The 72,089-nt window shown below is 39.5% G+C and overlaps 1 long non-coding RNA gene across 2 annotated transcripts; it reads left to right on the top strand.

Moving 5' to 3' along the window:
* Positions 1–33,433: 33,433 nt before the first annotated feature.
* LOC113336167 lies at positions 33,434–36,727 on the top strand. 2 transcript variants are annotated; one of them, XR_003353641.1, is made up of 4 exons: positions 33,434–33,593; positions 34,621–35,081; positions 35,794–35,960; positions 36,154–36,727. It is a non-coding gene; the product is annotated as an uncharacterized LOC113336167 (long non-coding RNA). The 2 variants fall into 2 exon arrangements; XR_003353640.1 differs by having other exon boundaries at positions 35,794–36,727.
* The last annotated feature ends 35,362 nt before the right edge of the window (positions 36,728–72,089 follow it).

Here is a 72,089-nt window from a genome sequence, read left to right as displayed (position 1 = left end):
GCTTTCTTTCGCAAACAGAGGCCAGTAAATATGGTTCACAGGGGAGAGTACAAGTTGGGAGTCGTGTGTTGGAATTCTACCTGGAGCATATTCTTAATTGCGATACTTTCGCACAAAGGATCTTTATGCCAAACATCAACATTGTGCGTTTCTTTCGCACAAGAGAACCATCACAGTTGGCTACGAGCGAAGAAAATGAGTTTGACATCTCGTGTTCGAACCCCATTCATGCGAATTTTTGCGCGCATTTTTGATATACTAAGAGCGAAGATGATGATAAAAAGAAAGTGAAGTTCCATTCCTTCAAAAACAGAAGCTAGCAGAGTTGGTCATAGGTGAAGATAATTAGTTTGACATTGCGGGTTCGATTCCCCTCTTATGCGAATTTTTTTCGCATAAAGGAGCTTGTGTGCTATAATTTCGCACACAGGAGCTCAAGTTTCAATAAGTATAAGATTATTTCGCATAGGAGAAGATGCACAGATGATCAATCAAGGAATATGCAAGCTACAGATCCAGAGTTCAAATCCTACCTCCTACACATATATTTGCAGAATTTTTCTAAGAAAGGGTTATCATTGCAACTAAGCATACAAAGCAGAAAAGAAACAACGGAGATATCAAGGGCGATATCAACTCACCAAGAGAAACTCACATCAAGAGAAATAGAGAGCTACACCAAGAAGAAAGAAAATCAAAGAAGAAAAGGAAAAATAAGACCTTAATATAAGGCACAAGTAACACCTCGGAATAAGACCTTATAAGAAAAGGCAACAGAAGTGATATCTATTATCATATTGGCTAGGAATCCGAATGTGGCGTGCACCCTAGTTCGCTTATATGCAAGAGGAAATATAGTAAGACCTATCGCGCGTCATAGTCGGAAAGACCTAGAAGGCATGACTCAAGGGAAGGTTACACCGACCCCGGAACTTGAGTTGTGGAGATAATTTGGGGTGAGAATAAAACGATGATGCCCATCCGGGAGAGATAATTTAAACTTTCAGTCTAAGCTAACAATCTTAGATTGAGAAACTAAGGTGAGAAAGGCTCTCCTAAGGAGTGCAGAAACTCGATCAGGGCGCCGAAGTACACGGTTGAGTCAAGAGTGCCCGGGACGTCTGGAGCGTACCTTGCTACTCTTGACAAGTCCTGACTATGATGCACTCGGTCTGAAGATACCCCACTTAGGGTGCGATCTTGCTACCATAAACCCTATAGGTAATGTATGCGAGATTGCGAAATCAACTGGTTGTTGAAAGGCCGGATAGGAAGAGCCATAATCTTAACCCGATAGAGGTAAGCTTCTTTGAAGGGGCAACCAGAGGGGAAAATAAGGACGACACCCTCCATTAGGGAGCTGAATTGTGTCAAAAGACGACAATGTTATGGGTCTTCTACTCACGGGAGTACTTAGGCTTGTTGCATTATCGCATCAGTATCCTGAAGAGGCAATAATACAAGAGATGATAAGGCAAGATCAATAGGTCATTGCATGAAAATATAAAGACGGCCTGCGATTTTGCCGCCCAGAGGCAAAAGTAAGACCTTTACTTAGGATGGCCAATAAGACCTCCAGAGAAAAGAAAAATATGTTTATTTAACTAAATATTTGTTTTGTAGAATATCCGAAAAAGGAGTAGCAAAAATAAGTTGACAATAAGAGCAAAAAAAATCTTTAAGCAAAATAAGACCTCACAAATATAACACAAGTTAATATTGTTTTGCAGGAATTGATAAAGAGCGGATAGGCTGCGAAGAAGATTGAATAGTAAATGTGATTGAGGCAAAGCCAAAGAAATAAGGAAAAATAAGCAACAATACAATACGATATGATGAACTAAGGATGAAAAAACAACAAAGGTAAGTAACTCAACATTATCTATACATTACATGACATAAGCATCACATACGCATTCATGGCATAAGCATCGCATAAGCATTACATGGCATAAGCATCGCATACACATTTCATCACAAAAATGTTTTCGCTCAAATATTTGAAGAAAGACGTGAAAGTCAATTCGCTCATCCAACACTTTCTCAAGAGTTCTTCCCTCATATATAAAAAACAGAGGCAACGACGGATTATCAAGAAAACATTTTTTGTTCTTTATCTTTTCGGTTAGAATCATTTCCAAAGAAGACGCTCATTCATGAATAACAAGAACTCTCACTAACAATGGAGTAAAATAGAAGACATGAAATATGAATCACATCAAAAAAGTTTTGCATGATTGATTCGCAATACTTCTTATATTCGAGTATTAATACTTCTTCAAGGATACTTCATATTTCTTATACTTCTTCAAGGATATTTCATACTTCATACTTCTTATATTTGGAGTAAGAGAAATAGAAGACATGAAATAGGAATCACATCAAAAAAGTTTCGCATGATTGATTCGCAATTCTTCTTATATTCGAGGATTAATACTTCTTATACTTCTTCAAGGATACTTCATATTTCTTATACTTCTTCAAGGATATTTCATACTTCATACTTCTTATATTTCTTCGAGGATACTTCATACTTCGCAGACTTCAAGAAATCATACCTCTCAAAACTTCGGAACTTCACATAAGAATAAAGGCAAGTACGTACTTTTCAAGTCCAGTATTCTTTCGCTCGTTCCTTCAAAAACAAAGATCAAAGACTACTCCAACATCGCGCATCTCCCACAAACTACAATAAAGTGGTTTTTTCCTTGAAGATCGCCTTCAATCGATATTCAAGAAAAAAGAGGCAAAATGTAAGATGAAAATATCGCACAAGACATTTGTTAGTGTGCGAGATGCAATCATCTTAGCATGCGAGAATCGTGGCACACGTGCGAGAGAAGTTAGCACAGGAATAAGGCAGAAGTTAGCACAAGAATAAGACAAGATGAGTTGTACTCCACTACATGTGACCTGTCATCCACTATGTAAATATCTATATAAAGAGAAAGGCAGGAGAGAGAAAGGGAAGATAAACACTTTAGGGAGGACACATTGGTAGAGAGAGAAAATAGAATTTGTATTATTATTATTATTATTATCATCTTCTTCTTCCTTCAAGAACCTAGAGCTCCAAATACTCATTAATGGAGTCTCAATGTAATCTAAATATAATTATAAATAATCATAGTGAAGAACAATGGATGTAGATCACAATGATCGAACCATGTAAAAATCCTTGTGTCACTCTTTATAATTTTAGCACTTTAATCCTTATTTTCATTATGAAATAGACTTAGATCTAGAAATAGTTAATGGGGTGTGTTTTAGGATTTCCTACAACTACACAGATGAGGCCATTATCACGGTGGTTCCACTTCCTCTAGTTTGGACAAGATTGTACGCAACATACTTGCTAGGAAAAATACAAATCAATAAAACTGCCAGTGTCAATACGTCATTGTACAATGGAGATTGCGTACCAAGTACGTTCTCAGGGTTCTTATCAATTAGCATATTCTTCATAATGTTATGGTTTACAAGGAAATATTAATACTATATAAGACAAAATATTTGATTACCTTTATATCACACTTACACTCATGTTATTCCTTTTTGCCTATCACAAACACTTTAAAGAAAAACACTTTAATGAATATTGTTTGTACCATGAGTAACACCACATATTGGGCCAGATTGTTACTTGAGCCACCATTTGGTCCTCATTCAAGTCTGCTATTCAGCCAACCAACTTAGTATACAGGCTACCGAATCTACCGACCGGTTAACGGTCAAAGTTAACGACTGGTCAATAGTAAAAGTCAACCACCGGCCATCAGTCAAAGTCAACCGTTGGTTATCTGTTGAAGCCATTTTTGCAATCGCGTTTCCATCCAGTTTCCAACCAAGTTTCCAGTCACGCTTCTTGCTTATTTCCAGCCAAGTTGCCAGTCGCACTGCCAACCAGTTTTAGCCAAGTTGCCAGCAGCGCTACCAACCAGTTTCCAACCATGGTTCCAGTCAAGGAAGTCTGCCTGTCAAAGATCGATAATCGCAATCAACGTCAAAAGTCAACCATATGCTACTCAAAGTCAAGGTCATTGGTCAAACCCGCTAGACCATGTTAATTTGGTCCGTTTTCACCGATTTAGTGCAAAAACCCTGGAAGAAGATTCTGGATAACTTGCTGACCAAGTTGCTGGAGGAAAGTTCTGGAATATTCCTGATGAGTTGCTTGAAAAGTTACTTCCATATGAAGTTTATCTCGCAATTATGGTTTAACCCATGTATTCACCTGTATAAGTAGAGGGGAATCTCAAACCTAAAGGGACACGCCCTGGTACACGAAAATTCACCAGCAAACTCTAAAAGGGATCATAAAACCATTGTAATCCATACATTAATAAAATATCTCTCTCTACGTTCGTCCGTGGATGTAGGAAAAACTTGCTGAACCACGTAAAATTCGTGTCTCTCATATCTATGCTTGTTTCGTGTTATAAATCCTAGTTTTCATCATCATCACCACACTGATCATGTTCCGTGCCACGGAATATTTCCGCAGACAAATATTGGCGTCGACTAAGGGGAAATGAGAAAAAGAATTTTTTTTTCCAGTGAGAAAAGCAGTACAGAAAGCTTCAAAATCGTGTTTGTGAGAAATAAGTTTGGACGCCGTCAACAATAACTGCTTCAGTCCAGTTGATCGTAACTGCTGCAGTCCATTTTTGACCGCAATCGTTGCAGTCCAACTGATCCCATGTTCCAAATTGAGTGACATTTAGCTCGTTGGAATCGTCTTTCAATTCCCTACAACGTGGAGGTGAAAAATCATGAGTTTTTTTTTTTTGAGGTTCCGAAAGGCACTTCGACTACTATCAAGTGAAAAATACATATCATATTCAATGTTCGCGAACACTGTTGTGTCGTTTTTATTTCCCCAACATGCTCGGGTTCAATGTTCGTAAAAGTTATGAGCCGCAATAATATTTTTTGAGCAATAACGTCAAAAATGGTCGTGTTCGAAGCAATTGAAAAATGGATCACGTCAGCTAGAACCTTGCTATATCAATTGCCACGTTAGAAACTAGCGACCACGTCATGTGCTACATCAGTAGAAGTACAACGTCAGCCACTTACTCTTTCCCCGTCAGCGATCCAGTCAACCTGACTTGCTCCACATGACTCTCAATTTTGTTTCTTCGATAACTTCTTCGTCGTACATCCGAATTGAGTGATTTGCGACTCGCTGTGACCGTATGACAGTTTCCAACATCGTGGAGGTAGAATTTCAACGTTTTAAGAAGAATTATTTTGAATTTGAAACGACAACATTGAAAACGATCGCATTCGATCACCATATGAAGCTATTATGAAATCCTCAAAGTTCGTGAGTGCTGATTCGATTGTAAAACCTCAACATGCTCATGTTCGGTGTTGATCGCAACTGCTACAATCCAGTTGATCGAACTGTTGTAGTCCAGCTTCTCAGTAAATGCTGCAGTCCATTTGATCGAACTGCTGCATTCCTTTTTCGCATAACGGCTACAGTCCAGTTGATCGAACTGCTGTCGCCAAGTTCCTCAGGAAATGCTGCAGTCTTAGGTTCGACTGTAAGTTTCTTATAGCATCATCAATCAATGATTCTACTGATATTCAGTCATTTTTATGGTTCAATAAGGATGATATTTGTTCAATTTTGGAACACCAAAGTTAGTATGTCATATCTTTCCAACTCAAACAAAGTATCATAGTTGATAGGAGCCTTACTTCCCTTATCTCATTGTTGTTATCCATGTGAGAAATATTGCACTAGCTACAAAAACTGAATCCCCTACCTCTCCCTCCCTTTCTCTTCTCTCTTCGATAAGAGAAACCAAAAAAACCTTAACGTCGTTTACTCAGATCGTCTCCCACGGGGAACAGATCTGAGCAAACCTCCTTCAATCTTTCCTTCCTCTCTGTTGTTTAATCATATTTATGGTCTCTTTTTTTTTTCCTGTTTTTAGGTTTAAATTTTACAAAGAGGGTTTGTTAGTTTTCCACTGTTTTTTTTGAGGTTTTGAGTCATGGAGATGTTAGATCCTCTTTGCTTACATGGAAAATCCCTGATGTTTCCAAGGTTCATTCAGCTACAAACCCAAATTTTTTGGCAAGAGTTTTCTCTTTCTCTTCAACAATCACAAGATTTGTAACAGCAACGATATCTTCTCTAATCTTGAAAATGGAAGAAGCAACAACAACAATCAGTACAACATCAACAACAAACACATAAACATCAACATCAATCACATATTCAACTACAAGATCAAGCAAGACTAAATCTCTAAAGAGCAAACCTGGTTGGGATTCTTTTCAGTTACTTTGTTACTTAATGGATCATTGTATGATCCTGCCTTTCTTGTGCTTTGCAGATGTGTTAGTAGTTTTGAAAGTAATCAATTCTTTCAGATCTATGTCTTATAACTACTTGTCCAGGAAAGGTTAACTATGTGTGGAAGAAATTAATTATTTGCCACACGATAAAAATCATTTTTCTTTTCCACACAATAATGGTATTTTTATTTTACTCCCTTTTCAATATATTCCTATTTTTCTTCCAGTAAGGTTATATTGATCGACAATTTCTCCCGATAAAAATCTCGAGAGGGGAAAAAATGGTGGCTATTCTGCTGCTATAACATTGGGATGGGTGAGGTTAAAACTGGTTCCTATTTTATATGTCTCTTGTGAGATAATTATCGGGAGTATTCGTCAGTCATTTAAGCATTTCCGTTTTTCCTGGTGGAAATAAACTCGTAATCTTCATTAATTGGGATGTTCTATTGGATTTATTTACATGGTTGATAGAAGATTTTTACAACCACTATGTTTTGTTTTGGTTTACCTGAAAATACAAAATGGAAAAGAAGATTATATGTTAAGATATCAACAATTAATCTTCCCTTGATCACTATAGTCCCACACAAAATTGAGTTTGCATCCCCTTGCCACTTCAGAGTTCAGAGTCACATAACTTCCATGATGAAGCTCGCAAAAATTCGTCAATTCAGAGGTATTCATATAACATTTTGTTAGTTAATTGAAGACTAATTAATTAGTTCCTAAAGTTAGCCGTGGTTATTTAGGGAAGGGGTTTCCTAAACCGGTTAGGATTCTTGGTGGCCAAGTTTGTAACCTATATAAATAGGTAGTTAGGCCTTGTAGAATTTGTGCATTGTGTAGAAAACGATTAAGAGATCGGTGAGAGATTTCTTGTATAGCTTTTAGGGCTAAAGCTAGGGTTTCTTTGTGAGAGCATATTGGTGAGGAACAAGAGACAAGGTTATCATCTCGGGTAATTGTTGAGGTGTAACCAAGGGTTTGCTGGGATTCACACGACGTTGTAATCGTTTTTCTTCATAGTGGATTTGAGTTGGTGCGGCTCAAAGTGGACGTAGACAATATATACAAGTTGTATGTACTGGTCGAACCATTATAAATCTTGTGTCTTGTGAGTTGATTTATCTTTCTCGTATTATCATAGTTGCTTGTGCTTGGTTTACTTATTATTCATCATAATATCTCAAGATCCGTTATTCTGCTGTTGTTAGTGATTCCCTAAGAAAATACTGACAACTGGTATCAGAGCTCGGGTTAGAGCTTTAGGGTTTATCGTAGTACGATTGGAGTCGGAGTTATGGGTGATAATAACAAAAGTACGGTAACTAGGTTTAAAGTTTTTAATGGGAAGAACTTTGCGTTTTGGAAGTCTCAGATGGAAGACTACCTATATGAGAAAGACCTTGCCGATCCATTGGGTGGAGTTGCGAAAAAGGGAGCACGCAAAGACGATGAATGAAATACTTTTGATCGCAAGTGTGTAGCCGTGATCCATAGATGCCTAACGGAGGAAGTCTACAATAACGTACAAGAGGAAACTAGTGCGAAGAATCTTATGGATAAACTTGAAAAGTTGTATCAAAAGTCATCAGCCTCGGGGAAGATTATGTTGTGTGAATAATTATTTAATCTGAAGATGCAAGAAGGCGAAGCGATTTCAGCACATCTTGGGAAGTTTAATCGATTATTTTCGAGCTTTCAAAAGTTAGTATTACTTTTGATGATGAAGTTCAAGCTTTACGGTTGTTGTCATTACCAAAGAGTTGGGAGACTGCAAGGACAACCATTAGCAATTCTGCAGGGAGCGAGAAGTTGAAGCCTGATGATGTTCAGCAAAGGTTGATCGCTGAAGAGGAGATAAGAATAGAACAAAGTTACGTTTCTAGTTCTTCAAGCTCGGCATTAAGTATGAATGATGAAGATAGAGGCAAGAGTTCAAATAGGAACAACAACAACAAATCCATATGGAAGTCTAGGGGGAGATCTCAATCTCGACCTAGAGATGTTGTTGAGTGTTGGGCATGTAAGAAAGTAGGACACTTCAAGCGCGATTGTCCAGAAAACAAAGGTGCTAATAATGGTGGAAACAAAGGTAATCAAGAAGAGGTCAACGTAGTTGCATCTGCGGAATCGGTGAAGGTCCTTGTTGATAACAAGAAGGTGGTTACGGAAGGTTTTCTACTACTCTCTAAGGACAAGCAAGATGAGTCTTGGATTATAGACTCGGGAGATTCTTTCCATGCGACAGGTGATAAGAGTATTATGATCTCTTATAAAGAAGGATACTATGGCCAAGTATTCTTGGGTGACGGTGAAGCATGCGACATCATCGGTTTGGGTGATGTGATCTTGAAATTCAATGGTTCGACATGGAAATGAAGGATGTACGACACGTTCCAAATTTGAAGAAGAACTTGGTTGTCTGTGGGCCAAGATTGCGATGATGACTGTAAAGTTGTTAACAAAACACAATTGGAAAGTAAAGAAAGAGGCTATGGTGTTATCTCGAGAGTTAGAGTCAATACCATACCGGACTTCAGATGGAACTACTTTAGTAGTGGCTAGTAGTGGTGAAGACACTAACTTATGACATAGAAGATTAGGGCACATGAGTGAGAAGAACATGAAGATTCTATGTTCGGGAGGATATCTACCTAAGGTGAAGTCTGTGATATGAGTTTTCTCTTTCTCTTCACAATCACAAGATTTGTAACAGCAAGATATCTTCTCTCATCTTGAAAATGAAGAAGAAGCAACAACAACAATCAGCACAACCTCACAACAAACACATAAACATCAACATCAATCACATATTAAACTACAAGATCAAGCAAGACTAAATCTCTAAAGAGCAAACCTGGTTGGATTCTTTTCAGTTACTTGTTACTTAATGGATCTTGTATGATCCTGCCTTTTGTTGTTTGCAGATGTGTTAGTAGTTTGGAAAGTAATCAATTCTTTCAGATCTATGTACTATAACTACTTGTCCAGGAAAGGTTACTTGCTGTGGGGAAGAAATTAATTATTTGCCAACACGATAAAAAATCATTTTCTTTTCCACACAATAATGGTATTTTTATTTTACTCCCTTTTCAATATATTCCTATTTTTCTTCCAGTAAGGTTATATTGATCGGACATTTCTCCCGATAAAATCTCGAGAGGGAAAAATGGATGTGGCTTTCGCTGCTTATAACATTGGGATGGGTGAGGTTAAAACTGGTTCCTATTTTATATGTCTCGTGTGAGATAATTATCGGGAGTATTCGTCAGTCATTTAAGCATTTCCGTTTTCCTGGTGAAATAAACTCGTAATCTTCATTAATTTGGATGTTCTATTGGATTTATTTACATGGTTGATAGAAGATTTTTACAACCACTATGTTTTGTTTTGGTTTACCCTGAAATACAAAATGGAAAAGAAGATTATATGTTAGTATCACAATTAATCTCCCTTGATCACTATAGTCCACACAAAATTGAGTTTGCATCCCTTGCCACTTCAGAGTTCAGAGTCACATAACTTCCATGATGAAGCTCGCAAAAATTCGTCAATTCAGAGGTATCATATAAACATTTTGTTAGTTAATTGAAGACTAATTAATAGTTCCTAAGTTAGCCGTGGTTATTTAGGGAAGGGGTTTCCTAAACCGGTTAGGATTCTTGGTGGCCAAGTTTGTAAAACCTATAATATAGGTAGTTAGGCCTTGTAGAATTTGTGCATTGTGTAGCGATTAAGAGATCGGTGAGAGATTTCTTGTATAGCTTTTAGGGCTAAGCTAGGGTTTCTTGGTGAGAGAGCATATTGGTGAGGAACAAGAGACAAGGTTATCGTCTCGGGTAATTGTTGAGGTGTAAACCAAGGGTTTGCTGGGATTCACACGACGTTGTAATCGTTTCTTCATAGTGGATTGAGTTGGTGCGGCTCAAAGTGGACGTAGACAATATATACAAGTGTATGTACTGGTCGAACCATTATAAATCTTGTGTCTTGTGAGTTGATTTATCTTTCTCGTATTATCATAGTTGCTTGTGCTTGGTTTACTTATTATTCATCATAATATCTCAAGATCCGTTATTCTGCTGTTGTTAGTGATTCCCTAAGAAAATACTGACAACTGGTATCAGAGCTCGGGTTAGAGATTTAGGGTTTATCGTAGTACGATTGGAGTCGGAGTTATGGGTGATAATAACGAAAGTACGGTACCTAGGGTTAAAGTTTTTAATGGGAAGAACTTTGCTTTTTGGAAGTCTCAGATGGAAGACTACCTATATGAGAAAGACCTTGCCGATCCATTGGGTGGAGTTGCGAAAAAGGGAGCACGCAAAGACGATGAATGAAATACTCTTGATCGCAAGTGTGTAGCCGTGATCCGTAGATGCCTAACGGAGGAAGTCTACAATAACGTACAAGAGGAAACTAGTGCGAAGAATCTTATGGATAAACTTGAAAAGTTGTATCAAAAGTCATCAGCCTCGGGAAAGATTATGTTGTGTGAATAATTATTTAATCTGAAGATGCAAGAAGGAGAAGCGATTTCAGCACATCTTGGGAAGTTTAATCGATTATTTTCGAGCTTTCAAAAGTTAGTATTACTTTTGATGATGAAGTTCAAGCTTTACGGTTGTTGTCATTACCAAAGAGTTGGGAGACTGCAAGGACAACCATTAGCAATTCTGCAGGGAGCGAGAAGTTGAAGCCTGATGATGTGCAGCAAAGGTTGATCGCTGAAGAGGAGATAAGAATAGAACAAAGTTACGTTTCTAGTTCTTCAAGCTCGGCCTTAAGTATGAATGATGAAGATAGAGGCAAGAGTTCAAATAGGAACAACAACAACAAATCCATATGGAAGTCTAGGGGGAGATCTCAATCTCGACCTAGAGATGTTGTTGAGTGTTGGACATGTAAGAAAGTAGGACACTTCAAGCGCGATTGTCCAGAAAACAAAGGTGCTAATAATGGTGGAAACAAAGGTAATCAAGAAGAGGTCAACGTAGTTGCATCTGCGGAATCGGTGAAGGTCCTTGTTGATAACAAGAAGGTGATTACGGAAGGTTTTCTACTACTCTCTAAGGACAAGCAAGATGAGTCTTGGATTATAGACTCGGGAGATTCTTTCCATGCGACAGGTGATAAGAGTATTATGATCTCTTATAAAGAAGGATACTATGGCCAAGTATTCTTGGGTGACGGTGAAGCATGCGACATCATCGGTTTGGGTGATGTGATCTTGAAATTCAATGGTTCGACATGGAAATTGAAGGATGTACGACACGTTCCAAATTTGAAGAAGAACTTGGTGTCTGTGGGCCAAGATTGCGATGATGACTGTAAAGTTGTGTTAACAAAACACAATTGGAAAGTAAAGAAAGAGGCTATGGTGTTATCTCGAGGAGTTAGAGTCAATACTCCATACCGGACTTCAGATGGAACTACTTTAGTAGTGGCTAGTAGTGGTGAAGACACTAACTTATGACATAGAAGATTAGGGCACATGAGTGAGAAGAACATGAAGATTCTATGTTCGGGAGGATATCTACCTAAGGTGAAGTCTGTTGATATGAGTTTTCTCTTTCTCTTCAACAATCACAAGATTTGTAACAGCAAAGATATCTTCTCTCATCTTGAAAATGGAAGAAGCAACAACAACAATCAGCACAACATCAACAACAAACACATAAACATCAACATCAATCACATATTCAACTACAAGATCAAGCAAGACTAAATCTCTAAAGAGCAAACCTGGTTGGGATTCTTTTCAGTTACTTTGTTACTTAATGGATCATTGTATGATCCTGCCTTTTTTGTGCTTTGCAGATGTGTTAGTAGTTTTGAAAGTAATCAATTCTTTCAGATCTATGTCTTATAACTACTTGTCCAGGAAAGGTTAACTATGTGTGGAAGAAATTAATTATTTGCCACACGATAAAAATCATTTTTCTTTTCCACACAATAATGGTATTTTTATTTTACTCCCTTTTCAATATATTCCTATTTTTCTTCCAGTAAGGTTATATTGATCGACAATTTCTCCCGATAAAAATCTCGAGAGGGGAAAAAATGGTGGCTATTCTGCTGCTATAACATTGGGATGGGTGAGGTTAAAACTGGTTCCTATTTTATATGTCTCTTGTGAGATAATTATCGGGAGTATTCGTCAGTCATTTAAGCATTTCCGTTTTTCCTGGTGGAAATAAACTCGTAATCTTCATTAATTTGGATGTTCTATTGGATTTATTTACATGGTTGATAGAAGATTTTTACAACCACTATGTTTTGTTTTGGTTTACCTGAAAATACAAAATGGAAAAGAAGATTATATGTTAAGATATCAACAATTAATCTTCCCTTGATCACTATAGTCCCACACAAAATTGAGTTTGCATCCCCTTGCCACTTCAGAGTTCAGAGTCACATAACTTCCATGATGAAGCTCGCAAAAATTCGTCAATTCAGAGGTATTCATATAACATTTTGTTAGTTAATTGAAGACTAATTAATTAGTTCCTAAAGTTAGCCGTGGTTATTTAGGGAAGGGGTTTCCTAAACCGGTTAGGATTCTTGGTGGCCAAGTTTGTAACCTATATATATAGGTAGTTAGGCCTTGTAGAATTTGTGCATTGTGTAGAAAACGATTAAGAGATCGGTGAGAGATTTCTTGTATAGCTTTTAGGGCTAAAGCTAGGGTTTCTTTGTGAGAGCATATTGGTGAGGAACAAGAGACAAGGTTATCGTCTCGGGTAATTGTTGAGGTGTAACCAAGGGTTTGCTGGGATTCACACGACGTTGTAATCGTTTTTCTTCATAGTGGATTTGAGTTGGTGCGGCTCAAAGTGGACGTAGACAATATATACAAGTTGTATGTACTGGTCGAACCATTATAAATCTTGTGTCTTGTGAGTTGATTTATCTTTCTCGTATTATCATAGTTGCTTGTGCTTGGTTTACTTATTATTCATCATAATATCTCAAGATCCGTTATTCTGCTGTTGTTAGTGATTCCCTAAGAAAATACTGACAACTGGTATCAGAGCTCGGGTTAGAGATTTAGGGTTTATCGTAGTACGATTGGAGTCGGAGTTATGGGTGATAATAACGAAAGTACGGTACCTAGGGTTAAAGTTTTTAATGGGAAGAACTTTGCTTTTTGGAAGTCTCAGATGGAAGACTACCTATATGAGAAAGACCTTGCCGATCCATTGGGTGGAGTTGCGAAAAAGGGAGCACGCAAAGACGATGAATGAAATACTCTTGATCGCAAGTGTGTAGCCGTGATCCGTAGATGCCTAACGGAGGAAGTCTACAATAACGTACAAGAGGAAACTAGTGCGAAGAATCTTATGGATAAACTTGAAAAGTTGTATCAAAAGTCATCAGCCTCGGGAAAGATTATGTTGTGTGAATAATTATTTAATCTGAAGATGCAAGAAGGAGAAGCGATTTCAGCACATCTTGGGAAGTTTAATCGATTATTTTCGAGCTTTCAAAAGTTAGTATTACTTTTGATGATGAAGTTCAAGCTTTACGGTTGTTGTCATTACCAAAGAGTTGGGAGACTGCAAGGACAACCATTAGCAATTCTGCAGGGAGCGAGAAGTTGAAGCCTGATGATGTGCAGCAAAGGTTGATCGCTGAAGAGGAGATAAGAATAGAACAAAGTTACGTTTCTAGTTCTTCAAGCTCGGCCTTAAGTATGAATGATGAAGATAGAGGCAAGAGTTCAAATAGGAACAACAACAACAAATCCATATGGAAGTCTAGGGGGAGATCTCAATCTCGACCTAGAGATGTTGTTGAGTGTTGGACATGTAAGAAAGTAGGACACTTCAAGCGCGATTGTCCAGAAAACAAAGGTGCTAATAATGGTGGAAACAAAGGTAATCAAGAAGAGGTCAACGTAGTTGCATCTGCGGAATCGGTGAAGGTCCTTGTTGATAACAAGAAGGTGATTACGGAAGGTTTTCTACTACTCTCTAAGGACAAGCAAGATGAGTCTTGGATTATAGACTCGGGAGATTCTTTCCATGCGACAGGTGATAAGAGTATTATGATCTCTTATAAAGAAGGATACTATGGCCAAGTATTCTTGGGTGACGGTGAAGCATGCGACATCATCGGTTTGGGTGATGTGATCTTGAAATTCAATGGTTCGACATGGAAATTGAAGGATGTACGACACGTTCCAAATTTGAAGAAGAACTTGGTGTCTGTGGGCCAAGATTGCGATGATGACTGTAAAGTTGTGTTAACAAAACACAATTGGAAAGTAAAGAAAGAGGCTATGGTGTTATCTCGAGGAGTTAGAGTCAATACTCCATACCGGACTTCAGATGGAACTACTTTAGTAGTGGCTAGTAGTGGTGAAGACACTAACTTATGACATAGAAGATTAGGGCACATGAGTGAGAAGAACATGAAGATTCTATGTTCGGGAGGATATCTACCTAAGGTGAAGTCTGTTGATATGAGTTTTCTCTTTCTCTTCAACAATCACAAGATTTGTAACAGCAAAGATATCTTCTCTCATCTTGAAAATGGAAGAAGCAACAACAACAATCAGTACAACATCAACAACAAACACATAAACATCAACATCAATCACATATTCAACTACAAGATCAAGCAAGACTAAATCTCTAAAGAGCAAACCTGGTTGGGATTCTTTTCAGTTACTTTGTTACTTAATGGATCATTGTATGATCCTGCCTTTTTTGTGCTTTGCAGATGTGTTAGTAGTTTTGAAAGTAATCAATTCTTTCAGATCTATGTCTTATAACTACTTGTCCAGGAAAGGTTAACTATGTGTGGAAGAAATTAATTATTTGCCACACGATAAAAATCATTTTTCTTTTCCACACAATAATGGTATTTTTATTTTACTCCCTTTTCAATATATTCCTATTTTTCTTCCAGTAAGGTTATATTGATCGACAATTTCTCCCGATAAAAATCTCGAGAGGGGAAAAAATGGTGGCTATTCTGCTGCTATAACATTGGGATGGGTGAGGTTAAAACTGGTTCCTATTTTATATGTCTCTTGTGAGATAATTATCGGGAGTATTCGTCAGTCATTTAAGCATTTCCGTTTTTCCTGGTGGAAATAAACTCGTAATCTTCATTAATTTGGATGTTCTATTGGATTTATTTACATGGTTGATAGAAGATTTTTACAACCACTATGTTTTGTTTTGGTTTACCTGAAAATACAAAATGGAAAAGAAGATTATATGTTAAGATATCAACAATTAATCTTCCCTTGATCACTATAGTCCCACACAAAATTGAGTTTGCATCCCCTTGCCACTTCAGAGTTCAGAGTCACATAACTTCCATGATGAAGCTCGCAAAAATTCGTCAATTCAGAGGTATTCATATAACATTTTGTTAGTTAATTGAAGACTAATTAATTAGTTCCTAAAGTTAGCCGTGGTTATTTAGGGAAGGGGTTTCCTAAACCGGTTAGGATTCTTGGTGGCCAAGTTTGTAACCTATATATATAGGTAGTTAGGCCTTGTAGAATTTGTGCATTGTGTAGAAAACGATTAAGAGATCGGTGAGAGATTTCTTGTATAGCTTTTAGGGCTAAAGCTAGGGTTTCTTTGTGAGAGCATATTGGTGAGGAACAAGAGACAAGGTTATCGTCTCGGGTAATTGTTGAGGTGTAACCAAGGGTTTGCTGGGATTCACACGACGTTGTAATCGTTTTTCTTCATAGTGGATTTGAGTTGGTGCGGCTCAAAGTGGACGTAGACAATATATACAAGTTGTATGTACTGGTCGAACCATTATAAATCTTGTGTCTTGTGAGTTGATTTATCTTTCTCGTATTATCATAGTTGCTTGGGCTTGGTTTACTTATTATTCATCATAATATCTCAAGATCCGTTATTCTGCTGTTGTTAGTGATTCCCTAAGAAAATACTGACAACTGGTATCAGAGCTCGGGTTAGAGATTTAGGGTTTATCGTAGTACGATTGGAGTCGGAGTTATGGGTGATAATAACGAAAGTACGGTACCTAGGGTTAAAGTTTTTAATGGGAAGAACTTTGCTTTTTGGAAGTCTCAGATGGAAGACTACCTATATGAGAAAGACCTTGCCGATCCATTGGGTGGAGTTGCGAAAAAGGGAGCACGCAAAGACGATGAATGAAATACTCTTGATCGCAAGTGTGTAGCCGTGATCCGTAGATGCCTAACGGAGGGAAGTCTACAATAACGTACAAGAGGAAACTTAGTGCGAAGAATCTTATGGATAAACTTGAAAGTTGTATCAAAAGTCATCAGCCTCGGGAAAGATTATGTTGTGTGAATAATTATTTAATCTGAAGATGCAAGAAGGAGAGAAGCGATTTCAGCACATCTTGGGAAGTTTATCTATATTTTCGAGCTTCAAAAGTTAGTATTACTTTGATGATGAAGTTTCAAGCTTTACGGTTGTTGTCATTACAAGAGTTGGGAGACTGCAAGGACAACCATTAGCAATTCTGCAGGGAGCGAGAAGTTGAAGCCTGATGATGTGCAGCAAAGTTGATCGCTGAAGAGGAGATGGAGATAAGAATAGAACAAAAGTTACTGTTTCTAGTTATTCAAGATCGCCTTAAGTATGAAATGATGAAGATAGAGGCAAGAGTTCAAATAGGAACAACAACAACAAATCCATATGGAAGTCTAGGGGGAGATCTCAATCTCGACCTAGAGATGTTGTTGAGTGTTGGAATGTAAGAAAGTAGACACTTCAAGCGCGATTGTCCGAAAACAAAGGTGCTAATAATGGTGGAAACAAAGGTAATCAAGAAGAGGTCAACGTAGTTGATCTGCGGAATGGTGAGGTCCTTGTTGATAACAAGAAGGTGATTACGGAAGGTTTTTTACTACTCTCTAAGGACAAGCAAGATGAGTCTTGGATTATAGACTCGGGAGATTCTTTCCATGCGACAGGTGATAAGATTATTATGATCTTTATAAGAAGGATACTATGGCCAAGTTGGGTCTTGGTGTGATGGTGAAGCATGCGACATCATCGGTTTGGGTGATGTGATCTTGAAATTCAATGGTTCGACATGGAAATTGAAGGTGTACGACACGTTCCAAATTTGAAGAGAACTGGTGTCTGGGCCAAGATGCGATGATGACTGTAAAGTGTGTTAACAAACACAATTGGAAAGTAAGAAAGAGGCTATGGTGTTATCTCGAGGAGTTAGAGTCAATACTCCATACCGGACTTCAGATGGAACTACTTTAGTAGTGGCTAGTAGTGGTGAAGACACTAACTTATGACATAGAAGATTAGGGCACATGAGTGAGAAGAACATGAAGATTCTATGTTCGGGAGGATATCTACCTAAGGTGAAGTCTGTTGATATGAGTTTTTGTGAAGACTGTGTTCTTGGAAAACAAAAACGGGTTAGTTTCAGCAGAGGAGGAAGAGACTTGAGAAGTGAAAAACTTGATTTGGTTCATGGTGTGCCAATGGAAAACACACAGAAACTTGCAAGTATACAAGGCCAAGTTATGATATAGAAGGTAAGCAGGGGGTCAGTCCACAGGGAGTGGGAGCATACAAGAGAAACCTAAGCTAACAATGGTGACAATGCACTATGGCAGTGAGCAAAGCAAGGTAAATAGCATGAACCAAGGGTGCAAGGTAAAGCAGCAAAGAAACAGCTAAGAAAACAGCAAGGTAAAGCAGCAAAGAACCAAGGCTTGGAAGCCAAGGGCAGGTGAGGATTGTGCACTGACTTCAGTGCACAAAGGCTTCAAAGTGCAAGAAAAAAAAGGCAAGAAAATAAACTGAATTGAAAGCACACAGAACTGAAAATGTAAGTGACTGAGAAGGAATTGGTGGGTAAGCCAAGGCTTAGGATCCACCTTGTGTCCTAACCAAATGACATGTTTCTAGGTTGAGTTTGATCCTATGCATACATCTAGAAATAGAAGAATACTAAATTGCTCAATAGTTGCCCCTAGCATTGGCTGTCTTTTGACAGCACAGCCAATCACAGGCACTAGTGCATTGGTATCTCCCATTTGCTCAAGCAAAACAGAGCATGGAAGTAACTATCCTAGCTTCTAGTCACTTGACAGTGCACAAGGCTTCAGCTGAGCCTTGGCCTGATGCTATTTAGCTCATGCTAACATGGATAAAGCAATAACATTCATCATATGTGATAATTCAGATACAACTAGCAACATTTGAGATAACTAAAAACATATGCAACTTTCAACTGTCAACAGTTATGCAAAAATCAGAAATTGGAATTGCAAAATTAAAATTAATTCTCTACTGGCTAGTCCAGAGAGATACACAGTGTCTTTCACACACTCCACATAACACCAATTTATACCCCCCTATCAGAATTAGGGTTCACCCCTTTTCCCCAAAATCAGAAAATCAGGTGAAATTGATTTACCTAATGTTGATGAGATACTCGCTCCATCTCGTCGACCCACTCTCCAATTACTTCTTCTCGTTCATCTCCTGCTCCAATTGCTGCTCTAACATCAACTTATACCCAATTTCTCACCTAGGGTTTCAGTGATGAGAGATGAGAAATTGAGGAGATTAGTTGATGAAAAAGAGGTAAAACGTGATAGTGATGATGGGTTTAGGTGTGGTGGTGTAGAGTGATTTGGGGAGAAGATAGTGGAGTGATTTGGGGGAAGGTAGTGGTGATGGAGACGGACATGGTGGTACTGTTGCAGAGAGGGGGGGGGAAAGATGGTTCGATGGATTTGGGAGAAGGGTGTGTTTGGCTAATGGGTGTAGGTTCGGGTACTAGGGTGTTGAGCAGGTGTAGAGGATTTTGATGTTTCGCGAAGCTGGACCGATGGATGGGAAGATGGTAGGTGGATCTGACGGCGATGCGGAGGCAGGCGATGAGCGACCGTCGGATGAAGAGATACAACGAAACGAACGGTACTTGATGGAGTTAGGTACTGTAGTGTAAGGCGGAGATATCAAACTTCGATGCACAGCAAGGGAGCGACCGTCGGATGCTCTGAGAACTGATCTGACGGCTGAAGACGCAAGCGGGTATGGATTTGGGTTTTAGGCTTTTGGGTATAGAATATGGGTTTGGGAAATGAGTTTGGGCTTGGAAAACCTTGAGCCCACTTCTTCTTTAAGAACAACTTTCTTCTTCTTGAGCCCATTTCCAGCTTTTTGGACGTGCGCTCCATTCTTTGCGGCTTCCTTGCGTAATTTCTCCCGGCTTTTCACCACTTTTCTGCTCTTTTTGCTCCGCAACTCATCCAACTTTATTTATTACCTAAAAATGCAAAATTAAGTAAGAAAAATATTTATTCTTGAAAACAATGAAAATACAGAATATGGGATAAAATGTAGAATTAATGCAAAAGATGAGTTAAATGCCAACAAAAAGGGATAAATATATACAATATTTGGCACTCATCAAATACCCCCAAACCTGAATTTTACTTGTCCTCAAGTAAAACAAAACTAAGGAAATCCTAACTATACCACTGTCGCTGGTCTCTCGAATGCATTTAGCGTATGCACTAAGCCTTTTAAACCACTAAGTGTCCCTAGTGGACGAGTTGAAGTCTCGTGAAGGTTTGCTTAGAACGTACCTACAAAGTTCTAGGTCAAAATATAAGCTCAGATTCCATCAAATGTGACATGTGCAAAACAGTTTAAGCTCACAGCAAAATGGAGATGTCAATCTAGCTATCGAAGGCACAATCCTAGCACTGATAACAAAAAAGACATGTGATAAGAGTGTAAAGTGTATCTACACATGTGTAAAGAAAGATCTGAAGTATGACTACTAATCACCAAGAGATAGTTTCTCAGGCTAAGAACTGAGGTCGAAATCTAGCTAGCTGTCCGGACTTTACGAGAATTGTGAATGAGTTGGAGGTATTTCACAATTACTCGCGTTGTACATCAATGGCATACACCCTCCTTGCTTATTACAAAAAACACAAAATGACTCTTTACATGACTCTTATTTACATTGACTATTCTCTTTTTATTTTTGGAACAAGAGATGATGGAATTGATAAATACTTGATTTTTTTGTATTTTTCTGATTTTTTTTTTTTTTTTTTTTTTTTTTTTTTTTTTTTTTTTTTTTTTTTTTTTGACAAGGAAACACTTTTGATACATATACAAAAGGAAACAAAATTACATGACACTTTGCAAGAGGTAGCCCTTTTTGATGCACCCAGTTAAATTCGATGGTTGTCTTTCTTAATGTAACCTCCACCTTCTATCCCAACCAACCAAAGAACAAGCTAGTCAAGTTTCGTTCAGTATTCTAAAGTGATTGGCAATCGTAACTTCCTATCAAACACCTTGAAGATCGAGGCCATACATGTATTGGTAGATCGTGCGCGTGCAAATTTCTTATCACTATGTGAATTGTGCTAGAATCAGGGTGCCTAAATATCTAGACTAAGACTCCTAATAATACATATTTGCACAAGAGTCAACATTTCAAGGTAAATGAGCTCCATTTTTATGATTTTTCATTTTTTAATTTTTTTTTAATTTTGATTTTTCAATTTTTTTTTTGGAATTTTTCAATTTTTTCAAAAGAAGAAGGAGTTCGTTTTCAATTATGGCAAATTATCATGGTATCTACTCTATACCCCCAAACCTAAACTAAACATTGTCCTCAATGTTTCAAAATATGGAAAGAATTATAAAACAATATATGAAGAGGAACATGCTGAGTAGAGTAAAAGGAGAGAGAATACCCGATTGTACGGCGAGCTCGATTAAAACTCCGTTATTCAAGGCAAAAATCCATCATATTAGGAGTCACAATGGATGAGCACAAAATATACAAAAGGAAATTTAACTAACACATTATCTACAAGAAAATTTGGTTTTTAATGGGATTGGACTTTTTGGAAAAAATTTGGTTTTGTTGGGAAACATTTGGTTTTGATGGGAAAACGAAAAATTTTGGTTTTTAGGGAAAGATTTGGAAAACTTTTTGGTTATTTAGGGAAAGAGTGGACCAGTTTAGTCCACATAGACTGGGTCCTCCAGGTTGGTTGTTTCAATGTCGGGTGGAAATGGCTCAAGGAATGGCTTTAATCTCTGCCCGTTGACTTTGAAAACGTTCTTGTTGGAGACATCCTCCAGCTCTACAGCTCCATGAGGAAAAACTGTGCGTACTAGGTACGGACCCTTCCATCTGGAACGCAGTTTTCCTGGAAAAAGATGTAATCGGGAGTCATACAGCAAGACTTTCTGACCAGGAGTGAAGGATTTGCGCAGAATACGCTTCATGAAATATCTTCATCTTTGCTTGTACAGCTTGGCACTGTCATAAGCCTCATTTCTCAATTCTTCCAACTCGTTGAGTTGAAGTTTCCTTTGAATTCCAGCTTCGTCCAGAAAAGTTCAGCTCTTTGATTGCCCAGTAGGCACGATGTTCTAATTCCACAGGTAGATGGCACGGCTTTCCATACACTAGACGATAGGGGGACATGCCAATTGGTGTCTTATAAGCTGTTCTATAGGCCCACAAAGCATCATTCAATCTCAATGACCAATCTTTCCTGGACGGGTTGACCGTCTTCTCCAGAATGTGCTTAATTTCCCTATTAGACACTTCCACTTGTCCACTAGTCTGAGGGTGGTACGGAGTAGCAACCTTGTGAGTTATGCCATACTTGCGTACTAAAGACTCAAAGTACTTGTTACGAAAATGTGAACCGCCGTCACTGATGATAGCTCTAGGGGTACCAAAACGTGCAAATATGTTCTCCTTTAGAAATGAAAGTACCACCTTGTGGTCATTTGTTCTGGTTGCTATGGCTTCTACCCACTTAGAAACGTAATCAACTGCGACTAGGATGTACAACTTGCTGTCAGACATGGGAAATGGACCCATGAAGTCTATCCCCCAAACATCAAAAATCTCCACAATCAAAATGGGGTTCAATGGCATCATGTTTCTCCTCGAAATGCTTCCTAGCTTTTGACAGCGTTCACAAGCAACACAATAATCATGGCAATCCTTGAACAATGATGGCCAATAGAATCCACACTGCAAGATCTTTGCAGCGGTTTTCTTGGCACTGAAATGGCCTCCACATGCTTGGTCATGACAGAAAGATACATCTTTCTGTTCAGTGTTGGGGACACATCTCCTAATGATTTGGTCTGGACAGTACTTAAACAAATATGGGTCATCCCAAAGGAAATGTTTGACTTCAGCCAGGAATTTAGAGCGGTCTTGTCTCGACCAACGTGAGGGCATCCTACCTGTAGCGAGGTAGTTAACAATATCAGCAAACCAAGGAAGGTCTGAGATAGACATCAGCTGTTCATCTGGGAATGATTCTCTAATCATCTCAATCATCAATAGACTCTAAAGTTAATCTAGACAAATGATCAGCAACCACATTCTCACAACCTTTTCACGGATTTCGAGATCGAATTCCTGTAATAAGAGTATCCATCGAATAAGGCGAGCTTTAGCATCCTTCTTGGAAAGAAGATACTTCAAAGCCGCATGGTCTGTGTATATGATGATCTTAGACCCTATCAGATAAGATCTAAACTTGTCTAATGCGAAAACGACGGCAAGCAATTCCTTCTCGGTAGTTGAATAATTGAGTTGGGCATCATTAAGGGTTTTGCTAGCATAGTATATCACATATGGTAGTCTATCAACTCGCTGTCCTAAAACAGCACCAACAGCATAATCAGAGGCATCACACATAAGTTCGAACGGAAGCTTCCAATCGGGTGGTCGGACTATAGGAGCGGTGGTGAGAAGGGTTTTTAATTCCTCCCATGCCTTCACACAAGCAGCATCGAAATTGAAGGCAACATCTTTGGAGAGAAGACTGCACAGAGGTCTGGAGATTTTGCTGAAATCTTTGATGAATCGCCGGTAAAAACCAGCATGACCTAGAAATGATCTGATCTCCTTCACAGAGCAAGGTTGTGGTAGATGTTGAATGAGGTCAACTTTAGCTTTATCCACTTCAATTCCTTTTTGAGATGATGTGTCCTAGAACTATTCCTGAATTCACCATAAAATGGCATTTTTCCCAATTTAGAACAAGGTTCTTTTCTTTACATCTGGATATCACGAGGGCAAGATGCTTCAAACATTCGTCAAACGAGGAACCAAAAACAGAGAAATCATCCATAAAGATCTCGAGAAAACTATCTATCATGTCAGAAAAAATGCTCATCATGCAACGCTGAAAAGTAGCAGGTGCATTACACAACCCGAAGGGCATACGTCTATAAGCAAACGTCCCAAATGGACACGTGAATGTAGTTTTTTTGATCTTCTGGAGCAATGTGAATTTGGTTATAACCGGAAAAGCCATCTAGAAAACAGTAGTGACTGTGTCCAGACACACGTTCTAGCATTTGGTCAATGAAAGGGAGCGGGAAGTGATCCTTCCTTGTTACTGTGTTCAACTTCCTGTAGTCGATGCATACTCGCCATCCTGTGGTTGTACGAGTAGGGACTAATTCATTCTTGTCGTTCTGAACACAGTAATGCCTGACTTCTTAGGCACAACTTGAATGGGACTAACCCATTTGCTATCGGGAATTGGGTATATGATACCCGCATCAAGTAGTTTCAGGATCTCTCCTTTGACTACATCTCTCATGTTAGGATTAAGTCTCCTTTGCATTTCCCTCGATGGTTTGGCATTCTCTTCAAGGTTAATGTGGTGCATGCAAATGGTGGGACTAATTCCTTTGAGATCTGAGATGGTCCATCCTAAGGCCTCTTTGTGTTCCTTAAGTACTTCTAAAAGCTTACTTTCCTGTTCCGTGTCTAAACATGATGAAATAATGACAGGTAAAGTATCAGAAGAACCTAGGAATGCGTACTTCAACGTACTAGGCAATGTTTTCAATTCAAGCTTGGGTGGCTCAACAATGGATGGAATAAGCTTGGAATCAGAGAGTAGGGTGGTTCCACTTCATATTTCCTTTCAGTGACGTCCATTTGAGGTACAGATTCGAGCAGAGATAGGACGTCACTACAGTATGCATCATCATAGGAATCTGGGTTAAAGTTCTCCATACATGCTTGAAAGGGGTCGACGGATAGAATGTTAGTCAACGAATCTTGCATTAATCCTTCAATCATATTAACTTCATGCACATCATCATCATCAAGATTCACAGGTTGTTGACTAATATCGAACACATTCAATTCTACCGTCATGTTACCAAAAGACAGTTTCAACACTCCATTACGAAATGATCGCGTTGGACGTAGCCAAGAAAGGACGTCCTAAGATGACAGGAATGTGACAGTCTGGGTTTTGTACAGGTTGAGTGTCTAAGACAATGAAGTCTACGGGAAAATAGAATTTGTCAACCTTGATCAAAACGTCTTCGACCACTCCACGAGGAATCTTGACAGATCGGTCTGCCAGTTGTAGAGTGATAGATGTTGGTTTCAACTCCCCAAGACCTAACTGCTCATAAACAGAATATGGCAGTAGGTTAACACTTGCACCTAGGTCTAATAACGCTTTATTGACCGTGTGTTCTCCTATAGTGCAAGAAATTGTTGGACATCCTGGATCCCTAAACTTGGGTGGAGTTTTGTTCAGAATGATGGAACTCACCTGCTCAGCTAAGAAAGCACGTTTTTGCACATTGAGCTTGCGCTTTTGAGTACACAAGTCTTTGAGGAATTTGGCATAAGCAGGGATTTGCTTGATTGCTTCAAGAAAAGGAATGTTGATGTTGACTCTCTTGAACAGATCTAACATCTCATTGTAATGGGTACTTTTCTGTTGATAGATCAATCTTTGAGGAAATGGGGCAACAGAAGATGAGTTGGCAAAGGGACATTCACAGCAGTAGAATTGTCAGATTTTCCAACTTGCTCAGATTCTTTGGTTTTCTGGGGTTGTGGAGACAGCGTGGAATTTGTATCAGATTCATTAGGTTCGCCCACGTTGTTCTCGATGACTTTACCACTTCGGAGGGTGGTAATGGCATGGATTTGATCGGTGAGGTTTCAGTGCAGGATGTTGTGCCTGTTTGAAATATCCTCTTTGGATTTTGTTGGGGTTGGCTCGGAAGTTTACCCTTTTCTCTCTCACATATTTGATCCATCTTTTGATCTAGATTTTTCTGACTTTGCATCAAACTCTGGAACATTTCCTCTAGGGTGGATAATCTCTTGTCGGTATTGTGTTGAGGATATGATTGTTGTTGAGAGTTTGATTGTTGTTGAGGGTTTCTCGGGTGTTGATAACCTTGATTGTTCTGATATCCCTGATTGTTTTGATAGCTCTGATTGGGTTGAGATGGTCCTCCTTGAGTGGGTCCTTTTGACCATGAAAAGTTAGGGTGGTTTCTCCATCCTGGATTGTAGGTCTGTGAATAAGGGTTATGCTCTGGTTTTTGAAACATGGCATGTGCCTGTTCAAGCCTAGACTCCTGGACTGCAAGCAAATCGGACAATTTTGGAATTGATGGTTGGGGTCGTTACAAGCAGCACAAACAGACGAAGCGACATGTTCTCGGAGAGTAGTGGTGGAAGGTTTTGAATTTTTATGTAGTTCTAACTCTTCTAATCTCCTAACTATTGATGCCATGTTTGCTCTTCCCTCAAAATCCGCTTCAATCCTAAAAGCCTTTGCTTCGGATGTAGTCTTTCTGGTTTCACGGATGGATTCCCACTGTTGCGTCTTTTCAGCTACTTCAATCAAGAAGTCCCAAGACGCGTCAGCAGTTTTATCTACGAATAGACCATTACACATCGACTCAACCGTTGTTCGGGTGGACACATCTAGACCTTCATACAAAATTTGCACAAGTCTCCATTTTTCAAAACCATGATGGGGACATTGGAGCAATAATTCATTGAATCTCTCCAGGTATCTAGCTAAGGTCTCACCTTCTAATTGCACAAAGCTATTCAGACTTTGACGAATTGTCGCAGTCTTGTGGTTCGGGAAAAACTTTTTGAAAAACTCCTTTATGAGGTCATCCCATGTCATGATGGATTGAGGCTGTAAAGCATAGAGCCAGGCCTTTGCCTTATCTTTCAGGGAGAAAGGAAAAAGCCTTAACTTTAGGGTTTCGTCGGACATTTGAGTGAAACGCAGAGTTCCACAAATTTCCTCGAATTCTCTCACGTGGTGGTACGGGTTTTCATTCTCAACACCTCTAAAAATAGGAAGCATCTGTATTGTGCTTGATTTCAGCTCATAATGGCCATTAGCCTCGGGTAGCACAATACAAGAAGGTTGACTGGCTCTAGTTGGGTACATATAATCCTTGAGGGTACGGGGTTCTCCCATTGTTTCTGGTTGATCTGGACTGTCTCCCTCAGAACTTAGAATTTCGATAGGTTCGTCTGGGTTAATTCTAACAAGTCTGTTTGTCTGGTCTCTGTAGGTCACAATCATGTCCTAGTAGGTACCTTAACTAACATGTTGGTCAGACAGAGCAATCGGAAACAATTTGGCCCACAAGGGTTATGAAGATTTGGTTTTGAATGGGTTTTGGTTTAAAGGGGGTTTTGTTTTTGGTTTAAAATTGGGCTTTGGAAAAAAATTTTGAACTAAACCTAGCATAAATTAGCACAACTCATAAAAGAAAATAAAAACAATAATAATAATTAAGACAAGCAAAAAGAAAAGAAAAATAAAAGAAAAAAAAAAAAAAAAAAAATAATTACAGTCCCAAATAAAAAAAAAAGAAAAAGAAAAAAATAAAATTATTACAATCCCAAATAAATAATTAAATTAATTATTACAAGCCCGAATTTGAATTTAAATGAGGCCCAAGTGGGTTAACTCATGGGTTAGGCTTACTTGTTTTTTTGGAGGGAAGCCCAAAAATAGGCTTTTAGTCCCCTTTTAGTTGCAAAGCCCAGTTGGGCTTTATGATCGTCCTAAGCAGCTCACGTTCAAGTTCAAGCCCAGCAGCAACAGGGTGCACAAGCCCAGTTGACAGCTTCAGTTGGCAGCCCAGCAGGCTTGGCAGCAGCAACAGCAGCAGCAGCAGCTTGGCAGAGGAAGCACCAACAGCAGCAGCAACAGCAGGCTTTGGCTTGGCAGCAGCACCAGCAGCAGCAACAGGAGCAGCAGCAGCTCAGCAGAGAAGGCAACAGCAGCAGCAGGCTTTGCAGCAGCAGCTCAGGTAACAGCAGATGGCAGTACCACTCCACGGCAGCGGCGCCAAAAACTTGGTGTGCCAATGGAAAACACACAGAAACTTGCAAGTATACAAGGCCAAGTTATGATATAGAAGGTAAGCAGGGGGTCAGTCCACAGGGAGTGGGAGCATACAAGAGAAACCTAAGCTAACAATGGTGACAATGCACTATGGCAGTGAGCAAAGCAAGGTAAATAGCATGAACCAAGGGTGCAAGGTAAAGCAGCAAAGAAACAGCTAAGAAAACAGCAAGGTAAAGCAGCAAAGAACCAAGGCTTGGAAGCCAAGGGCCAGGTGAGGATTGTGCACTGACTTCAGTGCACAAAAGGCTTCAAAGTGCAAGAAAAACAAGGCAAGAAAATAAACTGAATTGAAAGCACATAGAACTGAAAATGTAAGTGACTGAGAAGGAATTGGTGGGTAAGCCAAGGCTTAGGATCCACCTTGTGTCCTAACCAAATGACATGTTTCTAGGTTGAGTTTGATCCTATGCATACATCTAGAAATAGAAGAATACTAAATTGCTCAATAGTCTGCCCCTAGCATTGGCTGTCTTTTGACAGCACAGCCAATCACAGGCACTATGTGCATTGGTATCTCCCATTTGCTCAAGCAAAACAGAGCATGGAAGTAACTATCCTAGCTTCTAGTCACTTGACAGTGCACAAGGCTTCAGCTGAGCCTTGTCCTGATGCTATTTAGCTCATGCTAAACATGGATAAAGCAATAACATTCATCATATGTGATAATTCAGATACAACTAGCAACATTTGAGATAACTAAAAACATATGCAACTTTCAACTGTCAACAGTTATGCAAAAATCAGAAATTGGAATTTCAAAATTAAAATAATTCTCTACTGGCTAGTCCAGAGAGATACACAGTCTTTCACACACTCCACATAACACCAATTTATACCCCCCCTATCAGAATTAGGGTTCACATCCCCTTTTCCCCAAAATCAGAAAATCAGGTGAAATTGATTTACCTAATGTTGATGAGATACTCGCTCCATCTCGTCGACCCACTCTCCAATTACTTCTTCTCGTTCATCTCCTGCTCCAATTGCTGCTCTAACATCAACTTATATCCCCAATTTCTCACCTAGGGTTTCAGTGATGAGAGATGAGAAATTGAGGAGATTAGTTGATGAAAAAGAGGTAAAACGTGATAGTGATGATGGGTTTAGGTGTGGTGGTGATAGAGTGATTTGGGGAGAAGATAGTGGAGTGATTTGGGGGAAGGTAGTGGTGATGGAGACGGACATGGTGGTACTGTTGCAGAGAGGGGGGGGGGGGGAAAGATGGTTTCGATGGATTTGGGAGAAGGGTGTGTTTGGATAATGGGTGTAGGGTTCGGGTACTAGGGTGTTGAGCAGGTGTAGAGGATTTTGATGTTTCGCGAAGCTGGACCGATGGATGGGAAGATGGTAGGTGGATCTGACGGCGATGCGGAGGCAGGCGATGAGCGACCGTCGGGTGAAGAGATACGACGAAACGAACGGTACTTGATGGAGTTAGGTACTGTAGTGTAAGGCGGAGATATCAAACTTCGATGCACATCAAGGGAGCGACCGTCGGATGCTCCTGAGAACTGATCTGACGGCTGAAGACGCAAGCGGGTATGGATTTGGGTTTTAGGCTTTTGGGTATAGAATATGGGTTTGGGAAATGAGTTTGGGCTTGGAAAACCTTGAGCCCACTTCTTCTTTAAGAGCAACTTTCTTCTTCTTGAGCCCATTTCCAGCTTTTTGGACGTGCGCTCCATTCTTTGCGGCTTCCTTGCGTAATTTCTCCCGGCTTTTCACCACTTTTCTGCTCTTTTTGCTCCGCAACTCATCCAATCTTTATTTATTACCTAAAAATGCAAAATTAAGTAAGAAAAATATTTATTCTTGAAAACAATGAAAATACAGAATATGGGATAAAATGTAGAATTAATGCATAAAAGATGAGTTAAATGCCAACAAAAAGGGATAAATATATACAATATTTGGCACTCATCAGTTCACAGGGATGTATGGGGATCAATTGATGTTGCATCTCACAACGGGTTCCAGTATTATGTCACCTTTATTGATGATCACTCAATGAAGGTGTGGCTTTACTTCATGAAGAATAAGTTCGAGGTGTATGAAGTGTTTAAGAAGTAGAAAACTTTGGTTGAAACAGAAACTGGTCTGAAGTTAAAGTGTCTAAGGTCAGACAACGGTGGTGAGTATGACAAGACATAATTCTTACAGTTATGTGCTACAAATGGAATTCGTTTGGAGAGGACAGTTCCAAGGACACCACAAGATAATGGAGTAGCAGAACGTATGAATTGGACGTTGAATGCACGTGCAAGGTGTATGAGCTTGCAGTCTGGTTTGCCCGAGACCTTCTGGGCACATGCAACAGAGACGACTGCTTATCTAATCAATAGGACACCTAGTAGTCCATTAGATATGAAGATAACAGAGGAGGTTTGGACTGGCAAAAAGGTAAATCTTTCCTATTTGAAAGTTTTTGGTTGTGTTGGTTATGTTCATCTTAGTCCTGATGAGAAGTCTAATATAGGTGCTCAAGCAAAGAAGTGTATATTCCTTGGTTATGGAATTGACGCTTTTGGGTATAAACTTTGGGACTATGAGGGTCACAAAGTTATTAGAAGTAGAGATGTCACTTTTAATGAGAATGAGATGTACAAGGACATGAATACAACACAAGTTGAAGATTTCAGGTCAAGCAACGTCGATAAGGAGTTGTATATCGATATTGATGATGTTTCTGGAAGAAGTGTGGAACAAGAAGAGCATGATGTTGCTGATGGCAGAGAAGTACAAGTTGAAGAGACTTCTACTGCAGTGGGAGTTATTCCTACAGTTTCACAAGAAGTACGAAGGTCGTCAAGAACTCCTAAACGAAACCCAAGGTATGCTTTGAATTATCTATTACTTACGGATGGAGGCGAACCTGAAGATATTAAAGAAGCACTACAGGATGATGATTTAGGCAAGTGGCAACTTGCTATGGAGGATGAGATAAATTCACTCTATGAGAATGACACTTGGGTGTTAGTAAAATTACCAAGAGGTAAGAAGGGTTGCATAATAAGTGGATTTATCGGATGAAGTCTGAAGCAAATGGAGATATTCGCTACAAGGCGAGGTTGGTTGTGAAAGGTTTCCATCAAAAACCTGGTGTTGATTACAACGAGATATTTCTCCAGTTGTGAAGATGACTACTATTCGAGTAGTGTTAAGTTTAGTGGCTTCTGAAGATCTTTACCTTGAACAGTTGGATGTAAAAACAGCTTTTCTTCATAGTGACCTAGATGAAGAAATTTACATGAAGCAGTCAGAAGGATTCATAGTAAAAGGCAAGGAAGAGATGGTGTGCAAGCTAAAGAAGAGTTTGTATGGTTTAAAACAAGCCCCGAGACAGTGGTACAAGAAGTTTGATAACTTCATGCATAGAGGTGGTTACTCACGGTGTAATGCAGATCATTGTTGTTACTTCAAAAGGTACGGTTCTGACTACATCATATTATTACTATATGTGGATGATATGTTGGTTTCCGGAACATCTCTACAAGAAGTTGAGAATTTGAAGAAACAATTAGCAAGTGAGTTTGCTATGAAAGATCTTGGTGAAGCAAAGCATATTCTTGGTATGAGGATCATAAGAGACAGAGCTAAGGGTGTACTTATGCTTAGTCAGGCTGAATGTATTGAACGAGTGTTGAAAAGATTCAATATGGAGAATGCTAAACCAGTTAGTTATCCACTTGGAAGTCAAATTCGTCTTTCAAGTATGCAGTGTGCGAAGACAGATGAAGAAAAGGAGTACATGTCTAACGTACCATATTCTTCGGCTATTGGGAGTCTAATGTATGCTCTGGTATGCACGAGACCGGATATTGCACATGCAGTGGGAGTAGTGAGTAGATATGCAAGCAACCCAAAACAACATTGGGAAGCTGTGAAGTGGATTCTCAGGTATTTGAGAGGTAACACAAACGTACCATTGTGCTATGGAAAAGGTGGTTCTATTTTGAGGGGTTATGTGGATGCAGACTTCGCAGGTGATGTAAATAAAAGGCGAAGTACGACCGGTTATGTTTATACTATGGGGTCAGCTGCAGTGATTTGGAAATCACGTTTACAGAAGTTGGTGACATTGTATACTATGGAAGCGGAGTACGTAGCAGTGACAGAAGCGAGCAAGGAGATGATTTGGTTACAAGGATTATTAGCTGAATTGAGCAAAGAACAAGGAGATAATGTTCTGTTTAGCGACAGTCAAAGTGCTATACATTTAACCAAGAACTCAGCCTATCATGCTAGGACGAAGCATATATATATCCGTTATCATTTCATTCGGGATCTCTTAGAAGAAGGAGAGTTGAAGCTCGAGAAGATTTTTGGTTCGAAGAATCCGGCGGATATGTTTACCAAGGGAGTTACATCAGACAAGCTAAAGCTCTGCAAGGATTTAGTTGGTCTCTCATAATTAATGAGGATCTGGGAGGGGAGCCGCACTAACAAGGAAGATGTTTTAGCACCGTCAATCCAAAGTTGAAGAATGGAAGACAATCAATGAGTCTTCAAAGTGGGAGATTGTTAGTTAATTGAAGACTAATTAATAATTTCCTAAAGTTAGCCGTGGTTATTTAGGGAAGGGGTTTCCTAAACCGGTTAGGATTATTGGTGACCAAGTTTGTAACCTATATAAATAGGTAGTTAGGCCTTGTAGAATTGGTGCATTGTGTAGAAAACGACTAAGAAATCGGTGAGAGATTTCTTGTATAGCTTTTAGGGCTAAAGATAGGGTTTCGTTGTGAAAGCATATTGGTGAGGAACAAGAGACAAGGTTATCGTCTCGCGTAATTGTTGCGGTGTAACCAAGAGTTTGCTGGGATTCACACGACGTTGTGATCATTTTTCTTCATAGTGGATTTGAGTTGGTGCGACTCAAAGTGGACTTAAACAATATATACAAGTTGTATGTACTGGTCGAACCACTATAAATCTTGTGTCTTGTGAGTTGATTTATCTTTCTCGTATTATCATAGTTGCTTGTGCTTGGTTTACTTATTATTCATCATAATATCTCAAAATCCGTTATTCCGCGGTTATTAGTGATTCCCTAAGAAAATCCTGACACATTTGTCAACACAAAATTTAATCATCAACGTTTACTCAATTTGAGGGGACTACATTCAACGAAAGGTTTATATATGGTTTTCCTTTCGAAACAATTTCTGACAGCCTTCCACCACCAACCGATTCAAATGCTACCCAAGATATCTGGCAATAAAAAAAATAGTAATTCGTGACATACTGCGGAAGACTGATCATAATTTTGAGTATGATCAATTTGTTACCGAGAAATGGTATTGCTCATTACTTTATTTCTATACAACCTTAGCAAGTATAAAATGTGCAAAATGTAATTTTTGAAGTATAAAAAATGCTTCAAACTATATTCGCAGATCTTGCCGATCGAGTTTCTCCGCCAGATAAATTTGTCCTGGTATTCCAGTCCCGACAGAGACTAAAAACACTACAATACCATGATGCTACCACCTTCTTCCATTAAATATTCCATTATATTTACCTTTTAAGTTTAATAATTGATGGATGAAAAATAAATGAAAATATCAATTCAAATTCAGCTGGCACAGATTTTGAAAGGTGTACTATAAAACAGTTGAGGATTTTAACTCTTGGATAGTGACTGTGGTACTACATGTGAGTAGGGCATAATAATAATGACACGTTGCTTTTTGAAGCTGTCAAAAATACAAGATTGTTATTGGGGCGTCACACTCCATTAGAGGGGTTTCATTTGGATATCTGGTGATCAAAATTCTGATTAAGGGATATTTTTAATTCAATAAAAATTTGTCCAAATTACCCTTCAATTAAAATTAAAACAAAAACAGAATAAAAACCTAATCAAATCTTCACACTTTAAACCTTTTGACTCCTGCTCTTCTTCTTATCCTCTTTCTCTTCTTCTTCTTCACAGTAAATTTCCATTTTCACAATCAACCACAACTTCATCCTCAACTTGTTCCACCAATTCAATCAATTGAAGAATCAAGTTTTCAAACTCCTGAACAACAACCCATGGTGTGTTAAGGTATTAATCCACAAACCCATCTATTGGTACTCGCTTTGAATCAAATCGAAGCCAAATTAGGGTTTCAGTTTTGTTTTTGAAGGTGTTACGCCTAGGTTAGCCAAGCGTAAGTCTAGTGTTTGAAGAACTTACGCCTAGGTTTAGAAAAATTCAGGCGTAAATTGATTTTGCACCTAGGTTTACGCCTAGGTTTTAGAGGAATTCAGGCGTATTTCATTTACTTACGCTTGGTTTTTCAGTAGACAAAACCCAGGCGTAAAAGTTCCTAGATATTTTGAAGGAATTGCAGTTTAGGTTTACGCCTAGGTACTACACCAAAGTTTCCAGGCGTATTTTCTTTTGCGCCTAGGTTTGGTGGATGAAGTTTCCAGGCGTATTTGTTTTACGCCTAGGTTCGATTATATTTTTCTCTAGGATAACCTAGACGTGATTAAGACTGAACACTTTTTTTCTGAGATCAAGTATGGTGTAGAAGTTCTGAGCTGAACTACGTCCACGACAACTGAACTTCTTCTAACAAAGGTGTATACTGAATCACAGGCATGTGATAGAAGCCGTGAAGCAAAAGAAAAGTAACCATGGAACTAACGAGAAAACAATATTCATTAGGATATAACCTGAGCAGTACCAGGAGTCAGAATTTCGTGACAAAATTTGATACTTCTTAGTTCATATCAGGAAAAAATTAGTTTCATTACTCTAACTCTGGCCGTTAAATTTTAAAAATGTGAAAAAAATGTGTTCTATGCCCTTTTATTTGTTCCTGCTTTTCGTTGGCATGTTTGTTGCATGTATGTATGCTTCTCTTACGCTCTCCAAACTGATAATTATGTGTGTACCCTACACTTGCCACTTACATTACATGTTGACAGCAAGAAAACTACTTAGTGCATATTTTAATTTTTTGGTGGTTGTTTGGTTTTAAGAAGTTTAGTACAATGTGTAGGGTGCAATTAAGTTTCATTTGTGTTTAACAATCAATATGAGACACTAATAAAGTTAGGTAATTTCTTGTGAAAATTTGCAGGTCGACTTACAGTAATTTAGTCATGGATAACCTAATGGATATAATCCACTATTGTTGGTGTAATAATGTTGGCCTCTGTCATGGTACTCAAGCTTTTGGACTACACATGATCTAAAGGCATGCCCTGGTCGGGCAACCGTACAGAGAAAGTGAAAAGTAGAGACATGCTTAATATACAACAGTATTTATTCGGCTGCATGTATCAATCTTCTTATGCACAGATGTACATATGTACTGTGTATGTTTTTAGTATGTTTAATGTACAAATTTAGATTCTCATGTCATTGATGTTTAGCTGAAGGACAGGAACCTTTTTCTCTGCAATCATTGTGGACCATTCGGAAGCACTTAAAATCCCATGCGCTTCCCTTGCTTGTGCGCGCTTGTAACGTTAATGATGCCCACATACAAGAAGAAGTTCTACAAAGAACTGTGGTCTCATGAAGCAGCTTGATTTTCAGGTGCACCTTGCTGTCATTGTTCAAAAAATTATAATTTTGGTCTTGGATCTATTAAGTTCTTATTCATCATATATTCTCAGTGGTGTTGTACAAGGTTGTTATATCTTTAATTTGTCACTCAAGAGATGCTTGTTTTCCATTGAACTGTACTTTATTTTCAATTTTGTTTCATAACTGTCCAGTCACATTCCCTTTGTTATCAATCTCGAACATTTAACTAATTTGGTGCAGTTGGAGCAACAGTTTTGCATTGTGTGCACGGGTTAGCATTTAAGACAATGGTAGTGGCTGCAGTATATATGTCTTCGTTACTACATTTATGCTCTAGTTGATTAATTGCTGCAGGCTAGCATGCAGAGACCATTTAGCGTCATGTTACATTTTGGCACATTATAGCCACATTAGAAAAGTAACTTGTTCCTTGTAATCCTGAAAAAGAAGTGCTAAAAATGCAATTCATTTGTATATGTAGTTACTTTGTTTTGTGAATGACATGCGATTTGACTCATGAACTGCCCCAATTACTTCAAATCAAAATGATTAACAGCCTCAGTAAGGATAGTGGTATCCATTCTTTCTGCACAATCAATTTACCCAATTTAAGATTATTTATGTCTGTTAGAGGGAAGGCATGTCTGTGAAAATACTGCTGTAAGAAATAAAAATAAATCAGGATGTTTGGGTTGCCTTCTCATGATATAACCATTGTCAGGTAAGACTTGATCCTTTGCTATGCCTGGGAGAATTGCTGAGCACCACGGACATACATGCAACATTGGAGATTTTGCAGACGGTCCAACGGTGTACAGTTGTGGATCATTCAGCTCCCACCCTCATGTGTACTTTGGGAGTTACGTTGAAGACTTGATTCTCAAGCAGGTACTCTCTGTAATTTCTACTCTTATGCTTTTCTTGGAATTCCTCCTTCTGCGTTGCAGATCTTTAAAATGCTTTGTCTTGTTAAAAAGTTGAAGAAAGTAACTTTTCCTTCTTCTAGTACAATTAAAAAGGTTGTGGAAAATCGTACTTTATAATCACAATTTTTTTCTTCTGATCAATATGCCTTGTTTAGCACGCGTGAATTTGCTGCGGAGCATGTCCTTCCATTACTTTTGCCACTTCGCATTGCGCCACAATTGAATGGTCAGCTGTTTGCTAAATGCATTTTTTTTTGTGAAAGATATCCCCAGGTGGTTCAAGTGATACGTTAACTACATATCTCTTTTCTTTCCTGTATGGGTTTCTCTCTTTCTTAATTCAATATGGCCAACACATTTGAGCTGGAGAAAAATATCTGCTTTTTCCCACCCTTCAATTTCGCAGGAAAATGGAAGAAAAGCGAGGTGTTTCTGTGACTGATTCTGGAACTCTAGAAATTGGGGTAACACCAGTACTAAATGAGACTCCGTCTCAACCATCTGTCAAAGAAAGCTTAAGCTTTTTGGGGTTAATCCACTTGATCGTACGCAGTCTTTTTTGTGATGTATTATTGTGATATCAGTGATACGAAAAGAAGTGTAATCAGGAGTCACGTACATACAAGTTAATCTTTTTATATTTTTTTTTGCAAGTTTGTTGGGCACTTCTCTGTATTTCTTGAATATGCAAATCTATATATATCATGGAACAGTGCAATTTCCTTCATAGATCACAGTTTCAATTAAGGCATAGGAATAATTACGTCTAGGTTAGAAGGTGCACAGACCCAACCGTAATTATTGATTTCAAGGCATATGAATAATTACGGTTGGATATTTCAACATATAACTTGGACGTTCCGAATTATGGTTGGGAAAGAAGAATTTCTAGGTTTTGAAAAAAATCTCCAATTTTTTTCTTTTTTCTAGTTTTTTTTTTTGCCACAAAAACTTTGTCAGAATTCACGAGTATATAACAAAATTCATCTTCTTAATCTAATTAGATTAGATAATTATTAAACTAAATTAAAATTAGTTAAATAAGGGTTGTTTGGTCGTTACAAAATTATTTGAGATAAGGGGTTTTTGATATTACTTATGGGTGACCCTTTTTGTCTTATTAGGTGACGCCCCTCTAAAGGAGTGTGACGCCCCAATAGCAGCCTTCCAAAAATAACGCATACACAATTATATATCTTCTTATGCGACCACACTGGATTTGTTTCCGGAAAGCAAAATATTTTATTGATCAAATAAACCTCGCGTTTTTAGGGGCCACCCGAAAGGATTTAGGGGCCATCAATTTATACCCAACCAAAGACTCTAGTTAAGGGGTACCCTATATGATATTGAAGTTACATAAATGCCCTTCTGGTAAAACTGTATAAAAACCAAAGCCAAAGACTCTAGTTAAGGGGTACCCTATATGATATTGAAGTTACATAAATGCCCTTCTGGTAAAACTGTATAAAAACCAAATCAAAAAAAATTCTACTCATTTCAACTCTTCTTCTTCCAGTTTCATATTATCTTCCGATTGTGGAAGAAAAAAAACTTTTCCTCGTTCAACCGAAACATCGCCGCGAATCGTAAAATCAAAACATCGTCGATTCGTTTATAAAACAATGGATAAGGGAAATGAAACCCACAGACCTAGAACCAAAAATGTTGCTCGGGGTATCGATCCAAAGATTGGGATTTTAGCAAGAAATAAAGAAATTGTTGCTGCAAATGAAGAAGAACGCGAAGAAGAAGTACACGACAATGTAGTCGGTGGTGGCGATTCCGATAGTCAAACACTTCGTCAACTTCAAATGGCCCCAATTAGGTAAGAATCTATCATTTTTGGGGTTTATTTCGCTTTAATTCGACGAATCGAGAAAAAAAATTTCTAGGGTTTTCGGTTTTTTATCCAGATTCGGGCGATATTCATGCTTATTTACTTCCGAATGTAGTCGTGTTCTTCATTTCTCAAGAACATCGACAGTATTCGGGAGATATATTTGTTGGTTATCTGCCGAATATTGTTGGCCATATCTTCCTGGATACAAACTGGTAATAATCGGTAGTTTGATGAATTTTTTGGCTTCCGAATATATTTAAGTAGACACACAGTATTCGGAAGTACACTCACTACCGAATATATATATATATTGAAAAAATCTCAAAATTTCTGATATAGGAAAAATCCCATTTTGGGGCCAGTATTTATTCGGAAGACAATATAATGTTTTATACCTCCGATTGTGTAGGATAAAATTTTAGAGTTTCTGAACTCCAGTTGATGAATATTCGGTTGTAAACATGTTTAGTTATATTCCGATTGTTTTTCATTCGGGAAAAATATGTGTCTTCTTACTTCCGAATTTGTTCATTCGGGTTATAGTTGTGTAATTTGTCTTCCGATTGTGTAGGATGAAAAATTTAGAGCTTCTAAACTCCAATTGATGCATATTCGGTTGTAAATATGTTTAGTTAGCTTTCGATTGTTTTGTATTCGGGAACAGTACGTGTCTTCTTACGTCCGAATGTGTACATTCGGGTTATATTTCCATACTTTGTCTTCCGATTGTATAGTTTGTAAATATTGTTCCTTTCTTTGTTGTTTAGACAAAGTCGAGAAAGGAGGAAGAAAGTGACAGCTAGTGCTAGGAGGGAAAGGAGTGCCAAAGATAATTCAAGTGCTCAACAAAGCTTACAAGAACAAAGCAGTCAACAAGGAGTGCAACCAAGTGTTGAACAAAGTGTAGAACAACAAGGCAGTGAACAAGGGGCGCGACCAAGTGTTGAACAAACCGCTCAACAAAGTGCAGAACCAGTTGATCCAGTGCCAAGAGTAGAAGAAGAAGGACAACCAAGTGGTACCCAAAAAGCCAAAAAAGGAAAAGATGGTGTAAAGAAGGATATTGCTAAGAAAGCATCACATCTTGTCCCTCAGCACTTGAAGAAGAAGGGTATTCCAGCAGGCACAATCCTTGGGCTACCAGCGGATGGAGGAAAATTACTATTTGGATACAAAGACTCATGGGCCAGAGAAATATACGAAACCGAGGTAATAAAATTACTATTTTTTATTAATGTATTGTCTATGTGTTATATCGTAATATTTGTATTAAGGATTTTTTTTATGTACTTTAATAGGATCATCAAGATGCGGTCCGTCTACTCAAACCTACCGCCGCACCAACAAAAATGCTTGCGTGTCCTTTATCCGGTGAATGTGAAAGGTTCAAGTCAATTGTTTCCAACTCGGGGTTAGCTAATGCCACCGAGAATTCATTGTTGGAACATGATCGTGTGTCCATATCGGCGTTCGTGGAGAGAATGTATCCTGAGACCGATACTTTCCATATGCCGTTTGGGGAGATGACGATTACCCCGGATGATGTTGTGCAGATTCTTAACCTTCCCGACCAAGGCACAACTGTGAAGTTTAACTACACAAAGAAGTTAAGTTGGGCACAACTTTATGCTATAACTAAAAAGTGCTTAGGTTGGGATGAAGAGACAACAACAACAGAGTTTAGGAGGCATGCAAGTTACAGAACAAGACAGATCAACATTACAGCTTTGATGAATATGTTCCGAGGCACCTTGGAGGAAAAAAATGGAACCTTAACTGATGAGCAAGTGAACCACGCTTCCACCACATATCTCCTTTGTGTATTGGGATGTGTCATATTCCCTAATACTTCTGGCAACCGGATCGACGCCAACCTTATACAACTTTTGGATCCTCTCCATGAAGTCGGTGACTATTCTTGGGGCACGGCATGCCTAGCATTCTTGATGGAAGAGTTGAGAAATGATTCGAGGCTAGGAACCTGCCAAGTTGCCGGGAACGTGGCTCTATTGCAGGTTTTTTCTTTAACTCTATAACTCACTCTATAATTATTCGATAGACAATACATATGATGCATATTCATAACTCCAAATGACGCATATTCGGTAGGAAATGATCCATCTATTTTTCCGAATGTTAGTTATTCGGTGGATAGGTACTCAGTTTTATTTCCGATTATATATAATCGGAAATATTCTTTTGATATTAGAACCGAATATACAGGCCAGAAAAACTATAGGTTACTGAACTCCAAATGACGCATATTCGGTAGGAAATGATCCATCTCTTTTTCCGAATGTTGGTTATTCGGTGGATAGGTACTCATTTTTTTTTCCGATTATATATAATCGGAAACATTCATTTGATATTACTACCGAATATAGGCCAGAAAACTATAGGTTACTGAACTCCAAATGACGCATATTCGGTAGGAAATGATCCATCTCTTTTCCGAATGTTGGTTATTCGGTGGATAGGTACTTACTTTTTTTTCGATTATATATAATCGTAATATTCATTTGATATACTACCGAATATACAGGCCAGAAAAACTATAGGATACTGAACTCCAAATGACGCATATTCGGTAGGAAATGATCCATCTATTTTCCGAATGTTGGTTATTCGGTGATAGTACTCAGTTTTATTTCCGATTATATAATCGGAAATAATGTTTGGAAATTACTACCGAATATACACAATCTATTTACTAAAACTTGGTTTCTTATGTATATAGGCATGGATCTATGATCACTTCCCTATCCTGAAGTTGGCCGGAGAAGAACCGGGTGGTGCAAAGGTACTCCTAGAGGAACAAAGTATATATTTGAAGACAACCGTTCTAGGAAAAAAGCAGCAGTTGATACGCATGAGGGAGATTTTGGACCAATTGAAGGCCTCAGACGTATGCTTTGATCCATACAAGGAAGATCGAGCCAGTGGGTATATAAATGTTTCTGTCGGACTTGTCCCTTTATTTTGGACCATTGTGGCACCCCACAGGATATGTGATGTATAACCCCTCTAGGTGATGAGACACAACACGGGTATATACAACATCAACTGTGGAGAAAATGGGGGATTACTACAAATTGGAGTTGGAGTTGTGCTCTTTTAGTGGTGATAATCTCACGATTGTTCACACAGGCCCACCTACTGTTCTTGATAACTGGGATAAGAGGAATGACTTCATTATCGACACTGGTAGACGAACCACCCGAGGTGATGAAAATTCTCCAGACTATATGAGTTGGTATAACAAGGTATCACATCCTTTGGTTATCCGTGAAATCAAATCCAACACTACTCCGGCGGGTTCAAGTTATAATTGTATCATCAAAGACAAACCAGCTGGTTATGATAGACTGGTGCGTGTTCTTATATTTTTGTTCATTTTATATTATTCCTATAAATCTTAGGTAATTACCATTTGATGTTATGTCATTACGTCTAAAAAACAGGTGAATAGGTTCAAGCGTGTTTCCAAAATGTTAACTGCATGCCTGAAGAGCGGAGATCCCATGCCAGCTGAGAAGATCAAAGAGGCTAGAGATCTAGTTGATAATATGGATAACGAAGATTATGCTGCCCAGTTTGGGGAGAAAGTCACGAAGAGGCATCCGCCCAAGGTGGCAGCATCAAATACGGGTAAAAGAACTCGAGATTCATCGAGCGCTGAAGCTGCTCCAACTGAAGGTGCTCAAACCCGTGGTCGTGCAGGACTGGGAGGTAGTCACAGTCGTAAAGTAAAGAAGAGCAGATAAATGACAATGATTTTTGTTGTACATTCGGAAGTTTGGGTAACTAAGTTAGACAAGTTCAAATGACAATGATTTGTGTGGTACATTCGGAAGTTTTGGTAACTAAGTTAACTTCCGATTATTTCAATTTTAAAATTTGAAAAGTATCAGTTTTTCCCAAATTCTGATTTTTGGGCCATCGTACATTCTGGACTTTACAAAAAAAATTATCCTCCGAATATTACAAGTTCAAAACAAACCATGCCATGGCTCTAGGTGGTTCCAAGGGACAATATAGAAGGTTAGAGAGCCCATATTCGGAAGTTTTGGTAACTAAGTTAACTTCCGATTATTTCAATTTCAAAATTTGAAAAGTATCAGTTTTTCCCAAATTCTGATTTTTGGGCCATCGTACATTCGGGACTTTACAAAAAAAATTATCCTCCGAATATTACAAGTTCAAAACAAACCATGTCATGGCTCTAGGTGGTTCCAAGGGCCAATATAGAAGGTTAGACATCCCATATTCGGAAGTTTTGGTAACTAAGTTAACTTCCGATTATTTCAATTTCAAAATTTGAAAAAGTATCAGTTTTTCCCAAATTCTGATTTTTGGGCCATCGTACATTCGGGACTTTACAAAAAAAATTATCCTCCGAATATTACAAGTTCAAAACAAACCATGCCATGGCTCTAGGTGGTTCCAAGGGCCAATATAGAAGGTTAGACAACCCATATTCGGAAGTTTTGGTAACTAAGTTAACTTTCGATTATTTCAATTTCAAAATTTGAAAAGTATCAGTTTTTCCCAAATTCTGATTTTTGGGCCATCGTACATTCGGGACTTTACAAAAAAAATTATCCTCCGAATAATATAGGCGTGTTTAGAAATACCAACTTAATCGGTAGATAAATATTTAAGTTTGCCATCGAATGGCTTATTCGGGGGGTATACGTGTATCGTTAGCAACCGATTGTAGTGCATGATTGATACGAAACCTCAACGGCCATATTTTCAGAAACCTCAACGGCCATATTTTCAAAAATTAGATCCGTTGGAACTCTAATCTATATAAGGAGGGTAACCCCTCTCAGTTATTATTGAGTAAAAAATCGGAATGAAAAACCTTTTCAATGGCAAGTCCATCATCAATCGACAACATATTTCGAAGATGCAAGCGAACAACTACATCAATTGCAGCAATGGAAGAAGAAATACAAAAAAGGAACAAACAACCCAAAAAAATTAAACCATCGTTAGTGGCAACGGAGGAGGAGGAAGAGGAAATCAAGGCTAAGAAGCGAGGTCAAGAACAATTCCATCATAGAGAAAGATTAAAACAAGTTGAGGAAGAGACCGAATGGATAAAAAATTATTACATTGTGAAATATCTACCCAAAGAACAGCAGGACAATCGTATATTTTGGATTAACGTTTCATTGGGTCCTTTTGTTGGTAAGTACAAGAAGCCACGCCACAATTATGAACCATTCCATGTTTCTTCAAGGGTGCACCATGTTATAAAATTGTGCACCGAGTACAACCGTATTCTTGATAGCCACAAAGACGACAGGTTTGCGGCACAAGATGCTTATTCCAAGTGGAGAGGAGAGTCGTTTCTACATTTCGAAGCCGCGTTGATTGTTGCATCTCGGACTGGGAAAAGAGAATAACATGTGATGTTTGAGTGCTGTAAATTCAAATTTTTAATATTAATCGGCGGTTTGATAAAATATGGAATTCCCGAATATGATTAATCGTATTGAAGTGTTATAATACTGTTGTTCCGATTACATAGTTTCAAAAAAAATTATAGCCGTGCCTCGAAAAAAAATGATCAAACATCGTCATCATCCGAGGGGATCAATTCGAGTAACTCAGCGGGAAAGTTGTTGTCCATAACACGATCCCAGTCAACCATGTTGGACTCATATTGTTTCACCCAATCCTTGCAATGGTTCATCGGGAAGTAATCGTGCCACTTACTCAACGGAGGTAACAGACAATCTTTCTTTACTCTTAAACCGATAAAATGCATTTCATTCACAAATGCCATTACGATTCTTCTATCTTTAACCGACTCGTCGCAAGCCGTTCTTGTGGGTGCAAACGTCATGCTAAGTCCATACATAGGAGGAACAAAGAAATGTACCACGCAATTCAAAACGTCCGCTAGGAGATATCCAAATTTAGGCATTGTCATCCAATACTTGGATCCGATTGTCTTCAATCCCTTTCGGCACTTCACACGCGCAACTAAGTCTTTGAACTCTTGTTCTTTGTCGTATCTATCTCCTCGCCTCATCATCTCCATATAAAAACCCTTGTCCTTCACTAGTTGCACCTCCATCTTATTTCTTAAATATTGGCATTGGGTGACATCTTCGATATCCGCCTCTCTAAAGTAACCCATTTTTTCCGTAGCAACATGAAACCCACAATTTCCATCCCCATCAACCTCGTCGGTCGACAAAACAAATGGAATGATAAGTGGAGGGAGTTGTTCCAAATACTCTTTGTATATTGTGTATGTGGATCGATTTGGTCTTCCATTAAGATCTCTAGGGCAACGAAGAGTACCTTTGTCCTCTTTTATAGTAAAAATTTCCATTGGTTGGGTTTGTTGCGAGGCGTTCATTTTCTCAACAACTTCTTCGACAACATTGGGTTGACTTACTTGAGAAGGCTCTGTAGAGATCTTTGGCCTTACTTGTCGGGTGGTTGGTCCACTTTGATCATTTCTTGGACGACCTCTTTTCTTAGGTTCCGGCTCATCTTCAAATTCGGCTTCCGAACGCTCGTGCCTAGACAATATTCTTTTATTAGACAAATACTCATTCAACTCTTTTCTTTGGATGGTCCTCGACACTTTGGTGTTCGGCCTACCGGTGTTCTTTTGCTTAATAGGTTCATCAACCTCCCTTAAACAAGGGTGAAGGGCTTCCTCCAAATTATGCATCATTATTTTTTTTTTGGTGCCATTTGATGTAGCGTAAATCTCGGCTATTCGTGCACACAATTCCGACTCCAAGAAAGACGGACCATCAACTACCGGGGTGTTCGGAGTGAAATTTAATTGCTTCCAAAATGGGTGAATATCATCGATGTCAATCACTTCAACATACCTACCCAACTTATGACGACACGGGAGTCCAATACCTATCATATCCTTGCAAACACAAACCGTATTCTCGTCATCATAAGTTTTATATAACTTCAATTGTTTCATCATGCGATTTATTTCCCATCTTGAAACTTTATGAACAACTCCCCTTAGAAGCAATTTTTCCTTAATATGTTCCATCGGGAATTGGTGTACACTAAATTGCATACATTTCCTAATCTTTACGAGATCACGATTGGTGAATTTATGGATTGCTTCTTGGATCGACTCCATTTTGACTACCAATTAGTATTTTCTTTATTCGACCATGAGACCCCTCCGCAATTATTTTCGCCTCGTTCTTGAAGTTACGATATTCATATGTCCATGCAAACACAAACCTCTCCTTAATCGTTAACCATTGTTTTTACAATACTCAACCGGTTTTGGGTAGTACGTGCCGTATTCATCCTCAAATTTCTTCAAGTTACATTCGTAAATTTCCTCGGTCATCGACCAAACGATTTTGACCCATGCTTTCATGAAAATTTTCCAAATAATTCCATCCTCCTTCCACTTTTCTTCAAATAGCCTATCCTCTTCCTTACGTTCTTCCACGGTTAATTTACTAATGCGCTCATCCTCTTCCTTTGACCTCTTGGTACCCTTCCTTGGTCTTTTAGCTTGGAAATGATGATGGAAATTGGTTTTGATATTGGATTGAATGTGCCACGTATATTGCAAGTTTTGGGCTTCCGGAAACACTACCGCTATTGCATGCATTAAGGCTTGATCGTTATCCGTTACAATAACCCTTGGAAAATTATCACCGTTATAAATGGACCTCAACGTCTCCAACATCCAAATGAAACTCACATTGTTCTCATGATCCATTAAACCCCATGCAATCGTAATCGTGTTTTTGTCCGAAGTATGGCAAGCAATGTTCAACAACGGCATGTTATACTTGTTTGTCTTATAAGTAGTATCTATCAACAAAATTTGATGAAAGCATTGAGCCAATTGGATCATTTCGGGATGTGCAAAGAAAATACGAACCACTATACCATCCTTTTCTTCCCTTCTCAAGGTGTAGCCGTGTAATTCCGCTAACCACTCCGATTATTGCATGTCCGTTCTACCATCCCATTCAGTCCTTTTGATCGTAGCTAGGGCCGACTTAATTGTAGACAAAGAACACAAGTTGTCGGGGTCGTCCGCCTTTATTTTACTTAAGATCGCACTCGCTTTTTGGATCCGCATAGACCTCACCGTCTGCATTTGATGTGGTTTTAACTTGGAAACCATTACATGTCCAATTAAATCCAACGGATCATCATGGTTGTGACAACCGTTATCAACTTTATACATTTTATACTCTTTACCTTTAATACCATCGGGCTTATAGAAGACAATCTTAAATGGGCATCCTATCTTCTTGGTATTGCTTCGGTATTTCCTATTCGTCTTCCGTACGTACTTACTACTCCTTCCCTCGTGACTCTTTCGCGTCCCACCTCGCTCACAAATCATTTCAAATCGAGTGTCACTAACATGATTATTTTGAACTACCACGCACATGTTATCTTTTGCCTTGTTCATAAGCCATTCCTTTGCCTCCTTCTTACTTCCAAATGTCTAAACGTGCATAAAACAAAACAAATCTAATAAGCATAACCATTTAACATATAAATTTTGAAAAAAAAAAGTAGTAATGAGTATAAAAAATCGTTTGCATAGTATAGAGAAGTGTCGGGCCTCAAATAGAAATCATCAACAAACTCTTCAACGGCCTGCATATGAAAGCAACAAGTTATTATACAATAATCGGAGGTTATTAAATAAGTCAAACTACCGAATATTATATATTCGGAATCCTATCGGTTACCCAAAACACCCGATTTATGCAAATGAATGTACACAGTTTACTGAGTGCAAAAAATGATATAATCGGAAGCTAAAATATATAGTAAACCAGCCGAATATAAATAACCGGGAGATAATTTTAATCGATAAACATCCGATTTTCAAGTTTTCGGAAATTTTATTTTGAGGCCACTGTTATATTCGGCAGTCAAATAATGTTAAACTATTACCGATTGTAAAGGATAAGAATACTGAGTTTTGAAATTTTTTGAGGAATTCGTTTTTGGGGCCATTCGGGGGTAAATAACTCTACATAACTACCAAATGTAGATTTTTTTGGAAAACCAGTTTGGGGTTTTTTCTCATATTCGGCAGTAAACTACTATCTTGGAACTACCGAATATACATATTTGGTACTCAGTGTGTCATATTCGTAAGTTTATTCGAGAAATTATCTGCCGAATCTGGGTAGTTCATGGCATTCAATGCATGAAATAATCGGTTTTTCTTGTTTACAAAAGCACACAAACGCATGCAAATCGAGTATTTGAGTTTCTTAACACAATACCTGTGTTTTACATGCATCGTTAGCTTCAATTTCAGGCGATTCTACGTGTTCTTCCATGAAACCGTCGTCTAGGATTTCCTCTCCACAAAAGTTTGGATCATTCAACATATACCCCAAATCGTCTTCTCTAAACGGTCGTGAACCCTCAACATTTTGTTCTTCACCATGATTTTCACCTTCTTCTTCATATCCATCCATTTTTGTAGTGATAAAATGGGTTCTCCCTTTTTTCCTTCACCTTCTTCTCTATAACTCTGACAACTCAAAAATGAAAAAGAAATGGAAAAAATGAAACAAAAATCATTCTAATACTGCACCGACTACAATCGGAAGTCTGAGAAATATTTTGGCTTCCGATTGCAATCGGAGGATAACAATGTTATCATATCCTCCGAATATATAAGGGTAATTTCGCCATTACGAATTACGCGAGATAAGGGCTGGCTACATTTTCCCTTTGGGTGACCTTTTTTGTTTTATTGTTGGCCCCTAAATCCTTTTGAGTGGCCCCTAAAAACGCTAGACAAATAAATTGTCCTTTATCATAGCGGAAAACACAGTTTGTTCATCCACGTGGCTCAATAAAAAAATGGATTTGGTTCAACAAAAAAATACAAAATAAATAACAAAAATACTTTACGAACCGAGCTCAAAAAAACAGCTCAAAACCGCCGGACACAAAATTACCTCTGCACGTCTCCCGATGATGCTGGCCCACTGGGACCTATAAAAAAGGAAAAAAAGAAAAGAAATTGTGTCCGGCTCTTTTGTTGGTTTGCTTTTCTCGGTGCGTGAAGATGGACTAAATAAATAAATATGGATTCCTCTAGACGTGCATCAAATCGTCACTCAAAAGGAAATTGTCCCTGAAAGCAATACTGAGAATTGACTCAAAAGTCCAAAGTCAAAAGTGGTTGGCGCACTTACATTCGTTAATAATGACTCTAAATAATGATCCTGAGTATAATATCTTCATCACAGCTTTGGTTCTTCATTATATTTATATTCCCAATTTTCTTAATGAAAATATCTTCGTAATATTCACTAATTTGGATGTTCTGTCAGTTGATGGTTGAAAGGTAATATTCAAAACCACTACTATTTTGGTCTACTTGATATACAAATGAAAAAGATTCATGAGTTAAGATAGCAGCAATCTTCCTTTGATCACCACAAATCACACACAAAATGGACAAGAAGATTCATGTGGTTTGCATCCCTTTACCTCTTCAGAGTCACGTAACTTCCATGATGAAGCTAGCAAAAATTCTCCATTTCAGAGGTGTTCACATAACCTTCGTCAACACAGAATTTAACCATCAACGTTTACTCAATTCAAGGGGGGCAGATTCAATGAAAGGCTTACCTAATTTTCGTTTCGAAACAATCCATGACGGTCTTCCACCACCAACGGATTCAAATGCTACCCAAGATGTCATACCACTCTGCATCTCCACGCAGACGAATTGCTTAGAACCTTTTCGAAATCTTATCTCTTAGATGAGGCTATGATAAACCCGAAGGTTTTGAGCCAAGGAATCAAAGCCATTGTATTATCAGCACGAGTTGGTACCTAGAGTTTGAATATTGTTTGTGAACATATAGATGCCTACGTGATTTACGTGTTCACAATTTGGCGCTAGAAACAGGGACTTCGTCCCGGTAAAAGATTTATCTTATTCTGTGATTTCATAATTAAATTAGCGTAAGATTGCTCTGCTTCATTATCTTTAACAGTATTTATCTTTTATTAACTTTGTCATGTTCAAAAACGCACCCGTTGTCTTCGGTACTACCGAAATTATCGTCGTCTACTGGTTAAAAGATTTATTACTTAGATCCACGGATCTACATTTTTCTAGATCTCGTACGGACGAATCTTTCCGTTGGGCTTTCGTAAGTTTTCAAAGGATTTACGTGCAGTTTTAAAAGGGGCTTTCTCGCGTTTCCTCATACTTTCAATGAATCCGCACTTTTAATAACAATTTAATCCATATACTTTAACTCATGTTTGAATCAAATGGGCTACCCTAAGAGTTCTCTGTGGCCCTCGAGCAGTTTCTTCTTGTCGTGGAATTAGGAATTTTCTCAAACTAACCCGATCCGCACGGAAATTTATGTTTCCCGCTGTTTGAAATTCCTTTGTGCAGAAAGATGCAAGAAGTAGGAAAATCCAGAGCCACGTCGAAGGAAGCACCGAGGACAACCCCGGTCATCACCCGGAGCAAGCAGAAAGGAGACAACGCCAAAATGACCAGTCAGAGACAGGACACCGCGGAAATCACTTCACCTATGAATGCTAATTCCGTTGCAGCCGCGGCCCTCAGAGCAGCGGCAACAAAATATAATACGACAGCGGCAGTCCCGAAGACTACGGAAGCCGTGAAAACTCTTGCTACGAATCAATTTCACCAACCAAAAGAAAGGGTGGATGAATCCAGAACGTACCAACCCGCGCACCCGCCAACCTTAGGAATGCCATCAACCAATGAGCTGAATCAAACTGTGCAGGTAGCTCTAACACCGCAGATGGGCACTCCGACCGATCTGGGAATGCCAACAATCGAAGCTGAACCTCCCCTGTCTTTAGTACAAACCATAGAAGAAGGCGGCACGGTGGCCGTAATAGGACGAGCTGGGACTCCCAATCAAGGGTCGAACCAATCATACCGATTGATGGCCGAACTTGAAGAATTGAAGAAAAGCCAAAAGGTTTACGCGGATGCTGTGGCTTTGTTGGCCAGAGAAAACCAGGATTTAAAAGACCGGATTGCCTTAAGCACAAAGACGAGCCAACAACTCGATGAAGCAAATTCAAAGGCACCCGAACCAAACCGAGACCGAAGAGTCATCGTAGCGGCCAATGGAAACGCGGCCAGAGGAAGTAGCGCATCCGACCCAGATTATAACGATGGAGAGTCAAGCTATCACGAGCAGAGGAATGTAGGGCACCACCGCGCGATGGAAGAGCTGCGTGATGAAATGATGGCAGAGATCAGGCAATTAAAAAGTAGACAAGGCGGAGGAAGGTTGGAAGAAGTCATGAGAGAGGCTAACTCCACACCCTTAACTCATCGCCTGGCCAACACCCTATTCCACTCAAATGCCCTGTCCCGACATTCGAATGCTATGACGGATCCAGCGATCCCGCTGCACACATTCGGTATTATAACCGTGTACTGGCTAGATGGAGCCAGAACGACGCAGTACTCTGTAGATACTTCCCATCGAGTCTGAAGGGATCGGCATTGTCTTGGTTTGATAATCTGCCGCCAAACTCCATCCACTCCTACGACCAACTCGCAGAAAAGTTCTTAAGAACTTACATGTACAACAAGGCTGTTAATACTGGAATGGATAAGCTTTTTCACTGGCAATCGGATATAAGGAAACCACGAGGGAATACACCAACAGATGGCACAAGGTCTGCCAAGCCATAGGAAGTGTGGACCCGGTGGTAAGTATCAACTGCTACAAGTGGGGATTAGACCGAATGAGTCCACTCTTTGTTGAGATTCATGGAAGCGTGCCCAAGACAGAGGGGGATCTTCGAATAATTATTGAAAAACACGCTCGTCTTGAAGAAATCCAGCGTGAAAACCCGAGGGCGTACCCACAGAGAACTCACCGTACAAATTCCGCAGAACAAACCACTGGAACCAAAAGGAATTGCTCGGTGGAACGACCCCACGAAGATAGGAAAGAACGAAGGGACGAAAGGCGAAAAGACGATCGGAAGTTCGAAGATCAAGTTTACACAAAGCTCAATGCTAGCTATGCTCGGATCCTGCGAGAGGTCAAAGGAAGGGAAAATCTGGAATGGCCATGGTCTAAGGGAAAACAACCCCCAAGAACCGAGAAATCCAAAGATTACTGTGAATACCACTGTTTCAACGGGCACCAGACCGAAAATGTAAAAACCTCAAAATAATGATCCAGAAATTGATTGATGCGGGCGAGCTCAAACATTACATACGAAAGGATGTCGCAGAGGATAGATCTAAACGAACCAAGCCAGTCCAACTTCCAGAAGGGAACCGCACAATCAACACCATCTCAGTGTTCTGAAACCGCAGGGCCCTCACTTACACACAGATAGGAAAGAGGTTACGGAAGCAGTTCGAGGACCGATGCGAATTGTATAAGATCGATGGGATAGAGGTGGACGAACATGAAGAGTGGATGGACTCACCTATTATCTTCGATGCTGAAGATATCGACGATATGGAAGACCATAACGACCCCTTGGTCCTCACACTACCCGTGGCTGGATGTAACCTTAAAAAGATCCTCATAGACGGGGGGAGCTCAGTGAACGTTCTATTCTACGATGCATTCAAACGAATGAAGCTCCATGAAGAACAGCTAATGACCTCTTATTACACCATCTACGGATTTAATGGAGCACCCACGAAGCCCTTGGGAGACATCGTGTTGCAGGTTGACGCGGACCCATGAAAGTAGAAACACGGTTCAGCGTAGTGGACGCCCCGTCCCCCTACAATGCCATCATTGGACGAAAATGGTTACATAAACTCAAGGGGTGGCGGCAACGTACTACCAATATCTCAGATTCCCTACACCTGAGGGAGTAATGGAAATCAAGGGAGATCGGGTCTCTGCAAGAGAGTGCCAAGCCACTCAGGATCGCATCAACAACGAACAAGAAAAGCAACACAAAACCCGAAGACTTAAAAATAAAGAAGCTGCGAAAGAGAAGGCCATAGACCAGTTCCTCAAGGAAACTACAGGAAGGGATTTGACCAAAGATGATAATGTCCGGAACACAGAGACAAGTACTTCAGCAGCCAACGCTGGACAGAAACATACCAAGTAGCAATTAAAGAACGCCCCAGTCCTCGGGGATCCGAAGCCGGTTTTCACGCCAGTAGAGCCCGTAAAAGAAATCAACATAGGAACGGAGGAAAACCCGAAGATGATCAAAGTAGGGACCATAATGGACGAAAAGAGAGAAGATTCCCTGACCAAGTTACTTAAAGAATACGCAGATGTATTCGCCTGGAAATTAGGAGATATGCCTGGGATTGACCCAAAAATAATCCAACATGAGCTGCGCATCAAACCAGGCACGCCACCTTTCAGACAGAAAATAAGAAAAGTCGCGCCGGAATATCATAAGGCAGTGGAAAAAGAACTTCGAAAACTACTAGACGCAGGTTTCATCAAGGAGGTCAAGTACCCTACGTGGATCTCCAATATGGTCGTCGTTCCTAAGAAAAATGGGGGGGTTAGGATATGCATCGATTTCACTAACCTCAACAAAGCATGTCCAAAGGATAGCTATCCATTGCCAAGCATAGACCAGCTGGTAGAAGCAGTAGAAGGATATGAAGAACTGTCATTCATGGATGGACATTCTGGCTACAACCAAGTGGCCCTGGCAGAAGAGGATCAGCCACACACAGCGTTCTACACCACATGGTCTTTATTGCTACACTAGAATGCCTTTCGGACTTCGAAACGCAGGGGCAACATACCAAAGAATGGTCGATGCTATTTTCAGGCCATGGATTGGAAGCACCTTAGAAGTCTACGTTGACGATATGCTCGTCAAAAGCAAGCTGCGCAAAGATCACCACAAGGATCTGAGAGACATCTTCGAAGCAATGAGGAAACACCGCATGAAAGTAAATCCAGAGAAATGTACTTTCGGTGTCACCTCAGGGAAATTCCTCGGGTATTTGGTAACAAAAAGGGGCATCGAGGTAGACCCAGTGAAGATTCAGGCCATAGTAGAAATGCCATCCCCAAAGAATTTAAAAGAAGTTCAGAAGCTCAATGGGTCCATAGCAGCCTTGGGCAGATTTATTGCCCGATCTTCGGACAAATGCAGACATTTCTTCAATATTCTCAAAAAAGGGAGCAAGTTTGAATGGACCGCAGAATGCGAAGAAGCCTTCCAAAAAATCAAAGAACACCTAGCTTCGATTCCGATCCTGCAGAAGCCGGATCCTGATGAGGTTTTGGCATTATACATAGCAGCAACCGAAGACGCAGTCAGCGCAGTGTTGGTCAAAACCAATACGAAGATAGAACAACCTATCTATTACGTCAGTAAGACCCTCAATTCTGCGGAAAGGAACTACACAAAGATCGAACAGCTTATCCTAGCATTGGTATGGGCTACTCAAAAGCTGAGAACCTACTTCCTAACTCACTTCGTCCGGGTCCCATGCAAAGCACCACTGGAAGCAGTCCTCAAAAGCGCGGGAAAAGTGGGCAGAATAGCCAAGTGGAACACCCACCTGGACCAATTCAACATCATTCATGAAATTCAACATTCTCGAAAATCCCAAGTTTTGGCGGATTTCTTAGCAGACCTTCCCCTGGACAACGACGATGAGATTAAGGGAATACCAGAAGCCGAGGAAGAAAGCAAGGATCCAATGGATATCCTCGAACCCTCGAGTCAAAGACAATGGGAAGTCTTCGTCGACGGTTCCAAAAATAAGGAAGGAGCAGGAATAGGCATTGTCATCACCACCCCAACCGGAGAAAGGATTGTACAGGCACTCAGGTTAGAATTCAAAGAGCATACCAACAACATCGTCGAATACGAGGCAGTCGTACATGCCCTCCGAATAATAATAGAGATGGGAGTAGCCGACGTAAGACTAACAAGTGATTCACAGCTTGTCATACGGCAAATAGGGCTCGAGTACAACGTGTACGATGACACCCTCTCAGCTTACATGGCCTTGGTCCAAACATTGGCGTCACAAATTCCGAACATCAAGTTCCGGCACTTATGCAGAAGGGATCTCAGGCACGCAGATGCCCTGGCATATATATCATCCATGCTGAAGGACGAAAGCATCGAAGCTATTAAAATAACAAGGGTATACGAGCCTTCGATTACACCTCAATTCTCCTTCGCTACCAATCAAGATACAGTGGAAGAAAATACCGAAGACCAGGTAGGAGAGGACATCCATAACGATTTGACGAAGAAGATATCCTGTCAAGAGCAAATCAAGACGAAGACTTCAGCAACGAAGATGATTGGAGAACGGTGATCCATGCGTTTCTCGAAAAGGGAAGTTTACCCGCGGACCATAAACAGGCTAGGAAAATACTCTCCAAAGCAGGAAGATATGATCTTCGGGATGGGGTCCTGTACAAGAAATCCTTCCTCGGACCGTTACTACGTTGCTTATCTCGAAAAGAGGGGCACCGAATTCTAAATGACATCCATTATGGGGACGCAGGGAATCATAGCGGTATGAGATCACTAGCCGACAAAGCCAAAACGCAAGGATATTACTGGCCCACGATGATACAGGATGCCGCAAGAATGTCCCGACGATGCGAAGAATGTCAGCGTTTCGCCAAAAAGATACACGCGCCAGCAACAATGTTAAATTCTGTAGATAGCCCGTGGCCATTCGCAAAATGGGGCATAGATATCGTCGGGCCTTTCATCGAAGGATCAGGGAAAGACGATTTTTGATAGTAGCCACGGACTACTTCAGTAAATGGGTGGAAGCTAAAGCCTTAGCTAGGATCAGAGACGTGGATGTGTTTACTTTCATATTCCAGAACATCATCTGCAGGTTCGGCATACCAGCAGAAATCGTATCCGATAATGGTAAGCAATTACAAGGGAAAAACATAGACATGCTCTTCGATGCTTTCAAAATAAGGAAGAACAAATCCACCCCTATATACCCTCAAAGCAACGGACAAGCGGAAGCCACCAACAAGACCCTCGCCCTTATCCTCAAAAAACAATTAGACGAACATAAGGGGCGGTGGTGTGAACAGTTACACAATGTGTTATGGGCATACAGGACAACGCGAAGATCTGCCACTGGGGAATCCCCGTTTCTTCTCACTTATGGAGCTGAAGCAGTCATCCCTACAGAGATACTCATGCCAACCACAAAGACCGAAGCGTGGGAGAAAAATCTCACAACAGACATGATGTTAGAGAGATTGGACGACCTAGAAGAAAGAAGGGAAGCAGCATTGCAGAAGATGGAAAATTACCAACGAAGACTTGCAAGGGAGTACAACAAAAAGGTAAAGCTTCGGAATTTTGTAGAGGGGCAGTATGTGTTGAGAACAATCCCACAGTATCAACGAGAGAAGAGGGGGAAAGTTAGCACCTACGTGGGGAGGACCTTTTATAATACACGATATTGCGGGAAGCGGTTCCTACTACCTTCGTAATCTGAAAGGCGAAGTCCTCCGACATCCTTGGAATGCTAAGTGGCTCAAACCATACTTCCCATAGGGGCAACGCAGCCTTGCAACTGCGTGAAGGGTACCAGAAGAAGAAGGGAGCGTGACCACTCTACATGTTTCTATCTCTGGACGAGGAATTGCAGGCCTCAACCTATCAATCAAACAAGCTTTCTATATATCAACTAAACCTATCGACAATATTGGGGAAAGTAGTTAATCTACAATCTCTCAGGGCTCCCCCGTCAGTGTCCATAAGTGTAAGACCAGGGGGAAGGCACCCAGCAGAAAGAGATACCCAACCAATCTTAAGGCAACGGGTCGACGGAATGGGTGTATGTAAATTTTTTAACCCCATATCCTAGAACGTTGCCTCGGCCCCCACCGTCTGGGAATCCTCTGGCCAAGGGTTCGCCAGCGGGGTGACAGGTCTCAAGCCGATCACGAAGGTACCTCCCTTCGGGATCGCACCCAAACACTTCAAATCCTTTTATTTTTAGAGTCTTTCATCACAATGACTAAAATAAAACAACAAACTGATATTGCAGGTATATCAAAAAAATGATCCATTTCATAAAGGTTGGTTACAAAAAGCGACAAGGCCATGGATTGTAAATATACACATCCAAAATTTACAAGGAATACACACCAAAAATATTCTCTTTTCACCAAAAATTTACAAGGAATCTCAACGGAAGGATAACGATGCTGCGGTCTCTACTTAGAAGAGGCCACCACATCAGCAGGATTGTTCCGAAGAGTTGAAGGGACGCTCCCACCAGACGAGGGTCCCGAAGAGCCAGGCAGGGAAGCAGGCACTGGACGACGTGGATAGCTTTTCACAAGGCCATGCTCGGTCTTAAGGCCAAGCTCAATCTTCTCCAGCATCTTGTTTGTCTCCTCAGCCAATTGACACCGAGCCTTGTGCTTAATAATCGTCCGCTGTTGGGCTTGGGATAACAATGAAGACAGACGATTCACTTCTTTAGAAGCTGCACCAACGGCCTCTTCGCGGGACGCCGCCAAACTCTTAAAATGATTAGTCTGTTCTTCCTGCTGCGTTAAGGAAGATTGAGCCTTTTTAAGCTTTTCATTTGCAACGCGGAGTTGTCCCTCGAGCTCTGAAAAAGACAAACAAGGGAGTTAGCACAATCACATAAAGACAAAAAACAAAACAAAAAAAAAAAAAAATAGTAAAGACACAATCACACTCGATGAAATAGAGTTATACTTCGACACAGCCGAAGCCTCTTCATACTCATTAACAACGCATCTCGCTTCATCAAGATGGTCATATTCCGCGGATAATTTCTTATAATCTAGTTGAAGGTTGGTGAGAGTAATTGACTGGCATCTAATTCTACCTGCTTCATCGAATCCATGTGACGAAGGTGGTCGACTTCTTTGTTTATCTCTGATACCCCCTTGCTCAATCTGTACATACACACTTCAAGATTTCTCTCAGACTCAGCCTGACGAGCTACTTCAGCGCGGGACGCGGCAAGGGCCTTGCTTAGAGCATCGGCTTCGGCACGGGCATTGTCCCTTTCTCTGGCAAGACAAACACACTATCCTTAACTCCTGGAAAAGGGAGGGATCGAGCCTTTTGTAATTCCTCTTCCAGAAGTTGTATCCTAGACTCCAACAAGGAAGTACGCTCATGGGATTCCGCAAATTCTCACGTGTCCACAACAGTGTACCGTTGAAAAGCACGGTCATGGTTATACAGATTCTGCATATCAACTATCTGAACATGCCTTGCGCGCCATACCTCAGCCCGAGCGTCCCACTTTTTGGCTTCGCTTTTAATTTTCTCAACAAGCTCTCTGATACGAGATTTCTGCCGTGCCCTTTCATTGCGGAGCCATATCAGCTCGGGGATGCCACCCACTGAAGATAGTGTGGGGAGACTCAGACAAAACACCCTAAGTAATGAAGGAATTATGACACATTGCGAGGGAAAAAGAGGAAAAAGAGCCAAACCTGTGAAAGCTGAAACTTGGCCGCGAGTTTGTTCTAACTCGGCGCGAACGACTGCAAGATCTGAACGAAGACCAGCCTCCGCTTCACCCATCTTTTCTTTCTCTTTGAGGTTTTTCTTCAGCTCTTCAATTTCCACCTCAGCCGCAGATAATTACTTTTCTCTGTGACGAAGCTTAGCCTCGAGCTTCAGAGATTTCGCTTTGAAGAACTGATACAACACGTGGTTACAATGCTCACTCCTCATCATCTACACATCAAGACGACAAACATTATTTTACCGAAGAACTCGATCGTCACGAAGAAATATATACGAAAATTTACCTCCAAGACACGCTGCTGAGGAAAGCCATATTGATACCCGTCGGCTATGGCCATCATATCCGAAACGGAAGAAGGAGGCTCAGACACAAGGGTAGCTTCGGGAACACTCAAATTTCTTCCCCAGGCCTCAGATACCCGCGCCTTGGAAGACGTTTCCATCATACGACGGGTATACGCATCAGAATCCTTTTCACCAGTAATAACCGGGGCGGGATGAGGGACAAATAGCAGATCCTTTTTCTTGAGCCAATCCATTATGACGTCCTCACCCTCAGATGTCGGTGAATGAGGAAGATCCGCGGCAGTCGAATCAATCACCGACTTCCACTTTTCTGATACGGCCCCTTCAGCACAAATGTCGGCACCAACATGCGCACCATGCTCCTCCGCGCCACCATCCTGAACAGCAGTGTCTTCGTTATCAGCAACCCCGAGCACATCCCAATCGTCATTGGGGGAAAGTAGAGAGAAGTCCTCAGGAAAATCGAGGGCATCGTCGAAGAACTCCCCTGTGGAATACATCCGGTCAAAAGAAAACTCTTGAGAAAGGGTGGGGAGAGTATCCGCGGCATCACCAGCAGGGACAAAAATATCACCATTAACACCGCCATCAGCTACCACGGCGTTGTTTCTCCCTTCATCACCATCATGACCCGCACGGACCTCTTCTTCGACATTGAGAGGGGAAGTATCAGTATGTTCCTTCCCATCTGTAATCTCCTCATCCTCAGCAAACTCTTAGTTCACCGGACTGGTAACTTCTTCATGAGCCTCAGCCTCACCCATCACAATGGTAGAAGACTGCTTCGGCTTAATCTTTTTCTTCTTCGACACCTGAACCAACACCATAAAAAGAGTTATTTTTCCCCGAACAGTTGAATTTCTAAAGAAGGAAAAGCGCAGCTAGAAACCGCATACCTGGGCAGTCGAGGCACTCCTCGGTGGAAGTATAGCACCAGAACCTTCCTCCTCGTCTCCCTCAACGACGTCAAGGGCATAAGGAAAATTCATACCTGAGAAGTTTAAACGCCAGGAACAGAAATCTCCATAACGAGCAGGAGGAGATTCACGTGGCCTGCTACTCTCAGTAGGACGCCAACCGCGTGGACCGGGAATCTAACCGTACGCCCAAGGACCAACAACTTCGATAACGGTAGCGTGCCACTCGTAGTCATGGTCGCGCTTGATCCTCTCGCGTGCCGGAAAAAGTTTCCGCTGACTAGACCCTTCCGTGCCGGGAACATACTTCAGCTTGGCATCGCTGACCTCATTTAACAGACGAATTTCGCCCCGAGGAGCAGCGAGATTCCGAAGGCTAACACTCCACGGCTTACGGTTCCTACTATTGACGTAATCATCGAAGGAGTTATTGAAATTCTCAGGAGTATACCATTCCTTCTCCGCGGGATTGGGAACGTAACAAGTCATTGTCGTCTCTCCCTTACTCCGCAGATAGCACTCCCTAAGTGCACGGAGATAATTCCCCGATAGTTGCGATACAGAACGGCTGTGAGTATTGGTGGAAGAGCCTTCACGACTAGCAAGCACATCATAGTAGAAGGAATCACCTGACTTGTACAACGGCAGCATAAGACCAGCTTCGAACGCTCCAGCCGTAGTCAACAAATGAAATTCATCAAACTCATACCTTGAGATAAGCTCATAAGTAATATCATCCTCAGTGGCATAGAAACGAACCTCGAAGGCTTGAAGCTCATGCTTTTCCTTGAATATTTAGAGATCAATATGCTTGAACGTTAATTTTTTCTTGCTGACCGAAACGCTGCGTATCAATGGGGCAGCCTCATCCTCCTCGGCGGGACCGGATGAACCAATGAAAGCCTCGGAAGCCTTTCTCTTCAAAGAAGGATTTTTTGAAGACTCAGCCCTAGGAACACCACCTTTGGTATTCTTTTATTTAAAAGAACTTATAGGAGGGGGCGACAGATGACGCTCGGGCTCTACAGAACGTAGAGGAGGAACATCAAAAGCGACAGCACGAGTCGGTGGCTGCGTACTCCTAACATCATCACGAGGACGAGACACCGCGCGATCGACAACTTTTCGAGACCCAGAAGGATTTTTCGAAGGAACCTCTTCCCTAGAAGATGAGGCCTTCGCCCCAGAAGAAACTCGATTTCTACGAACATCATCTTGAGACTCTTTACGCGGAGGAGATCTCGATAGACCAGAACCAGGAGTATGATAAGGAAGCCGCGGACGGTCAGACATGGCTGCGAAAATATTAATCATAAACAAGTCAAAAACAAACACAAGGACATTATAAGATCAAAAAAAAAAAAAAACCACATAAATAGCAATCCACACATGATAACGCAGAAACCCTAAAATTAACATACATGCTCGAAACTCCCTAAATCACTACCCTGAAAGGCTCAAGCAAAACAATGGCCTCCTTGATTTAAGACGAAAAACAGGGGAAAACTAGCATGCAAGCATTAAAAGAAGTTCTTCATCACAAACAAGGGACAACAGTAGCAGAAAATTTACAAATTAACATAGCGTAAAACAGTGGAAACAAAGAAAAGAAAGAACTTACCAGCAAAAACAGCAGCAGAAAGAACAAATCAGAAATAAAGAGGAGGCAAGTGTGATTAATGCTAAGGCGGAGAGAATTTAAGGACTGAAGAATGAAGACTGACAGAGAATTTAAATGAAGACTGACAGAGAATTTAAAGGCTGAAGAACAAGGAATGAAGAGCAAGGAATGAAGACGGAGAGAATGAAATTAATTTTTCTCTCTTCCTTAATATACTCGAAAGAAAGAGGAGGAAGTTGAGAGAGGAATGGGAAACGTTCCCATTAAATGAGCAATCAATGCACGAATAAAGAAACATGCCCAAGTATCTAGGAGAAGTTATTAGGAGAGAGGAAGCATACATAACGACTATTTTCTTCAATGCTCCCGCTAAACACTCAAGCCCGAAGAAAAGTGGCAAATTGTGTGCACATATTTCATCATCAAACACGTGTATATAGGAACATACGTGGAGAGCATGCGGACAAAGTCATCAAAGCATGATGACATGTGCCCACAACCAAGATGCCCATCCTGCCGACGTTGGATCTTTGCCCGAACAAATCTAAGGGCAGAAGTTAAAGGATGTTCCGGTAACACGCTGTACTGCGGAGCACCAAATAACTCCCAAAGAGTTACTTTATCTCATCCCCAAAAGAAGCCAAGATCAACGATGGATAGAAGATGTACTGACATGGATGCGACAGAGGCAGAGAACACTTTCCTGACACGAGCAGGCGCCTCAACTACCCGCATTAAACACTCTGAGCAGCATACGTGTCGATCAACCCATGAAACGAACGAGGATGACTCCGCGTGATGAAGTTACGAACGAAGACCCCTGCGTGATGGACACAAAACACAAGAAGATAAGGTTCCAACGGCCTTCAGAGATGGGTTCCACACTCTAACCCTATAAATACCCCCTCTCCACCAAGAGTAAAGGGATCGAAAAAACTGGGGAAGGAGAGAGAGAAAAGATTGTAAGTGTAAGTTAGTCCTTTACAATAGATAGACCTATGTAAACTACAAAGTCACTCGACTATCTTTGTAACCATCAAGTACATAGTGAAACAACAACCCCGTGGATGTAGGCCTTAGTGCTGAACCACGTAAATCCCGGTCTCATTTACACTTCAGCACTTTATTTTTGTCTAACGCTTCATGAGTTTTACTTTTATGCTTCGTTTTATTTATCTCTCCTTGCGTAAACGCCACTCGCAGTATTCTTAGATGAGGCTATGATAAACCCGAAGGTTTTGAGCCAAGGAATCAATGCCATTGTATAATCAGCACGAGTTGGTACCTAGAGTTTGAATATTGTTTGTGAACATATAGATGCCTACGTGATTTACGTGTTCACAATTAGTGAATGCTGTTCTAGTTTTCTGAATTTGGAAACATAAACTCCATCTTGCCGAATATTTTGAAGCTTACTTGTATAAGCCAAGTTCCATGAGAAGCCCAATTCTTCCATTCTTGCGGTTGACATTGCCGTAACAGCAACTCCATCTTGCAGCATACTTTAAAGCCTGCGAGGTTTGCTGTTTCAGAAATTGCACCTATAAATCTTCGCAGCATAAAATGGCCTATCGCCAGCCAAAAATGAGCCTAAGTTGATGTCTACAGCGTATTCCCACGGTAAAAGGCCTTGCAAATTGCAAATGGCATAACATTAGAACCATAATATTGGGCATACCAAAATCTTCCAAGGCATACTGAATGAAGACAAAAAAGGTTGTGAAATAGCAAAATCAGATAACCCCTTAACCCAAAAATTTTTTAATAGCAAATCTGCCCTTTACGTATTAGTGTTAATAATCTTGATTAGTGATTAAATATTTTGTTTAGTGATTAAAATAATTTTCAGAATTATAAGAGTTGTTTAGATGAAAAATTTGAGGAAAAAAAATCAAAGTTTTGGTTTGGTTAAGAAGGAGAGAAAGAGAAGGAGAAAGTGGGAAAATTCTAATTCTTGATTCAATGGAGGATGAGGAGGGTCATCATTCATCTAAAAAACCTAGGGAAATACATATCAACTACAACAATGATCCAGAAATGGCTGATTTCTTAGATTATGAGAATGATTTTACACCCACTCAAACTCAAGCTCAAACTCAAACACAAACTCAAGATGATGATTTTTATGAGCCAAATCCTGATGATGAAGACATTGATGAGGAACCCAATGCTTCTAATACACAGGTACACTTATATCCTATACTTAATCTCACTTTTATAGCTCTCAATTATCAAAAGTTAGGTTTTTTGAATCATGGTTCGGCGAATCAGGTTGATGTTCGGCTCACATCTATGAGCCGAATCTACCAATTGATGAACGGTTCGGCTTACTGAATCTGTTTACTGCATGCGCCGAATCTATAATTTCCAATTCCAACCCTTTTGCTAGACACTAGTTCGGCTTATATGAAAGTTTCATAGTAAGCCGATCAACATCCTGAATAGACCGGAATAGAATCATTACTAATTCAGCTTACATATCCAAAATCGTATGTGCTGAACATAATTTTTTAATTTCTGGGTTGAAATATTGTTACTGGTTCGGCACATATGGAGAATATCATATCAGCCGAAACCTCTTTTGTTCAAGGTTCGGCACATAATATGATTATCGTCTGAGCCGAACATGAATTTGTAAATTTTTGGGTTAAAATATTGTTCGTGGTTCGGCACATATTGAGGATATCGTATAAGCCGAAACCTCTTATGTTCAAGGTTCGGCACATAATATGATTATCGTCTGAGCCGGACATGAATTTGTTAATTTTTGGGTTAAAATATTGTTCGTGGTTCGGCACATATTGAGGATATCGTATAAGCCGAAACCTGTAAATGTTTATAGTTCGACACATAATGTGATTATCGAATGCGCCGAACCTTGTTATTATATTCCCTTTCTAGTGTTTAACCGTGTGTATTCTTTGTAGATCGTGCTTGGACCCATGGAAAATCAACCTGATCCAGTAGACATAATTCACGAGGATACCAAGGATCACTAAAACATGAAATTGAGGAACATCAAACTGATCGTGCTTGAGGAACACCAATACTGGATTACACCAATAATGATTTTTAAGGCTCGGCTTATAACTCAAATCATAGAAAAATCCGAACCTAAAGGACAAATGATTCGGCGCGTAACTAACATTAGAGGATAAGTCGAACTCTATAAATTCGGCGCATAACTATTAAGCTATTCATTAAAACATGAAATTGAAGGTGTCCATAACCCAATCCCAGCACCATTAAAAACAAAGTTCAGCACCTAAAAGCAAAGGTGTTTGCAACACCATAAAAGTGTACTTAAAACTTAAGAAAAAGTGTACCATAAAAGTGTACATAAAAGGGCATTTAACCACGACCCCTCTTCTTAGTTGCACGACCACCTCTTCTTCCACCTTGGTCTTCATCTTCCGACGCATTATTACCGGGTTGGACGGTAGCACCACCTTGGCTTGTACCTTCATCAACTTGTCGAGACTCTTAGTGGTAGGCCTTTGTTCGGGTTCCTCGGGTCCTTGTCCTTTGTTGATGATTGCATCCCACTTGTTGATGAGGTATTTTTGTTCTTCCACGGTCATTGGTGTTTTGCAACCAAGTTTGGCCTTCATTTTTTTCAACGTCTCCCTACCCGCGGCAACCTATTTTTTCATTTGTCAACAACTTATAACCATGAGGTTGAAGACATTTTTACCATAACTATCTGATCGAGGTGTAATTACGTCATCTTCATCAGGAATGTGTAAACCAGTGATCCGTCGATCATCATCGTTCTTCTCTTTCTCAGGTTCTGACACCTTCTTACCTTTCTTGTATTTCTTGGGTTTTCCTTGGGGTTGTGTTTCTTGATGAACTTCTTGATTATCATCAACTTCTTCATCTTCAGCTATTCCTTCTTCTTGTCTTTCAATTCTTACTTGTTCAGCTTCTTCTTCTAAAATTCCTCCTCTATCTCCCGCTCCCAATTTTTTCTTACCTCCTCTTCTAGGATCGGGAGTTTTAGAAGTAGAAGGTGTTACCTCCATCTTCTTCCTCTTTGTAGCTGCATTGGTCCTGACACAAGTATGAAAGTTATAAGACTAATTCGAACAACAAAGAGATTTGGAAATCCAAAAACTTGTAAGAAAATAAGAAGGCTCGGCTTACCCGAAATAACACATATAGGCCGAATCATGTCTTGAAATTTTTATTAGCTTACACAGAGAGTGGATCGGCTCATACCACAAAACAATTATAAGGCGATCCTATATATTCGGCTCACAACCGATACCGTCGAATAAGCCGAGTCTATGGTTATGAACTCAAACATGTATTCGGCGCAACATGATATCATCTAAATAAGCCGATCCTATACACTTGTAAAATTTATGAAATTTTAACAATGATATTCGGCGCAACCCTAATACTATCGAATAAGCCGAATCTAGACTTATGAATTGAAACCTTTATTCGGCGCAAAACAAATACAACCATACAAGCCGATCCTAAGCACATGCAAAAATTCTGAAATTCAAACAACAATTATTCGGCACAAAACTAATACTACCATACAAGCCGATCCTACGCACATGCAAAATTTCTGAAATTCACAAAACATATTCGGCACAAAACTAACACCATCGAATAAGCCGATCCTAAATATAAGTCTCCGTGTCACTAAGTTTGGCTCAAAATGGATTTCAGATATACGCCGAGCCGTTCATATGCACTTTCATGGTTCAGTTTCAAGAACAGCTCGGCGCACATCTAAGATTTGTTTTGCACCGAACCATACCCTGTAACTGCCGCAGAAACATGATTTTGACGAATTAAATCAATCAAACCAATCAAAAACATCAAATACAAGATGGGTTTGTAAAACTAACCTTCTTATTCTCATTTCTGGAGTTGGTTCTTCTTCAATCTCTTCTTCCGGTTGATTTTGTGGTTGATTTTGAGTTTCTTCTTCACTCTTTTAATCTTCTTCTTCTTCAATGGGTTGTTCAATCGCTCGATTAGAACGAGATACTGGCTTACGGAAAACCATTATATAGATGAGTTTAATCGTCGACTAAATTTTCACGAATCGACGATTAAACTTCGGCGATGATACGATGAAAAAAAAAAGGAGAAGGTGGGTTCGGCTGTGGAGGATGAGGAGGAAGAAGAAGGGGTTGAAACTGATTTTAGGTTTATGATTATAGATTTTTGTATTAAGATTAGAGATAGATTAGTAATTTATAGGATTTAAAGGCATATAGGTAATTAAACCACCCATAGGGTACCCCTTATAAGGTCACCCAAGTTAGGACTAGTCCTTTGTATGCCTTGAAAGTTTTTGGTATGCCCAATATCATGGTTCTAACATTATGGGCTATAAATCACCAGGCCCACTTCTATAAATGACATTTTGTCCATAGGCATCAAAATGTTTGTAGCTACCACTTGACTAACGTAACATTCGGAGAAACACCGCCATAACGAAATCGGTTAAATTGGAACGAACTGGGAGATGAAAATCTTAAATTTCTCATACAATATTAATCCTGAATCTGTCATATTTGATTTTGCATGTTATAATCGTATATTTTCTATTAGTTTCTTTACTTTGATACTAATATGATTGTCTTTCACCCTTTTCACTAGGACTGGTTCGCCGTGCTGGATGTGTTGCTGAGACAAGTGAGCAGTTTTGCCTCCGTCCCATTTCTCTTTTCTTTACACTCTGATTCATTTATACTTTCTGATCCCTTGTTTGACGTGAAGATATTTATTCCTTTTCAGAATATCTTTTCTCTTAATCTTCTATTCTCCTTCTCTTCGTTAATTAAATATTCTGTCCACCTGCAACCTATAGCTATGGCTGCTTGCCAATACCTCCTATGCCAAGTTTGGAAACAATATAACAAGTGTACTACATTTAGACATCAAAAGATCGGCAGCTTAATTTGAAATCTAATGATCTTTCCCTTCACCTTATTAGTATGTCATTTTTATATCTTTTCTCCCTTACAATTCTCAGTAATGGAGAACCAGATAGTTGAGGTTCAACAAAATATGGGCTCCACTTCACTTTCAGATAGACTTAGAGCTCTCAAACAACCAATTTTAACCTCTGAAGATCTCATCGAGGGTGCTAAACAATGGAAATATTTCTTTCTGGCTAAGCTCTTCTCTGACAAAAGCTAATCTGTGGGAGAGATGGATAAAGAACTTAAGAAGCTATGGATTAAAAGCAAAGAAATTTATATTAAGAAGGAGGAACCAGATTTGATTATGATAAAATTTTACTCCCAAGATGAATATGACATGACTCTAAAGTACATCCCATGGTTTGTAGAGGCTGATTTGCTGAATATGGAGTCGTGGAATCCTAGTATCACAAAAAGTCATGTTGATCTTACAAAGGTACTTCTTTGGTTAAGATTGTATAACATGAAGCCGGAGTTTGCAAACAAAACAATTGTCTACAGTATTGGATCTGCGATGGGTGAAGTGAAAGCTTTAGACCCTCGTGACTGTGTGGTTCCAAAAGGAAAAGTTCAGAAAGTTCAAGTTCTAGTTGATGTTCGGGATCCATTACGCAGAGGATTTTGGATGAAGAATGCAGTGGGTTAAGAGGTTTGGATCAGACTTTTCTATGAAAAGCAACCATTTAATTTATGTGGTTATTGCTACACAATTTATAACAAAGAAAATGAGTGTGCAGAGATAGCAGAGTTCTTGCTCCAACAACAAAGAGGATATTTAGAAACGAGTTCTATTCTTGATCCTCCTTCTTGGAGTAATCCAGATAACAGGGGTTCTAAAACTCCTTCTTTGAACCCCTCCCAGATGCAGGTTGATGTTGAGGACCGACATGCAGAGGAAATTAACAATAATCAGCCACATGCAATGGCGGGAAATCAACATGCAGTTGATGATGCTGCTTTTAATGAAGATTCTGCTACAATTTCTGCGCCCATGGTGACTTGTGCTAAAAACCAATGACAGCTGGAAAAGAATTACGCTCATCGAGTTGACTCAGTGAGTCAGCCAGTTGCAGTGACAACAATTGGGTCTAATGTACAAGGTATGATTCAAGTAAATATATTACGAGGCAGAGAGTTGGAGTCGTTAGAAACTAGAAAGGGAAAAAGGTTGAGAATGGAGAAAGGGGAAAGGAGTAATCCTACTGTTGATTCTACTAATTTAGGTGAAGACAATCATCCCCAAAATTTCTTAGAATATATTCTTAATCCAAACCTAGAAAGAGAGATTTCTTCGATTCCTTCTTCTTCCTTTTCTCTAGGAAAAGATATAAACCCAAATCATCTTAGGGATTATCTTCTGATGGGTGAGTTTGATATCTCCATGGATATTTACAACTCCGGAAATATAGATTCATCAATTGTTCACACTACTAGAGGGAGAAAGGGTCCGATTCACTCACTTCTTAAAATCTATGAGCAAAATCAGATGAATCAATTTTCACCTTCTGTAGTAGCTGAATCCTCAGGAAATACTCACATAGTCTTCGATAATCAGAGTTGTTCACCTAGTTCTCATCAATCTTATCATGGGACTGTTTCAGAGCAAAAATATGAAAGAGCTTTTGGCAACAATCCATCTAGCACTGGTGACCAGGTAATTCTCCTAAAAAAATTTTGTTCAATTGAAATTATAGATTACTTTGCAAATTTTCTTCCTCTTATTCTGAATTGGGTTTATTACCTTATTGCTCAATCAATTAGTGGATATTCAAGTAGAATGAAGATATTATCTTGGAATGTTCAAGGATTTTCCTCAGATGAAACTAGGAATCATTTACAGGAAATAGTCGCACAACATAATCCGGATATAGTCTTTTCGTGTGAAAATAAGATTAAGGAAGACAAGGCTAGAGCCCTAACACAAACATATGCTTATCCAAATTCTATTATAATTAGTTCTGTTGGTAGATTTGGTGGTTTGATTTTGTTATGGAAGGATGGCTTTCCATGTGATGTGGTGTGTGTTAAAGATAATATGATACACCTTCTTGTTACTTCAAGTCCTGATAAAGAGGAATTCCTTTTAACTTGTATGTACGGTTCTACCTATGATGATGTTAAGAAGCAGCAGTGGGATTTTTTAGAAGATCTAAGTCATAATATTTTTCATCCATGGATTCTTTTAGGGGACCTTAACATACACTTGCAACATCAAGGTCAAACATCAGGATTTTCTTCCATAATAATTGGGTTTGTAATATAATTGATGAAGCTGGTCTGGTAGATTTGGGTTTTGTAGGAAGGCATCACACTTGGACAAATCGATCAAATGGTAAAGGATATAAAAGAGAAAGAATTGACATGGCACTTCACAATGATAAGTGGCTACTTCAATTTCCTGACTCTAAACTATATCACCTACCTTTTCTTGGGTCTGATCACTGTCCGATTCTTCTTACCTTAGAATCAGATAAACCAATAGTTAGAAACACCTGGAAATTTTATAAATGTTGGTTATCTGATCCTTCCTGTTCTAGTATCATTTCTCAAGCCTGGAAAGCAGCAGGGTCAAGTTTTAACATCAAGATAAATTTCACTAGGAAAGATCTGGCTAAATGGAAAAGAAATCATTTTGGAGATATGGATAAACATATAGATTTTCATAAAAAACGGTTAGATCACTATCAGACTCTGCCTTATAGTGATTATAACAGTGCTCAAATTCAAAGGAATATAGACCTAATTAAGTACTGGAAAAAAGCTAAATCTGAATATTGGCAACAGAAGTCAGGCGATAAATGGGTTAAGGAGGCAGATAATAATAATGCATACTTCCATACCATGGAAAATAGGAGAAGGGATAAAAATAACATTGTAGCTTTACGTAATGCTAATGGGGTCTGGCTAAGTAAGAGACAAGACTTAGAAAGCTTTCTTACGGCTCATTTTCCGGCTATAGCTACAACTACATCTCCACAACTTCATGATTCCTCTTTTTATCATATTCAAGACAGTATTACCACAGAAGATAACCTATCTCTCATGAGTATGCCATCAGAAGATGAAATCAAACAAGTTGTTACGATTTTAAACAGTTGGAACTCTCCAGGTCCTGACGAGTTTCCAGCTGGGTTTTATCAGTCTCAATGGGATATAGTTGGTGCTGACATAGTTGGTCTAGTTCAGAATTTTTTTCATCGGAAATCACTCCCACAATACCTCAATAAAACCATTATTTGTCTATTCCAAAAAACAATAACCCTTCAACTCCAAATGATTACAAGCCTATTGGGTTATGTAATAACATCTATAAAATACTATCAAAATTGTTAGTTAAAAGGATGCAACCTCTGATGGAAAAGGTCATATCTCCAACACAGGATGCTTATGTTCCGAAGCGCTACATAAATGATAATATTATTATAGCACATGAATTAATACATACCATGAAAAAATCAAGAAGTAAGAAAGGTCTAATAGCTCTGAAATTATACATGTCTAAGGCCTTCGATCGTCTAGAATGGCCTTTTTTAGACAAAATATTGGAATGTATGGGCTTCAGTTCAGATTGGAGAACACTAATTCAACAGTGTATCACCACTACAAAGGTTTCAATCAGATTGAATGACTCTCCATGCTCTCCTTATACTCCATCTAGAGGATTAGATCACTATCAGACTCTGCCTTATAGTGATTATAACAGTGCTCAAATTCAAATGAATATAGACCTAATTAAGTACTGGAAAAAAGCTAAATCTGAATATTGGCAACAGAAGTCAGGCGATAAATGGGTTAAGGAGGCAGATAATAATACTGCATACTTCCATACCATGGAAAATAGGAGAAGGGATAAAAAAACATTGTAGCTTTACGTAATGTTAATGGGGTATGGCTAAGTAAGAGACAAGACTTAGCAAGCTTTCTTACGGCTCATTTTCCGACTATAGCTACAACTACATCTCCACAACTTCATGATTCCTCTTTTTATCATATTCAAGACAGTATTACCGCAGAAGATAACCTATCTCTCATGATTATGCCATCAGAAGATGAAATCAAACAAGTTGTTAAGAGTTTAAACAGTTGGAACTCTCCAGGTCCTGACGAGTTTCCAGCTGGGTTTTATCAGTCTCAATGGGATATAGTTGGTGCTGACATAGTTGGTCTAGTTCAGAATTTCTTTCATCAGAAATCACTGCCACAGTACCTCAATGAAACCACTATTTGTCTTATTCCAAAAAACAATAACCCTTCAACTCCAAATGATTACAAGACTATTAGGTTATGTAATAACAGCTATAAAATACTATCAAAATTGTTAGTTAAAAGGATGCAACCTCTGATGGAAAAGGTCATATCTCCAACACAGGCTGCTTATGTTCTGAAGCGCTACATAAATGATAATATTATTATATCACATGAATTAATACATACCATGAAAAAATCAAGAAGTAAGAAAGGTCTAATAGCTTTGAAATTAGACATGTATAAGGCCCTCGATCGTCTAGAATGGCCTTTTTTAGATAAAATGTTGGAACGTATGGGCTTCAGTTAAGATTGGAGAACACTAATTCAACAGTGTATCACCACTACAAAGGTTTCAATCAGATTGAATGGCTCTCCATGCTCTCCTTATACTCCATCTAGAGGATTAAGGCAGGGAGATCCTTTATCTCCCTACCTTTTCATCATCGCAATGGAACATCTAACTAGAACTTTAATTCATGCGGAACAATCTCATCTGATTAAGGGCATAGCAGTGGCAAAGAACTCTACTTCAATCAATCATCTGCTATTTGCAGATGATTTTCTGTTGTTTTTTCGGGTTGATGATAAAACTCTTGATAATGTTCAGAAATCCTGGAGCAGTTTGGTGACTTATAAGGACAAATGATAAATTATTCAAAGTTAGCAGCCTTTATAGCAGCAGCCTTCTGATAAGTATTTGGGTTTGCCAATTTTACTTGGAAAATATAAAGTCAGTTCTTTTGGCAATATATAGGAGGCATTTTCCACTAGATTATCAGGTTGGAGTTCTAAAACTCTCAAACAAGCAGCAAGAACCACTTTAGTCAAGACAGTGCTTAACACTATTCCTTCTCATTACATGGGTAGCTTCAAAATTCCTAGAGAAACAATTAAGAAGTTAAACACCATTCAAAGGAAATTATGGTGGGGTCACAAAATTAATAAGGGAATTAACTTTGCAGCTTGGGACTCTTTCAATGCTCCAAAACAGCAAGGTGGGTTAGCCTTTCGGAACTTAGAGCTCTTCAATGATGCTTTAATATCGAAACTTTCTTGGAGAATGTGAACAAAATCAAAATTCACTCATTTTTAATATGGAAAGGGATAGAACATGGTCTAGAAAATGTGAGGAAACATCATAGATGGGAAATAAGGTGTGCAACCAAAGCCTAAGTCTGGTATGATTATTGGGTTTATGGTCTTCTTGAGCCTCCAACTCCAAAGCATTCCTTCTCTTAACCTGCTAGATTAGTTTATGTTGCTGACTTAATGCTACAAAATCCAAGAAGGTGGAATATACCTTTAATTAAAGAGTTATTTGAACCTCATACAACTCAATTGATTCTTAACATGTACTTGCCTCAGCATGGAGAATATTGTTTAGTTTGGAGTCCAAATAGAACAGGAGAATTTACTGTGAAGTCAGCTTATAAGGATCTATCTAGCACAACCAATGAGCAACAACATCCAAATCAAATTCCTAATTTGGTTTGGAAAAATTTATGGAGTATGAGTATTCCATATAAAGTTAAACTCTTTATTTGGAAATGCTTAAAAGGAATAGTTCCAACCTTAGGAAAAATAAGTCAATACAAGGCAGAAATTGACACCCTGTGCCCTCACTGTGGAGCTGCAACTGAAACAATTGAGCATCTCTTAATTACATGTCCCCACTCTTCCTCGGTTTGGTTATATATGAGCA

This window comes from Papaver somniferum, unplaced genomic scaffold, assembly GCF_003573695.1.
Source record: "Papaver somniferum cultivar HN1 unplaced genomic scaffold, ASM357369v1 unplaced-scaffold_150, whole genome shotgun sequence".
Lineage (NCBI taxonomy): Eukaryota > Viridiplantae > Streptophyta > Magnoliopsida > Ranunculales > Papaveraceae > Papaver > Papaver somniferum.
Note: the sequence above shows the minus strand (reverse complement) of the source record. Positions and strands in the feature narration are given on the sequence as shown.